This window comes from Pithys albifrons, chromosome 2, assembly GCF_047495875.1.
Source record: "Pithys albifrons albifrons isolate INPA30051 chromosome 2, PitAlb_v1, whole genome shotgun sequence".
NCBI classification, from domain to species: domain Eukaryota; kingdom Metazoa; phylum Chordata; class Aves; order Passeriformes; family Thamnophilidae; genus Pithys; species Pithys albifrons.
In genome coordinates, this window is record NC_092459.1 from 71817880 (window position 1) to 71879017 (window position 61138).

General features: G+C 38.7%; 2 protein-coding genes across 2 annotated transcripts; both read left to right on the forward strand.

Moving 5' to 3' along the window:
• The first annotated feature begins 3942 nt into the window (after positions 1-3942).
• CCR6 (C-C motif chemokine receptor 6) lies at positions 3943-9727 on the forward strand. The gene is made up of 3 exons (XM_071547963.1): positions 3943-3982; positions 7631-7703; positions 8330-9727. The coding sequence occupies exons 2-3, from the start codon at positions 7695-7697 to the stop codon at positions 9413-9415; spliced, it is 1095 nt and encodes a 364-aa protein (XP_071404064.1). The 5' UTR covers positions 3943-3982; positions 7631-7694; the 3' UTR covers positions 9416-9727.
• Positions 9728-26419: 16692 nt separating this feature from the next.
• Positions 26420-58980, forward strand: LOC139684715 (centrosomal P4.1-associated protein-like). The gene is given in 20 exon segments (XM_071580920.1): positions 26420-26716; positions 28904-29030; positions 30388-30627; positions 32774-32869; positions 33926-34064; positions 36335-36428; positions 37310-38726; positions 39856-39976; positions 43899-44064; positions 45693-45908; positions 47620-47766; positions 52901-53056; positions 53874-53988; positions 54416-54522; positions 54754-54900; positions 55727-55825; positions 56664-56804; positions 57493-57577; positions 57936-58056; positions 58791-58980. Coding segments are annotated over 20 exon segments (4221 nt in total).
• Positions 58981-61138: the final 2158 nt, after the last annotated feature.

A 61138-nucleotide genomic window follows, 5' to 3' on the forward strand; every position in this document is an offset into this window, starting at 1 on the left:
TCCCAGAGGTGGAAAGTTTTTCTCCCCAAGTTGCAGTTAAACTGCACTTCTTTTATATCATTTTCTTCTTCTCCAGGTATTTGTGTGACCAATAGTCGGTCTACTGGGGGGGCGGGAGGGAGTGATGCAGGTGCCCTGAGGTGAGGTGGGCCCTTGAAGATATTGCAAAAGAAGGCCATACTATGTCTTAAGACTCCATCCTTTGTTAATCTTATCAGTTTGCTTCTGCAGGGAGCACCCCTCCAGAGGGGCCTGAGGCGTCTCCCTCAACCCGTCAGGCTATGAGCTACATCAGGCCTTATCAGCTCATCACCCCACAGATGGATATCAGTCACTGAGACCTCATGAGATGTGAGGAGGGCTACACATAAGGGGACAATATAATTAGGGGGCAGAAGGTTGAAAATGGGAAGAAAAAAGATCAAAGGGTAAGCAAAGGAGCAGTGCTACAAAATATAATGCTAGAGAGAAATTATGAGGACAACAGGAGATGATAATAAGACAAATCTAGAAAAGCTGAACAAAGAAAGAGGAAGAAATAGGGAGAACAAAAAAACCTAAATACAGAACTACCAAAACCAGAAAAAGCATGTTTGACAGGGAGTGAAAAGCCAGATGCAAACAAAAAGAAGGAAAGTTTGATAGAATTAATGAGAAAAAATATGTATTAACATTGTAGGATAGTCATGTTAAAAAAATTAAATAGGTAGCAACTTGCATGTAAATACACATGTTACATTTTATAGACCAAAGTAATGATGGAGACACCAGAACCTCAGCTGATGGCTAGATTTTTGAGTCAGATTAGACTGATCTAAATTTAACTGAAGGAACATGAAAGCAGGATGAAACAGCAGCAGTGCATGCTGCCTTTCTTTTAGAATTAAAAAAGGCAACACACTGAATCATTCCAGAAGAAATATGTGGATTCTGGAATAACTCAGAGAATAGTTTTCTTTTCCTTATCTTTAAATGTTTTCTTTCCTTAATTAGTGGTGGCAGAAAACTAATATGTGGTGAGATTTGAGAAACCACAATAACCATATTAGCTAAACCAGAGTAGATTTCCTTTCTGAGCTCTAATACAGGAGCAAAAACTCGCTACGTGTGAGGGCTTCATTTGCATAACCTGCAGATTATCAAGTAGTTGTGTTAAAAAGAGAGAACTGTTTCCACTGGCCACAGTGCGAAGGTGAAGCACAAAGCATCTGTAAAGAAGGCTGTCTGGGCTTCATAACTGGATTAAAAGAAAATGTGTTAAGAAGGTAAGTTGTACTAGTTACCTCGTATTAACTTTGGCATTCACCAAATGGTGAATTCTTCATCTTCTGAAAGATTGTTATTTATGATGGATATTGAATATATTGCAGAGTAAAAGCACAAGATACATCTAAATTTGAAAACAGCTAAATATGGAACAAGATGGGTGTAATGGATAAGCTAAAACTCTGATTTATCTTTTTATTAGCTATTAAAATTCTGATTTATATTTTGATGGCTCCCATTCCATGAAATGCTGTTGATAATATTTTGCTGCTTTGCAGACTAATCTGTTGGTATTCCAAAAATAGGTTGTTGTCTGAGAGAAATGTTGCAAGTTGTTACTAGCAGTAGAAGTGCTTGTTTGAATATAGATTAAAATAATCAGGAACTTAATGATTTGATGTGACATACATTTTTAGAATAGAAAGAGATTTTCTACTTCTATTACTCATTATTTGATGATTACCTGACTGCCATGAGTTAGGTTTGTCTTTGTGTAATCAAATTTGCTTTGCATGTCACAGATCCATCTCTTGACTCCCAAAGTAATGAGAAAGAGGCACTTAAAGGGTCCTCAGTGAGATGTCCCACTATGAAATATTGGCAAATTTCTTTACCAAATGAATGTTCCTACTCCAAATCTTCTGGTTTTTATGGGACCCAAGCCCATGTTTCAAAATGCCACTGTGAACACGAATCAGTGGTTTTCTTCAGGCAGTGTTTAGACAGAAAGTGAGTTCTACATGAACAGAATCTAGGCTTTTATAAATAGCTATGTTATTACAAGGAGCATATGCATCTCAGTTTATCTAGAGTAAACATACTATTCCTTGTGACACTTGAAATATAGGAGATATGAAGTTAATTAGATGATTTCTGTTACTACAATTTGACTTGCAAATAATGAAAAGTTAGCAAAACAGTACAAAAATGTAGTTATAAGAAAAGTCAAAGCCCCTTTTAGCAAAGGTTCAAAGGATGGCCTGAAAACATATGAAGTTTTAATGACGGAAATTATTATGAATTATGAAATAAATAATACAGTAAAAAAGTATTTCACTATTGTGTCTAAGGATGTCTCAAAAGATTCAAAAGGACTTCTGTCTTCCCCTTCTCCTCTCTGCACTGAAACTCACACATCATCTTTCCTTCACGTAACTGGACTTCAAACAACCATATTTCATGTGCTTAACTACGTTTTGGATTTTAATCATAACCTGCTCCAGAGCTGTGACGACAGGCAATGGTTTAGCCCAAAGAGTGATAAGGAGGCCAAATTAATCTTATAGTAACCCCACTGAATTTACTTGAGTCACAGAAGGATTTCACACTTTTGTGTACATCAGTGATGATTGCTTTTCAGCACTAACAATCAAAACATGCATGCACTGTGCCCACATGTATGCACATATGGTAAAACAAGACTCACATTTCAGAGCTTTTAGAGATCTCTGTGTTGTTTCATACAAATATATTTTGTTACAGCTGAAGTCTTGGATCCTTTGAAAAACAGCCATCGAGAAAATGATGTATCTGCTTAAATGATTATGAACCATTACAAGCTATTTTAAATCTGTCAAGTCTCATTTTGACAAGAGGGAGCTTTTTTTTTCACTCATTGGGTATGGTCAGTGGAAAGAAGCATCATACTTAAGCTTCTAGGGAGCCACTGCTATTGTGATATGCTCAGTTTTGAGCAGAACATCTATCAACGTACATTTCTTTACGTCCAGTGTTCTATTAATTTAATAATATCTTACAAGGCTGTCTATATGTATGCCATCTGGTGTCTCTAATGAGATCACAAACACAATTTCTAAAATAAATAAGGGATTTAAAAGGGACTTTTTTGTTGTTGGTTTTGTTTTTCTTTTTTTTTTCTCTGTTAATGCAAACATCTAAGTTGTCCTCAAAAACCAGGGTCTGGAAAAGAAACTTTTATATGTTTTAAAATTCAGGAATCATACAATGAAATATTTTCATGTCAAGTTACAACTAACTTCAACAGCCCCGAGAAGCATACTCATGAACAGCAAATGTTTGTGCCAAACAGACAAATACAATTTCATTTTACTTTTTCACCTGGGTATTTACACATTTTGTGTTAGTAGTTGAGGCCAAAACTTTGGATTATGTGCATGATGTCATATACTAGCCTATTCTTTTCTCTTCTAAAGGATCTGTTAATCAATTTTGTAATTACTACTTGTCTCAGTTTCACAGTTTTACTCCAAGTGATCTTGTTGATTTAAATGATTAATGTTGAAACTACTCATCTATACATGAAGTCCATCCTTTGCAAAAAGAGGTCATCATTCAGGGTGTGTTCTGAGCAGGGTGGAAATGAACACTCTACTTTTTGTGATTCTAAACCTAGCTTGATTTTTTAAAAAAAATATCATTATATAGGTAGCCTAATTAGTAAATTATTAAAATATTTGCCTACAGCTTGCATGTTTTCAGCACAGAAACATGTTCCATTACATAAAAAGCAGGTTATTGTTATTACTTGTCAGAAGGAAGTGATGATTATTTAAATTTACCTCTGTACCTTTAAGTAATGCTGTTATTTCTTGTTTTTCAAATTACAGTGTTGAGACTGATGGGCTGATGGTAAATGTGCTAGAGGCAGCCACAAGAGAATGTAGCAGAATCATACATCCTCTTTCATCTCACCTTCAGGCAGTTTCCAAATTTGGCAAGTAATAAAATGAAATAGGTAATATACAATGCACTTATGTGTGATGAAGGTGTTTAACCGGACATGTAAGTAGGATTGTACTTACAAAGGTGGAGTAATCTTAAAAGTGCTTATTGACTGAATTTTTTTCCTCATAGAATTCTGTCTTTTTCTTTGGGTCTGTCTTTATTCATTGTCTTTTGCCTGTATAATTCAAATGATATATTGATTCTTAAGACTGTGGTTTAGTCTTACTTTTGAGTACTCATATACTGCTTTCATAATGAAAGGAAATGTGATAATGTGTATAAAGTGGAAATATAGAAAGATAAAAAATGCAAGGCTTACATATTTAATATTCAGAACATAACTGTTTTTGAGAGCAAGTGCATAGAAATTTCCCAAATATATTATATAAATGATGTTAGAACACATACACTACCTTTTATATAAGGAAATCTATTTTTTGTATTAATTACATTAATGCTAAATAAAGACACAAATATGCAGATTACAAATTATAAAGATGCCTGAGTGTTAGAAAGATTTAAGTTGAAAAGAAAATTGTGTTTATAGGAACTCTGATTTAACTTCCTAAGCAGCCACTGCATCTTAATAACTTCAGTGAATGCTGTTTCAAATTCAGAAAAGGAAGTCCGCTCAAGAGATTTAAATCAAGTCTGAATCTGATCTCTGCAATTCTGATTTCAGCTTGAGTGCTTTGCTACTCCTCTCATAACAGCCATCCCAATTAATCTTTTGCTGAACAATGTAATTTTCTGAATAAATGTGTGGCTGGTGGTGCCTGTGGGAATTCCTGTAGAGTAAGGGCTAGTAAGTGGCTCTCCTGCGATGAGTAGTTGTTGTTCCCTATAGGCTTTCTGCTGAGGTCTTCTGAGAATTGAAGAGCTTTTTCTCGGTGCTAACTGAAGAGATATCCTTTCTTCAGCACCCCTTGCAGGCTCTAGAAAACACCCATTCTCCCTAGTCTTCTAAAAACCTTCACCCAGTGTCTTGGTTTGAGATAAGCAACTGCCAACCCCCCCCAAGCACAGAGAGAAAAGCCTCCCTCCTAACACCAGGGAAAGGGAGGAAAAGAGAGGGGAAAGAAAAAAAAACACTTCAAACTGCATTTATACTAAATCTACATATATTTTTCACAGAAAGAAAGAGACAATTAGAAGAGAGTACAAATATACACTCACACAAGTCTGCAACAACAAGTTCCCCACCTCAACTTCTTAACGAACACACAAATTCTACTGTCCTAACTACACATTACTTAAGAAGAAGCTTATTCCCCAGGGAGACAAACCCAAGCAGAAAGGAGAGACCCAGAACAACACATTTTACTTTCCTGAGGTACCCTGTGAGCCAGTGGTGGGCCTGGTCCTCTCCATCCCCCCTGGGACAGCATCGTGCATCCTCCCAAGAGGAGGGCTGAGAAGCGACTGCCTTAACCACTCCCACACTGGTTCCTACTTCCCTGGAGATGATGTCATAATGTGGTATGGAATACAAAATTACTGGCTAGAAGAGGTCAGCTGTAAGCTCAGCCCAGCCCAAGTCAGCTGACAGCTTCGGCCTAGTCCACACTTCAGAGCCCAAATCTAGGCCCACCTGGGTGAACCCATAACACCCAGTAATCTTCCTTCTATACATTTGTATGTGTGGGAGTGGCTTTGTCTAAGTGGAATGAAGAGTGACTTTTATATATTTTAACCATGTAGGTCTTAAAAAGATATGAATGGTAGATACCTAGAATGGTATTTTTCTTGCAACAATAAAATAACAGTTGGTAAAATAGTAAGCTAGACAGGTATCCCTTTAGTGCTGTCTAACTAAAGAGTTACTGTAGTTGCAGCTAAATGCAAAGGATAACAGAAACACAAAGCAAGGCCACGAGTGTCTGGCTGGATGACATCAGAGAGTAAAAGCAGCAGATTGTGATTAGAGCTGTGTAAAGATGGGTTACAGTACCACAGCCCCAGGTGAACTGCACAACTTACCTGCTTGCCTTATACATCTCTATGCATCTGAGAGACACCTGAAGCTGTTTAAATTTTGTTTCACAAGGTGTTCAGGCACTTTCAGGCTCTCATATTCCTGCAGCTTCTAAAAATCAGTTTCAAAAACCCAGCAGGGGAAGCTGGAGAAGTGGTTAAATATTTGTTTAAAGGACAGGAGATACAGAGAAACTGTGATGCTTTAGCAACATTGTATAGTATGGGTCTTTACCCATCTGCAGTCTTGTGCCACGAGCCAGCATTGTCACATGAGTCATTCTCATTGTGCTTTTGGTGACTCTTCTGTTGTTTCCCTCCTGCAACTTCCCTGTTATATCTGGACTTCATCTGCCCCACTTTTACAGATTATCTGTCTCTCTCGCTCTTTCAAAATGAGGTAATTCCAAAACAAGAAGGTTTTGATTGTCTAGACTTAAAGCTTACCCATGTACTTTTCCTGATTAGCAGTACAACTAGCAAAAAGCAGACAAACTATAGACAAATCTGTCATTTACAGCCTTAGCAAATATGGAACCTCATGCCCTGACATTACTGCATTGCTGATAGTTGCAGTTCTCACAGGGCAGCTATTGGAAAGGAGTGAACTCATACAAGGGAATGCTGAGGAGTTAAATGTTCCTGTGTGAGGCTGAACAAGTCACTTAAGGTCACCTTCATGTGTGTGGCCACCAATGGCCTGTTCCCCATTCTATTTTTCTGTGACTTTAGGCTCTGGTCTGATTTGCAGAAGTCTTAGCTTGACTGCAACCAGTCAATGGATTTAACCCTTTAGACAACTGAAGTACTTCTAAGCACTCTTAAAAGTGATGTTGAGTGGGATAGGTGTCTCCAACTGAACATTTCAAGTGGACACTTACTCTCATGATTCAATGCTCAGGTTCTTTCCTTGTAAATAAAGGTAATAATACCTCCTCATCACAAAGTGTTGTGCAAGTTAATTAATTAATTATTTAACATTTGCAAAATAGTTAGGTCTCACAGTGATAACAAAGGAAACAAATTATTTTCATAAAGTGCAGTCTATAGCAGTGAACACTGCACACTGCACACTGAACACTGCACCCTAAATCTGTGCACCAAGCAAAGACAAAACACTAGTGCTCAGTCTGTTTGTACATTATTACCATACTTTACACTATAAGAAGATACTATCTTGACAGTCTTCATTTACCTCACTCATGTAATAAAAAAGAGCAAATAATGTGATATGAAAAGTGCTGAGACACACTGATAAAATGCCAGAGTGGAAAAAAAAGGTCTCATATTATCGTAATGACGTATACTTAGGTAGTTTATTTGTTCTCTATCTCCCTCAATACATAGATTGCCATTGTCATGCAGAATTTCTGAAAGTAAACTTTAATTTATTCTAATTTCTTGCAGTACAAAGTCAATGTGAAGTGAGTCACATATTCTCATATATCATTTATTAGCCTATGAATAAACATTCAATATGTAAGATTTTGCTGTTAATGATAGTGATGCAAACCATCCACTTTCTACAACTGCGTCAGAGATGTGTGATTTGTTGAGATACTCCTGTGTGTTGTTAAAGTGATGAGATTCTGTTTCGAGTAAATATTTTATTTTCAAATGGTTTTCTACTTGTTCACATTTCTTGTGCTGTTTTACCAACCAATCTACTTCATTTTCTTTTCAGAAATCCTTGGAAAACTATTTTGAAGTTCTTCTCAACACATTTTTCTGTGAAGCATACTGCCAAAATGAATTTTGTAAGCACTTAATTGATAAACTATATTAGTACATAGATAAAGCAATGAATCTGGAAGTCCCAGATCTTTGAGGCTGCAGATCTGAACACCCTAATTTCAGGAGTGATAAGCTGAAGAGATGTTTCTGACCTCAGAGTTCACTGTCAAAACCCACTCTATTGGCTTTGTACTCTTTTTACGTAACTACAGGATTGGTGTTTGTGGTGCAGATAACTCTGTCTCAGACTAGCTATCCTGGATTGCCTGCCTAGCTGAGTAGAGAGAGAAGTACTCATTTTTGGGCTTTATTTAGTCAAGCTACATTAGTATAGCATGCTAGAAAGGTCTGTTCCCCTTCCTTGATGGTAAAGAAATACTAGACCCCTAGACATACACTGTAGAGCCTTCTGTGACAGTAGACTAGTCTGTTTAGCATACTGTATTTAAATATGGAGACCTTTCGGCCATTCAAAAAGATTATTTCCATGTTCAAAGTTTAATAATGAGTTTATGAAATGTCCTAGATAGTTCTTACAATTTTTTTCTGCAGTGTTAAATTCATGTGTAATTGGGGGGTGTGGTCAGTGATCTATCATGTTTCTACTATATATGAATTAAAGATTAACTGTTAATCTCCTCTTTTACAGACAGACCCTCATACCACAGATTATCCCTATTATTCAGACTATGCTTCTCTAATCATGCAACCTTGTTCTAAGTTGGAAGTCAGGAACTTCACAAAAGTATTTCTGCCAGTTACGTATTCCTTGATTTGTGTCATTGGCCTCATTGGTAACATCTTTGTGGTGATGACCTTTGCTTTATACGAAAGAGCCAAGTCCATGACGGATGTGTACCTCTTCAACATGGCCATAGCAGACATACTGTTTGTCCTCACTCTTCCACTGTGGGCAGTGAATTATGCTGCTAATGAATGGATTTTTGGTGATTTCCTTTGCAAAATGACTAAAGGTATCTATGCAATCAACTTCAGCTGTGGCATGCTGCTTTTGGCCTTTATCAGCGTGGACCGGTACATTGCTATTGTACAGGCAACAAAGTCATTTAAACTCAGGGCAAGAACACTTGCACATAGTAAACTCATTTGTTTGGCTGTGTGGGTATCGTCAATTTTAATATCTAGTTCCTCTTTTATATACAGTGAAAGTTACAACTCCTCCATCAATGAAACCAAAGAGATTTGTGAACACAGATTTGACAAGAAGTCTGAAAGCAAGATGATGAAATCACTGCTGTTATGGTTACAAGTTGGATTTGGATTTTTTATACCTTTCCTATTCATGATTTTTTGCTATACATTCATTGTCAAGTCCTTACAACAAGCTCAGAATTCCAAAAGAAACAAAGCAATCCGTGTGATTGTATTAATTGTAGCTGTTTTTCTAGTCTGCCAGGTACCTTATAACATTATTCTTCTTGTGGCAGCTGTAAACATGGGCAAGATAGACAAATCTTGTCACACTGACAAGATTTTGACTTATGCCAAATACACCACTGAGGCCATAGCATTTTTACACTGTTGTGTGAACCCTGTACTCTATGCATTTATTGGAGTGAAGTTCAGAAGTTATTTTGTGAGGCTAATGAAGGACCTATGGTGCAAGAGATACAAGAAATACAATAAGCGTAGTTCAAAGATGATCTCTGATACTTATCATTCAAGACAGACTAGTGAAATTCTGACTGACAATGGATCTTCTTTCACTATGTAATAGAGTTTGAACAACATTATTACTGAAGGACTCTTCTCACCAAGCAATCCAAACCAGTGTCACTGTGCACCTGACAGCAAGTCATCTGACCTTCTCTGTGCCTCTAAGGAAGCTTCCCTGCTCTATAACTCCTTTCAGGAAACAAATGAAGATAAAAGAATAACACTGTCCTGTGTAAAACCAAAATCTTACTCACTTCTCTTAATGCTCTTCTGAAGTACGTTCTCTTAGAATTACAGGGAAAGTGAAGTTTACAGAGTAAGTCTCCTCATTTTGAAACAGAAAATTGTATCTCATCTCTCCTACAACACTGATGTGTCCCCAAAGTAATAAGTAAATGTGTAATATGTCCGGCTCATTCTTACATTTATGTTGTTTCTAATAATTACTTCTACCAGTAAATCCTATTTAAGTGTAGGTCTCCACTGTGCTTGCATTGCAGAAGGTCATGTTGTGACAATACCAACCCAAAGAGATGGCACTTTGGGCAAAGCAGGACAAGGAAAACAAACAGAGAAATAAAGAAAAAGGCTCAAGGCTGCTGACAGATTGGGCTTAAGTATTTGGTCTTGTAAATCTTTGCCCAGTTCTATACTCCACCTGCTCATCAGGACTTGTTTACATCAAGGCTGAGGCTGGTCAAAGCCAACAGTGACTCACCTATTAAAGAGAATATTATTAGAAAAAAAAAGGATAATTATTATTAAAGAGAATACTGAAATACCCTCAGAAAGGTTTTCTGACATCTAATAATATCTTCTGAACAGAGAATAGAGCTTTGCTTAAGAGTTTCTTCTCTTAGTTTGGCACAGGATTCAGGTACTAGGATTCAACAAAGCTGATAATCTGGTGAATATCTTTTTGTGAAAAGTTGTCTCTTTCTAGCTGAAATTCACAATCCACTTATGAAAAGGCAGGAAACTGTCTGGAACTGCAATTATTCCAACACTTTTTGTTGGAACTCGATTGGTGACAAGATATGATGCATTTCTTTGTATTTAGCTAATGCTAGCAAAGTTTCATTAGGAGTACATTTACTAGTTTGAATATGCATATATTAGGTACTATAGCTAAAAAAAAAGGACCAGAATCTGACTTAATTCAGCCAGAATTTTTACTGAGTTAGCATTTGACTCACTGCAAATATAGGAATATTTATAATGAATGCAATTATTTTTACCCAGTCATGACTTCTCAGCAAATCCTTAGTGGATCTTCTGCTCATTGAGTGAACTTCACCCCACTGTGGGAGTCATGGTGGCATGGTGAGGTAGAAAGGGTAGAAGGACACAGGGGCAGGATGGAGGAGAGAAGAGGAGCCCTACTGTTTGCATTGTGCTGAGGTACCTACCAGTCTTCTGCTGTTCTTTTGCAATAGGAGAATATGCCATGATGGTGTCTGAATTTGCTGTAGTGTGGGACATTAAACTTGTATCACTGTGAAAATTAGTCCAATTTACAGCCTGCTGTTTACCATGGTTGAGTTTTTTTTTAAAGTTCATGGCTGAAGAGATCGTGGAGCTTGTATCACTAACCACCCTGTCCAGTGGCAATGCAAAGGGCTGAGATGAACAGTGCTGGAACTGAAGATCCCTTGAGGAAACACATTGATGTGGCACACAAAGCTGGCACTGCTTTGGCCAATGCAGTGTGAGATTTTAAATATCAGTGCCAGATATGATGAAGAGTCCATACATTTATCATGACTGAATAGCAATTTAGGCAAGAATTAAAGAAAATTATGTATATACATATGCATGCTTTGCTGTACATAGAAATTATGATTTTCTGGAAGAGAATTCAGCAAATAAAATATGCAAGTGAAAAGGGGGCAAATTGCCTCAGATCTAAGAGTTTATTGCTACATGCCACGAAACATGCTCTTACTCACTGCAAAATCTCTCATATCTGAATGGTGCAGGGTCTGTGAGGCTGATGTATCATTCCCTAGGGCAGGAAGTCCACAGCTGAAGTGGCTGTTGCAGTTCATGGACAGAAACTCACAAGGCTCAAAAGCATATCCCCCACCTCCTGCTGTCCTGCTGCCGTGGCTGAGTTTGCCTTCAGCCACTGAACAACCCAAACACTGCCACGGTGGGGTTAGGGGCAAGGCAGCAGCCAAGAGGCAGTCACTGACCCTGTCATTGTTCCTCTCCCATCAGAGAAGACTTGCTGACGGACCATGGAAGAGGGCAGGGCAAGCATACCATAGCCTTTGTCAAGCAGTACCTGGCTGAAAGGGTGTCCTCCCTGGCGGGGGGATGGAGGCAGGGGAAGTGAGCAAAGTTGGGTCCCACAGACCAGGACCTTCTCCAGAAAGGGGGTCAGCGTGGCTGCCTCACAGGTTGCCATCTCCTGGTAACTGTGATGGACTGAGGCGAGTTGGAAGTGGTGAAGGTGGAAGATCTTCCTCAACCAGGAACACATGCAGCCACCTAGCTGCTGGATTGTAAGGGGGAAAATGCTCATTGGAAATGACACTGAAATGTAGAAAATGTACCCAGTTACTTTCCAGTGTTTGGGGGAGAGAAGTGCTGCTGAGGGAAGAGGAGTATGGTGTACATGTGGGATTAAAGTAGTGCTTGGGGTACAAATTATGTTGATGTCAAGGCCTTGACAAAAGTCCTGATTGAGGTGCAGCTGAAATCTTGATTGCCATGACTAACCACTATGTCTCTGGAAAAGATGGGGTTGAAGGACAGGGTGGACCCTTGTGGTGGTTTGACATGGCTGACTGCCAAATACCCACTGCTCTATCACTCTCCTCCTCAACTGGAAAGGAGAGAGAAAATATAATGAAAGGCTTATGAATTGAGATAAGGGCAGAGAGAGGTCACTCACTGACTACTATCAGGGGACTTGGGGAAATCAGTTGAATTTATTACCCATCAAAATCAAAGTAGGATAATGAAGAGTAAAAGAAATCTTAGAAACACCTTACCCACACCCCTTCCTTCTGCCTGGGCTTAACTTTGTTCCCGATTCTCTAGCTTTTGCCCCCGAGCAGAGCAGGGAATGGGGGTTACAGTCAGACCATCTTATGTTGTTTCTGCCACTACTTTCTCCTCAGGAAGAGGACTTCTATCCCTGCTCCAGTCCTCCATGAACTTCTTCAACATGAGTTCTTCCCACAGGCTGCTGTTCTTCATAACCTGCTCCAGAGTGGGTCCCTTTCTGTGAGTTACAGTTCAGGAAAAGGCTGCTCCAGTGTGGGTCCCCCACAGGGCCACAAATCCTACCAGGAATCCTGCTCCATTGTGGGCTCCTCTCTCTCCAGGCCCACAGGTCCTGCCACGAGTCTACTCCACTGTGAGCTTCACATGGGGTTATAGACTCCTTTCAGACATCTGTCTGCTCTGGTCTGGGACTTCTCCAGGGATTAGAGATGGATATATGCTCCACTGCGAACCTCTGTGAACTGCAGGGGGACAGCCTCCCTTACCATGGTCTTCATCATGAGCTGCAAGGAAATCTCATCTGTGCCTGTAGCATCTTCTCCCTCTCCTATTTTGCTGACCTTGGTGTCTGCAGCGTTGGTTCGCTCACATATTCTCACGTCTGTTTTCTCTGTCTGCAATAACTTTTTTTTCCTTCTTAACTCTGTTATTCTTCTTAACCATGTTTTCACAGAGGTGTTACTACCATCACTGATTGTCCCAGCCTTGAACAACAGTGGATCCATCTTGGAGGAGCTGGCTGGCATTGGCTCTGTCAGACAGGAGGGAAGCTTCTAGCAGTTTCCTAGAGAGGCCACTGCTATAACCCCCTGCTACCAGAACCTTTCTCTGCAGTGGAGAAGAAGAATCCTGCTGCTCAATGTCCAGCAGCAGGTGGCCTTAGTGGCATACTAGCCAGCTGATGTGGCTGATCGGCCCTCAGATATTGTCATTAGTTTGGTGCCCATGTCAGCAGAACCAACACATGAACTGGGGCTGATGTTGATAGTTCAGGGCACAAAAAGAGCACAGATTTAGAGGAGCCTGGCAGCTTGACAACTTTGCATTATTTTACTGCTTATGGAGTAACATTTCAAAGCTTGCAATGCATTCTGGATTTTATTACTATTTTCATGTTGTGGTAGCTGTGCATAACAAACATACAGTAAGATTTTCTTTTTTGTTGAATGTATTCCATCTAGGATTTTTGGAAAGAAAAGACATAGTTTCACACAGGTTCTCATTTACCATCATAGTTAGAGAGAGAAGGGTGCATGCAGTGGTACATCATGTCTTACACACAGAAGATGTGACTGATAAGCTTCAAGAAGTCAATTCATATCTTCCTCCAGTTGGGTACTGGAGTTGTGTTGTGGTATTGCTTGCTCATACTAGGTCTGTTTGTTAGTGCATTTCATTCTGCTTTTGGTGGGACCATGGTGGCCATGTCTGACACTTCCCATTCTAGCAGTTCAGGAGGAGGTAGATATCAGTGCATGCTGTTAAATAAAGGCATAATATCTCAGTGCAGCCAGTCTAAAGCTAAATCCGCTTTCTGACGTATATAATCTTCACTTAAGAGTTGTACTCGATGGTGCTTGTGGGTTCCTTTCAACTCAGAATATTCTGTGAAACTTGCCATATGAAAGTTTGAAAATTGACTTAAATTATTATTCATGTCTCCATAAAGAATGGAAACTCTTCTCATGGTATATAAATGTCTTTTTCTATCTTTTCTAGTTGTATATAAAATTTCTTCAGAAGACTGATCACTATAAGCTGGTGAACCTACAAGAGAGTCACAGTGGACAGACAAGATCAAAGTCATTTGGGCCTTGCTACTAGCAAGGAAAAGTAAAGGAAAGAAAATGAAAATTCTGTGCAAGGGTAGATAACAGTTGAAGATGATGAGTGGAAACTGAAGAGAAACTGGAAAAAACAATCAAAGAGGAACATTTTTGTTAAGGAAGGTTATTCATAATGATCAGGTACATAACATGTAACTCTGCTTTGGATCTTTGTAGGGCAATCTTGTTATTTACAATTGTGGAAATTTTGGGGAAATTTTCTTGCTACAGAAGTAGAAAAGATAGTACTTGAAGTTTTAAAAAAATTGGACACAATTGGAAGTATAGTTTTAGATTAAGTAAAAATGATAAGAGTTACAAAATGTCAAAACAGTTTGTCTCATGAAGTATCTAAAATGTTTTGACATTTCCGGTTATTTTTCAGATACTATAATAAATGCCAAGGAAATGATTTCACAAAACCACTGAAAGTGGTTCACAATCTGCCTTTTTATGTTGCTGCCAAGTAGTCAGGGTATTCCCTCCAACCACCTCCTGTGGTAGGAGGTACCAATCCCCTACCATCACTTTTGAATTGAGAGCTCATACTGTCTTTGAAAGAGTCTATGCAAAGTACAGAAAAAAGAAAAAAAGAAAAAAGAAACAAGAAAAGAATTTCACCCTTAAATTGTCCTACACCAATAGATCTTGTTTCAGTTGTAGATCCCTCAGGCTGAAGAGGGAATTAAATGACATCTTCTCTGTTGTTGATGAATGACACAAGACCTGGTGGTAATGATGTGATCACTAAGCAAAGTGTTGTTCTCTAGGCCCCTTTGAGCACAGTTCAGTTCCTTTTATGATGAGTTCCTCAAACAAGATTCTTCATTTTTGGTTGAATAAAGTCTATTATATAACCTGAGTTGAAAAGCGTCTGGGTTCTATTTACTCAAGAAAAAACCCCTAGTGGTTAAAAAATTATTTTGATAGTTAAGATTCTTATCCATCAAGTCAGAATCCCTTTCTCCACTAACTGAAAACCCCATTGCCTTTACAATTTTCTAGCTGATAGCCATAGTCAATTTTCTTTGGATTGATGATATCATGTAACCTAGTTGTACATTCTGATGCACCATTTATATTTCTAATGAAACCTAAATATTTAATTTATTTTTGTTGCCTTTTTGTTAGAAAAATAAATTGAATCACTGTATTATCAATTTGGTCTATGTATATTAGACTGAGCTAAACCAGTCAAATTAATATTCTTCTATCAAAACTTTTTGAAGGTCTTATTTCATTTTAGCATAGCTTTGTCATTACTAGACATTTATTTTAGTTACTACAAATTAATGTAGTAATATGTATTTAATCTATAGTAACTGGAATTAATAATATATGTAATTCATTGAGAATAGGGGAAGTAGAGAAAGCTCAGGTTCTTCCACAAGTAACAGTTGCTGAACACTGAAGTAAAAACTTTTCTTCAAAATAGAAAATATATGATCTTGATCCATGCCATCCACAGGCAGCCATGATACTTCAGTACAAAACATGGTAATATTATTTGTGAAGAATTTGTTCTTGGTCCTATCAAGTGGCTAGGAATTGTAAGGTAAAAAAGAAATCCAATTCCTCAAAAATTGGTGATTTTTTTTGTCTGTTTGGTTTTTTTCTTACCCTGATTTGGATCACCCAGCTATGGTTTTATTGTGATTTATGGTTCCATTGCTGTAAAAATTTACAGAAATATGGAGTCATTGAAGTAGTTGCATCAGGAACTCTGCTTGCTATCCTTGATTTTTTTTCCTCATTTTTTCCTATTCAGATTCAAATCTATGAATTTCTTGTAGATACCAAAGCAAGCTTTGCTTCTATTCCATGCAATTTCTTATTATTTTTTTGCCAGTTTCAAGGATGTTTTATAAAAAACATTTCTATGTTCTGTATTCAATAACAGAAGTACAGAAAGGAAAAGAATACTAAGATACAGAAAATCTACTTTTGAGTAGAGTTCATTAATGATATATATTTATGGTAGATGGCTTGACTTCTAAGAGATATCCATTTGTGAAAGTTAAAAGAGTCTTATTAATGTATCTCAGATGAATTATAGTGCATTTTAATCACTTAGCTAATAAAATCATAATAGAGAAATGCAAATACCTTTGTATTTATTTTTCTGATTCAGATTCAAAAGAGATTCAGCTCATAACCACAGTGGGATAAATAGTACTGTTTTCAGAGACTTTTTTCAGCTTATGTAATGTTCAAACCACTGAATATATATACTGGTTTTACCCTTCAAAAACAACTGATAGTAATAAAGGACAATATCTGCAGGGATGCAAATTGTCCAAACAGAGATAGAAGAACCTGGTGTACCTTTCACATTGTAGTTAATTTGGCATAAACACAATGTTTCATGTGTGTACTCTGTGATTTTCATAAAAAGCAGGGCTTTTTAAAAGAATTACCAATGCAGGAGACATTTTCTACTTTGTTTTCATTACCCTCTCTTGTTCTTGTCTTAGGCTGCATAAAGAGGGATTCATTACAGATTATTTCACACTGCTGCTGTGCTCTCAAAATTTTTCAAGTTTTCCTTCTCAAGTTTTCTATAAGTATCTGCTGATTTGTAACTTGACTTTAAAATATGTTACTGAAGAAAGCCATGGAAATCTTGGCTTTAAGATGGCTTTATAAATTGGACCATAGGATTGAATTACTTTTTGCTTTTTATGTTCTTTGTATTTATTTCTGTAAAGGTACAAATTGTTGTTTTGTAGTAATGATACAACTCTGCAGAAACATGTTAACTTGCACAGAATTGTTATTTAAGTTGCAAAACATGAGACATAAAACCTGAATAATAGCTAATTCCATCCATTTGATTTTTATGTGAAATGCTATCTAAAATGCTTGTTCATTTGAACTTGAATGGCATTTAAAATATTTATGCTCAGATTATCCTATATGAATTTTAGGGCTGTTAAATCTCTATAGATTTAAGACCTAAAAATGTGTGTTTATTTGCTTAGTTTAGTCTTATAAAAACATCCCATAACATCATTTAATAACCCATAGAACTAGGCATCAGAAAAGTTAGTGGGAAAAATGCAAGAAGGAAATATCAGTTGTTACAGGATCTGACATCAACTGAGAAGCACTCATAAATACAGGGTTCTGCAGAGAGGTTTATGTTCCCAGACATGGACTCTCACTATCGGATGCATATTCTTTGGGTGGGGAACCTTATGTGGAAGAATTATGGAAAAAAGCAAGTTGGAATGATATTCAGGTTAGGGTAAATAAGAATTAGAGTTAGGGTAAATAATATCTTTACTTAATTGGAGTCCAAGCTTCAGCGGTCAAAATAATACTGCTTATGGAAACCTGCCTTGCAAAGGAAGTAGGGTTCGGTAACAAGTGACAGAAAGCCAATTTTGTTGGTTTGAGTTGTGTCCACATTATGCTGTTATTTTCTGTTATAGGCAGTGTATCTCTACCAGAAAAGTGCTATTCTTAGGAACTTCACTCAAGGTGGGCTGGTAGTTCCAGATGAAAATGTGGATGTCATTTTATAAACAGACTGATTGAATTACATGCTATCACCTAGTTCAGCAAAGTGCTCCAATTTAAAAACTTTCTGCAAATCTTTGTTACTGACTTCTTGACACAAATGTGGAGTGTTGGGTGTATTTGGAAACCGTTTGGGCTTTTCAAGAGTCTAAGTTTAGTAGACAATAGGATATACAAAATTACCACATTTCATTGACTATAAAATTTTGAAATTTCACCTTTAATATCATAACAAGTTGCGTGACACTGTTACAGTCCTAAGAATCCCTGAAGATTGCTTCAGAGAGCATACACTCCCTTTAGGCATAAAATTATTGTCATTGTTACATTTTTTAAAATCATCTGGGTGCTTCGATGTTAGTCTACACTCAGACCGGTGCAAGATTTCCCTCTAGTGGCTAAAACATGTATGAAGTGCCTGAAAGCGTAATCCCAGGGTTTTGACATTTGACATCAAAAGGATGCACAGTTATGCCAGATCTTGAACTGATGTTATTACTCTGTAGATGCAATAAAAGTTTCTTTACAGCTGGAATGAACAGAATCATATTGCAGAGCCTAATGTAGTCCTACATTTTACTTTTTCCACCAGTCAGATAATTTTTCGTTGTGAGCTTGAGTTGACTTTGTGTAACAGAGAATCTGTACCCATTTATATCAGGACACATTTTACCAGTTACTTGAGCTTTCTCAATTGTGTGGGTGACAGTGTGTGTATGTGTATCTCCTAATGTCTGAGGTGACTGATGAATACAAACTTAAAGAGCAAGAGCCACCTGTAGAATGTGGAGTACCTTGCAACCAGTAGGATCTTTCCATGTATGTTAGGTGAACTGACCAAGCAATAGTGTCATGACATATTGGATATAAGAGTATATAAAAAGTGTATCTGTAACTAAAAATAAACTCTAGCCTTCTGACCACGCCTTCTGATGCCTGCTGTGCCTGAGCTCTTCTGACTGTCATTAACCCTACAAAGGGTGACCCCAATTCTCGATCAGATGGGGGAGTATTATCCAGTTAGCAGAAACATTTTTTTTTCTTAGCAGATAGCAGTGTCTCTAGAGAATTAACCTCCTGCCCTTTTTCACTCTACCTACAAACTTTTCTTCTAAGATGCAGTAACATGTAACAAAAGGGACAAAGCATCAGAGGTCCAATTCAGGTCTACCTGCTGGGAGCTATTTGGTGAATTCCTCTTCTGTTTAGGGATTAATTTATAGCAACGAACAGCAGGAGAGTGTCCTAGTTCAGCTGGTGGGACCAGTTTATCCCTGTGTGGGTGTGACCAAAGCTATGTATTCTACACCCTCTATTCATTTCCCATGAACTGTTAACAGTGGACTATTTGCAGCAGCTGCCCAGGGCACAACCAACCCCTCAGGGTGTAAGCTGGGTCTGAAAGATATCTGTGGGATAAGAGCTGTGATAACTCCCTTTCCAGGAAGTTGTTAGCACCTTCACACCCAGCCTGAGGTGTCATGTCTGCTAATGGGCCATCAATGATTCCAAATCCCACATGACTCACAGAGTGAGATTACTCATTGTGTTACTCCCCACCCTGAGGGAGGTACTGGGCAGTCCCACCTGGACCTGAGGGGATATAATCTTGGGGATTTTGGGACTTGGAAAGCCACTCATGGGATCCAGAGGAGGACCAGAACCCCAAAAGGGGGAGACCACCACTTTCAATCAGACTGTGACTGTCACTCTTCACCAGACTACAACCGTCAGTTGTACCAACAGGTTTTTCACTTCCTTTTACTTTGGACTTGGGGGAACCATGTGGGGTTCAGCACAGGGGCTAGCAAACTCTTTTGTGTTTGTGCCCCAGGGTGCTGGGTCATACTTCTTGGGTTTTTTAGGTTAAAACCAATTTCTCTTTGTGCCATTGCATTTATTGTAATATTGTTATTAAAATGTATCTCTGACTTATAATCTCTTTTGCATTGGATTTGTTTCTCCTGCTGGTTTACCTTTAAAACAGCACAGAGAGGAAGTTTGAAATCCATTCTCCAGTTGTTTTTAAATACTATCCTCTTTGGAGAGTAAATTATAGTGAGTTAATAATCCCTACTTGTTTTGTTTTAGGGAGTTACTGTTTTTGCTGCACTTGCCAATTGGTAAATTGACCCTAGTTCCACTGAGAAAAAGCCACATATACTTTATTGCCAGGTATTAAGCAGAACCATTGAAAAGGATTGCACTGACCTTGTGGCAGCCCCTTGCAGAGGCAAATGTTTCTATGTGTAGAGCTTCCTCTCCAGGTTTAGTTCTACACGGTGCTGATAGCTTCTTCATTATCTCTATGTAACCCAGAAGTATATTTATGTATATATTTTCATGCATTTATTTATTATTAAGATATGTATTTATATATTATGTATATATTTATAGACTAGTGTAGTGCTTCCTAGGTTGTGAACTTCCAGGTTTTGCTTTCATCCAGCTTTTATCCTCCTTCAATTGTTTGTCACAGCTCTTTGCGTCCTAAGCGTCCTGCTGCTCCATATTTATCTCCTTTGCAGATCACTTTGGGATCACTTTCTTTGCTACACAGCCTCTGACTAACTGTACTTCAGATGGTTTGAGACTAATTTTTACTCCCATTATACCTGCACTCATTACATTTTCTTCTTGAATGTGAATGTATTTAGATACCAGAGGACTGACAACATCTCACCATGTTAGTCCCATGGATGCTGAGGATGTGGCATCTCAGTCAATCTGCACTCTAAAATAAAGAATTAGTATCAGAGGTTTGGATTGGAAATGGACAGAGAGAAATGTAACATATGTCTAATAGGAGCCCACAAGAAAAACTGCAGGATGCTTTTTTACATCCAGAGAAACCTTTATTAGGACAGGATGACTGACCTTTTTTAACTTCATGTAATTTATGACCTCCCGCATTTGCTTTCGATTCCAGCCTAGCCTTTTATGGGGGCAGGTGAAAGGCACTGAGAGAGAGAAGAATGCTTAACACTGCTTAAAGTTGCATTTTCAGAATGTTGATCATATTTAACTTTAACAGGTAGCTAAGCTATCTTGCATTTAACAGAGGCCTCTTTCTATATAACATGGTGTACAAATAAGGGGAAAAAAGGTCCAAACCTAATTGATTTGAAGATTTCCACTGTCACAATAATTCTGCTGTGGTGAAAGTTGAATGGGCAACACACAAGGCAACAGAAATCTCTCCTGGGGAGTTTTTTACAGAGGCCAAGATAAATTACATGTTATTCAAGCACCCTGGATTATTCTTAATGGTAGACAGTAAAAGAGCTGTGCTTAAATGAGGGTAACTCATGTCAGTTAGATTATTACACTGAACTGTGGATACTATTACTAAGTTACTCCCAGTATACACTCAAAACTTTCAAGTTACTAATTCACTAAGAGTAAGCCTTCACATTGTGCTATTGCGTCTGGGAGAAGTTATGAGTTTATCCAAAAAAACAGGAGCAAGTACTGTAAAGCTGAGTTTGGAGGTCACACTGCTGCTAAATGCTTCCACGCTGCAGGGCAGGATGTTTGGGGCAGATAACTGTCCATGCTGCCAGCACCTGAGTGAAAAGAAGGGATTTAAAAAAAATAAAAAGACAAAAACAAGTCTATGCTCTACATTGTGGCTGCTTCTAAAAACTCCAGCTTTCTAGTTAGGCAGCTGGCAGCATATTGCTGGGAGGAGACCTGCCATCCACTTGGAGAAAGAATGAAAAATGTTACAAACACAAATGTAAAGGTATGCAGATTTTGCATGTGCAGAACTGGCCATAAATCAGAAATAATTTGCCACTGCTTGATGTCAGTGATCACAGTAGTGAGTTTTACGAGTTGTAAAATAGTAGCTTTCAAATGCACCAGCCAGTGTTGCCACAAGCAAGTAACAACTTAATATAAATAAGTGAATATAAATAAATGTATGATTTCCTTTTATTTCATAAAAAATGCATACTATATAGAACAACTAAATCTCATCGTATAATGAAAAATAAGCAAATATAAACATATCACAAATCCATTAATAACTTTACAAAGCATGATCAGCCAACACACCTTCTAAATGTATTTGTCAGCAGATTTCTAATGACAAAAAGCCTTGAAGATTACAAATAAATAGCAAACCAATTAATCCTAGGAACTATCTGGACTCCTTTTTGTTTAGCTTGATACCAGTCTTGATTTTCGCTTGAATCACTTTAAGGTGAGTTATGTCTCTCATATTAATGATAGCTCCATTTTCTGCTATGAAAGCAGTTGGCTATTTAAATATTTTGGAAACTATTCAGTACTAATAAAAGAAAAAATAATGCAATTTTTGTGTTTAGAGTATTTTTATTGTATCAGTTTAGCTGTGTCACACACCATATGGAAGTTAATGCAAATTAACACCAAACCTCATCCTTTGTATATTAGTGTTGAATTTTATAGAAACATAGAATCATAGAATCATAGAATCGATTGGGTTGGAAAAGACCTCCAAGATCATCGAGTCCAACCCTTGGTCCAAGTCCAGTCCATTTACCAGATCATGGCACTCAGTGCCACGTCCAATCTGCGTTTAAAAATCTCCAGGGATGGTGAATCCACCACCTCTCTGGGCAGCCCATTCCAATGCCTGATTACTCTCTCTGCACAGAATTTTTTTCTGATATCCAACTTAAATTTCCCCTGCCAGAGCTTAAGCCCATGCCCCCTTGTCCTATTGCTGGGAGAAGAGACCAGCCCCCATCTGGCTATAACTTCCCTTCAGGTAGTTATAGACAGTGATGAGGTCACCTCTGAGCCTCCTCTTCTCCAGGCTGAACAACCCCAGCTCCCTCAGCCTCTCCCCATAGGGCTTGTGCTCCAGTCCGTTCACCAGCCTTGTTGCTCTTCTCTGGACTCACTCCAGCACCTCAATATCCTTTCTGAACTGAGGGGCTCAGGACTGAACACAGCACTCAAGGTGTGGCCTCACCAACGCAGAGTACAGGAGAAGGATCACTTCCCTGGTCCTGCTGGCCACGCTATTTTTGATACAGGACAGGATCCCATTGGCCTTCTTGGCCACCTGGGCACACTGTTGACTCATGTTGAGCTTCCTGTCAATTAGTAGTCCAAGGTCCCTTTCTGCCTGGCTGCTCTCCAGCCACTCTGTGCCCAGCCTGTAGCGCTGCAGGGGGTTGTTGTGGCCAAAGGGCAGGACCTGGCACTTGGACTTATTGAACTTCATTCCATTGGAATCAGCCCATCTCTCAAGTCTATCCAGATCCCTCTGCAGAGCCCTCCTGCCTTCCAGCAGGTCGACACTCCCTCCCAACTTGGTGTCATCAGCAAATTTGCTGATGATGGACTCAATCCCCTCATCTAAATCATCAATAAAGATGTTAAACAGGACTGGACCCAACACTGAGCCCTGGGGAACACCACTGGTGACTGGCCGCCAGCTGGATGCAGCTCCGTTCACCAGCACTCTCTGGGCCCGACCCTCCAGCCAGCTCCTAATCCAGGAGAGGGTACACTTGTCCAGGCCATGGGCTACCAGCTTTTTCAGGAGTATATTATGGGAGACAGTATCAAAGGCCTTGCTGAAGTCCAGATAGACCACATCCACAGCCTTCCCCTCATCCACCAGGTGGGTCACCTGATCGTAGAAAGAGATCAGGTTGGTCAGACAGGACCTGCCCCTCCTAAACCCATGCTGGCTGGGTCTAATCCCTTGTCCACCCTGTGGAATAACTGAATGGGTTGGAAGGGACCTTAAAGTTCCAGATGTGGACAGGGATGTCACCTACTAGAACAGGTTACAAATCCCCATCTAGACTAGCCTTGAACACTTCTAGGGTAAGTCATTCATAGCTTCTCTGTGCAACCTGTACCAGTGGCTCACCAAACTTTACAGTAAATATTTCCTCCTAAAATCTCATCTAAGCCTACTCTCTTTTAGGTTCAGGCCACTTTCCTTTCACATGCCCTTGTCAAAAGTGCCTCTCCAGCTCTCATGCAGGCTCTGTTTAGGTACTGTAAGGTGCTCTAAGGTCTCGCTAAAGGCTTTTCTTCTCCAGGTTGAGCAGCCCCAACTCTCAGCCTGTTTTCATAGCAGAGATTCTCCAGCCCTCTGATTATCTTCCTTTGTTTGCTTCTGTCGGGTGCCAAGGTGTTGGTGCAAAAGTACTTCTGCCTCACAGGGCTATGTTTTGACTGATTTGGCCATATTTACTGAGGAACTACTGTGTTGCCAGGAGTAAGAGTGGCTTCATGTGGTTTTGGCTGAGAGGTGCAGACCAGGAAGAACTGCAGGGGTTAGGACTGTGGGTGGCAGCTTCTGTTTACTCACTAATTCCCTGGCAATCTGCAGCAACCAGAAAGCAAACATTAAAAAGGTACACAATAGAACAAGATTTAGTGTTCAGTTTCTTATCCAAACTAAAATCAGTTCCCAGCCTAGGCAGTGTTAACTTCTGTAAACAATTTTTCACCTATAAATCCTCAAACATTAAGAATACATTCCCCACTTTCCTGAACTTACAATATATTAAATTTATGAAGGTAAACTATAAGCCACAGTTACTATAATTTCTTTTTATTTTTGGTAGAATAAAAGCAGACACTGTCCTATTTGCCACTTAGAGACCTCCTTATCACTGCCACGATTGAAATATCTTTTTCTTGCTGATGATATCAAGGAGATTTCCACACAAAATCCAGTTCCCCATAACAGTGCATTCAGAGAGACCCTTGGTAAATGTTGCCTGTTTCCAGATCCCACCATTCTTAATCCTAAGATCATATTTTCTTCATTTGTATTTCAGAGAAAGCATGACCAGGACATGGAGTCTCCATATACCTGGTACAGAATGTGGTGTCAGCCGGAGAGGCCATCAAGATGTCCCTTACTACTGAGAGTAGCCTTTATGGAGACAGTAGACAACAGCTTATCATTTGAACTTTGTACCCTATGAACAGTTCAGTGATTTTTTTGTGGGCATGTGTTGTTTCTTATGTTTAAAATAAATAAAAAAGCAAACAAAAAAACCCAACCAACAAATAAATAATAGTTAATAAACCCCAAACACCCCTACCTCCCCAAACCAACATGCATACAGTGTTATGCTTTAAAAAAATCACTTTCTGTTTGGAACTTTCACCTCCAGTTGAGTTTGACCTGAAATGAGGATCTGTAGAAGCATTTTGTCATATCCTGCTCAGCACTAGGATACAACCAATGCTGCTACAGACAACAGAAGAATGGGGAGAATGAGGAAATTGATATTTTTTCTTGGACCTTGGAGGGAATTGCAATATAGGGTCATGGGCTTTACTTCTTTAAGTGTGATTATTTAGCCTAACCTTTCTTACTTGTCCCTGTCTGTTCACTTGTTTTCACTACATTTTTTCAGTCTTTCTGAAGATCCGTTTTATGGGGTTCTAATTTTAGTGTATAAGCCTCTGCCCAGACCATCTTGACTTCTATTGCTTTGGATTTGTAGATTTCTAAAGTGTTTCCAGTGGAACTTCAGGTCTCTAAAGGAACTTTAAGAATGCAAACAACTTAACGCTTCCTAGCTACACACAATGGATTTGCCAAAGCAGAAACAAAGCTAGTAGGGTGTGCAAACATCTTAGGCAAACCACTTTGTTAGGGTAAGAAGAAGGTATTAGATAATTTTCTTGTGAGTGAAAGAAGTTCTTGGAGATTTCACACATCTCAAAGAGTGCAAATAAACTACCTTTGAATCCACCAGTAACAGACGAGATGGGGGTGCTCACCAACTTCAGCTGCTGAAATATATACCCTCACCCCAATTTTTTTAAGGTAAGTAACAAATGTCTGGCCCCTTCCCTTAAAGGGCTGGAGCCAAGTGCCTAAAGAGGGGACTCAGGCTGTTTATATTTTCGCAGGTGTCTCAGCCATACCGGTCTTGGGTTGAAATAAACATTCTTTTGAGCTCCTTAATCATCAGGAGGTTTTCTAGTGATGTTTTTGTTTGGGGTTTTTCCCACATGCCATTTTTTTTCTCCTTTTTCCTTCTGATATCTTCATTCCCTCCTTTCTGCAGCCATCTTTGATCATGAAGCACTTTCTCTGAATTTAAAAGCTGAAGATTTAGCTGAAAGACAAATGCTTCTAGTGGTGAAATGAAGTTTGTTTTAATATGTAATAGAGTCTTGCATCTGTTCCTGTTTGTCTGAGACTTTAGGATTTGATTGCAAGAGAGCAGGCAGTACATCTAAGTCATTTTAGCTATCAGAAATACTGTGATTTTATAGGGGGTTTGTATTGTATGTATTCCATCAGTAATTTAAATGCATATGTATGTATATTGATATATTCTTTTCCATATATTGTAATACATAAAAATATATATGTATGCTTTACAGATTCTGATGTCTGAAGATACTCTACCTTCATCTTGGGCTTGAAAAAAAGAATCTATTGGATCTCTCTCTATATATATACATAGATATATAGATATAGATATATGAAGAGATAAACCACGGGATTTACTATGTCAGAATGACACATTTGTTCTGAGTGTTTTTTATCACACATCCCTAACATGGATTTTGGAACAGAGGGCATGGAAGCAGAGACTTTAAAGGAGGAAGATCATACGTCACAGCCGAATGTCAGTGGTCTGACAAGCATGGTACCATCTTCCAGTGCAACTGAGAATGTCATACCTTCTTTATGCTCAGGTTGGGTTGACAGTATGAGTGAGTCCTCCAGCAACAACTGTTCACTGTCATACAGTTCAGAAGCCAGTGGTACGATGGGCAACAATAATGTCTCAACAAATAACTTGGGCCACAACCAAGATTTTCAGCATACAAGGCAATTATATTATTCTACCAGCTCTGATTTTTTTCCTCAGAAGTTGAATTCTGGTGTAACTCAGGCTGGAATTCATGATGCAAATGACATTTTGGAAATGTTCATTTCTACTTTGCCTCCTGCCTCAGAGCCTGGGATGAGCCATTGTGCTCCCACATACAAAACCACGAAACAGGTTAGTTTGCTTTAAATAATCACTGAATTTATAACTGCATACTGTGTATTTCTGATAGAGGCACAGCCTTTCCAGAAAGAAAGGGTCATAACTTTTCTGTCTGTATATTGGTAAGAAGCTTTATTGGCAAGCACTGAGAAGTGTATCTTAACCCTGTATCTGATACTGTTGCTCTGATGTATCCATGCAAAAAAGTATTTTTTGAAAGAAACAATCAGTTTTGTTCCTATTCATCTTCTTTGGTAGTTATTGCCATTTCCATCTAGTGCAAAGGATGGGTATTCTTGTGCCCCATGGTTGTGGGGCATGTTTACGTTCTTGTTTCATGTCTTTCTATCAGTCCTTTTCTTCCACTCCATGTTCTTTTTTTACTTTTTGTTTTCATTTCTGACTTTTTCCTCTTCTTAATTTTGACAAAGTGATGGACAGAAGTAACTCCGCAGTATCTCTTCCACTGAATGTTTGATATGTTTCTCATAAAATAGTAAAGAATACAGTTCCTAAGTAGCATATTTTAAAGAAACTCTTATGTTTCCAACACTGTTGAATTTATTACTTAGCATGTATCTCTGCTGGAAGTTCTCAATCCTTTCTATACTGAAAGTCTATAATAATTTTAACATTTATTGAGGATGTCAAAATCAGAAGTACCTGTGTCAACAAGGCTGGATTGTCTGTCTCTTGCCCTGAACCCGCCTCACTTCAGAGCTTCTTGGCACTGTTGATACCACCTCTGCACAATAGACAAGAGCTGGGAAAACTGTTGTTCTTCAGTCGCATGTTGGGAGATTGACAGCTGGAGTTTGCCAGTGCAGTGGCTTCTTGATCATCTAAATTATTTGTGGCTGAAGACTGCTAAATAGGGTGTTGTGCCTGTCCTGGAATCCAATTCCCCACTGACCTTCTCAAGGGGTGATTTAAGACCCAGTCAGGAGTCCTTACCACCTTCAGCTCTCAGACTAAGAAATAGTACAGTACTTTATACATATTGGACAGAAAACTTGTTATTCCTTCTTTGTTGGACAAATAATAATGTAAGTAAGGCTGCAGTGGAAGATAACTTCTTGTGAATTCCAGGACTCTGATACTTCTTTTCTTGAATGACATAAACCAGGTAATTAAGTTTAATGACCAGAATATATCCTGTGATACTGTAAACTGTCAACATCTGGGCATAAAATCTGATACTTGGTCTTTGACATTCTTTGTTCTTTGCCCTTTAACATTTGACTGTGTGAACTACTTGAATTCTTCTTAAAGATTCTGGTGAAGAAAAAGTGACCTTGAGCTTTGCTTTGTTTCGTGGTGCTTCTCAAGTAATAGAAACAGAGAGACAGGGAGTGAAAATGATGCTTACAGGTCCTGGCACAGCAATAACATGAGGGTGTTTTTTATGCTGTAAGTTTTAGTTCTGGGAGAGATCTGATAGTTCACAATAAATAAACAAAATAGAAAAAAAAAGACCTATCATTTACACCACTGATCTCTGGTAGTTCTCTGTGGACAGGACAGAAAAAACAGATAACTGAAAGAAGGAGTCAGATATAAACTGGGAAACTCAGAAAGCCAAAGCAAGGTGGACAGATATGGACCTGTGTGGAGACAAGGGGTCAGGTCTGGCCTGCAGAAGGACTAAGGAACTGGTAACAACAATTTAGTCAGTCATTCTTCTATCCATTTGACCCTAATTTCAGCCCATGCTTATATTTCCTCCTATCCGCATCTGTCCTCTGTGGATATTGACTTTTGAAAGCTCTTTTTTATCAATGATACTGGTAATTTCCATTTATCATATAGTTATACAATTAAATGTTGAACATTGGGACATTTGAAGTTTTACAGTGAAACTTGATCTGAAGGTATCATGTGCTCTGGTGTTGTTCTAACACATTCTCAGTGTGAAACACAGATGGATACTTCTCTCCTTTATGTGCTTTAGCTTCTATGGGAAGGAAGTCCCAGCACACAGACCAGAAAAAATGCTGCCTGATGTGAGGCTGAGTAGCAAATGGCAAAGCACACACTGCCTGCACAGTGTCAGTGTACTAATTCTGAGTTCTAAAATGGTAAAAGGGTTTTAAATACAAATGTCTAACTTATTAAAACTAATACAGACTTTAGAAAATACCTAACCACAAAATCCAGATATGGTGATTCTTTCTGATTAAAAACCATTAAAATGTGTAGTTTGATACTATATCTTCATGATATTTTCAGACTGCAGGGCAGCAGGACCAGCTGATGAAGCAGCAGATGGAGCAGCTGCAAAGGCTGGTGGCTGAACAGCAGAAAATCATCGCACTTTACAACTCAGGTACGCAGGGAACCCCTCCTGACACTGACACCTGTACCTGTTGATGCTTACTCTCCAGCAGTGAAATGCAATACTTTTTTAAAGGAAATTGAGGTGTGATATTTCTTTTCTGTAGCTGGGGGCTCCTCATCTGGCAGCTGGGCTAAAATATTTACTTCTTTACACACATTGCACACAAGTGGTAAACTCTAGAAAACACCTTCCTACTTTTGTATATCAAAATGTCAGGATAACTTTTAGGTTTAATAACAGACCTCCTGTATATCCAGCTCCATTTAGCTAACATATAAAGCCACAGTCAAAATTCTGACTTGAATGAAAAGTTGACCAAATTCTGCACTTGAAGTTCTCATTTGTTCCTGGAGGCAGTGTAGCTTGAGGATAGAAAAAGATGCTGCATAATTTAGTCCCATTAAGCTTTGAAGAGGTAAAATATGAAGAACTAGTAGGGCTCTGATTTATCCTACTGTGGTAAAGGTAGTTGCTTTAAAATTGCCATACATTTAAAGAAGTAATACAGTGAGCGACAGTAAAATCAAAACCTCATTGAACTACAGGTTGCCATTTTATTCTCACATAGAACACAGACAGAAGAGGCTCTGCCCACCTTCTAGCTGCATAGCTAAAGCTTCTGTCCAGAAGCAGCAAGTTGGGATCTTCCTGACTTTGTGCCAGATGGGATTCAAATTCACAAATCAGCCTTCTTCCAAAAAATGCCTTAGCTAGAGATTGAGGCATTTTCAGTCTCTGCCATTCTCTTTCTATTTGCTTAAGTCAGGTCATGGAGCAGAGAGTAATCATGGTGTGAAGGCTAAAAATGAGAAGTTAAATTAATTTTGTAACCTTACAAAGGAGTTTCTTTCCTGGAAGTAGTGAACCCGGACTTTGGTCCCTATGCAGTACTGCTTATGTCTTTTCCACTAGGAAGTCTTCTAATATAATGCACAATCAGCCTGTCAGAGCTAAAAGGAAAACCGTCCCCTCTTTTGTATTAAAATGTGACTCAAAGATACTTTGCAATACATGATTTTTACCTGCTAACGAACTTAAGGAGTCTTAGGGGAAATGTGCTTTTTATATGCTCAGGAGTACTTTGTAAATTCTCATTAATTCAACATCCCTGTAGCATATGATAACTTTGGTGGTGACTGATGGTTGCAGCAAGCAGATTTTACAATTCAAATAAAGTAGCACAAGAGGAATTTGATTATTTAGTAGTCCTGAACATGCAAACCACCAGGGAACATGAAGGCAACATTGTTTTTGTGCAATACCACTTTAGCAAGAGATTTCTAGTTAAATGAAAAGTACTTGTCTTAAGCTTCTCTAATTTTTCTTCTCTCACAACCATTTTTAGGCTTTGCTGTTTCTGCTGGGATACCTTCCCACCCAGTAGCCACGACCCCTCCATTCGTTCCAGCTGCTTTCAGTCCTGTTCAGTTACCGTCAGGAAATGTTTCCCAAGCTGAGAGCCCAGAATTCTTACAGACCTCTCTCTTGGCAATGCACTCTGCTTGGCAGAGCAGGTCCCCGGTGTTCATGCCAAATGAGAGCAGTTCAGAAATCTCAGGAGAACACACACAGCTTTCAGATTCAGGTGGGTAAAACGTGCTGCAAATCTGAACATAAGGCTATTGTGCAACTCCTGTGAATTTTTGCCCTTACTAGTGATTGTTACTGCTTTTATTGTAGCTCGAGGAAGGTGCTTAGCTTTTATGGTGGCTTGTTATAAAAGCTTTTAAAGCATTTTAAACTTGAATTTATTTTTTTTTAATCACAGTCATCATATCTCCCTTGCTGAGTGAAATTGGACCTTGTAGATATAAATCGAAGTCATTAAATTGGAAAAGTTAAGTTATATGAAGTAGAGTATGTTATGTTCAGGAGGAGGCACATAAGAAGTAGGATGTGGATATAGCTTTCAATGGCGCGAGAATGCAGTTCTTTAGATAAGAAGGCCTGCTCTTTTTTAACAATCTTGGTGTTACTCACATTGATATGGAATTGCATTGTTCAGAGTTAAAAAAAATGCAAGCTTCTACTTGGCATCTTCTCTTTGTTTTACCTTGCCAGCCTTGTCTTCTGAAAAGATACCAAAGGGTAGAAAAGAATAAAAGAGCAATTTGCAAGAAATTAAAAACTGTTTTCAAAATGGAGGGAAGAGGAACAAAAAGAAGTCAGAATAAAACAGCTTAAAAGAGAGTGTAAATTATAGTATAATTTAATGAGACATGCATCATGGATTACTTTGAACTCCTAAAGCAACACCTGACTGGGATACTGCGAGACAGTCCCATAGTACAATTGAAATTTTAATTTCTTAGTCTCTGAGCTAGCTCAGGACAAGTATTCTCATTGAAAGAGTCTTGTGTCCTCTTTGTGCCTGAAACTATTATTTTATTGCTGGGTTAAAGGGAATGTGAATCAATTGCCCCATGAAATTTATCAGAGAGCTTCAGAAATACTTCCACCATACAAATGAAGTGGGTGAAGGTGAGGTGGATGGAGGGATGGTCTGTGTGTGAATGAGTCACAGAACAGGCAGGTTTGGAAGAGATCCCTGGAGAACATCTAGTTCAACTCACCTGTCAAGGCAGCGTCACCTGGAGCAGGTTACACAGGAATGGGTCCAGATCAGTTTTGAATGTCTCCAGAGAAGGAAACTCCATGACTGCATTGGGCAGCCTGCTCCAGTGCTCTGCCACCCTCACTGCAAAGAGATGTTGAGGTGGAACTTCTCATGCACTACTCCTAGTCCTGTCTCTGGGCACCACTGAAAAGAGTCTGGCACCATCCTCTTGATACCTACCTTTGAGATATTTGTATGTATTGAAGAGATCCCCTCTCAGTCTTCTCCTCTCTAAACTAAACAGGGCCAGCTCCCATGGTGTCTCATAAGAGAAATGCTTCAGAGTCCTAATCATCTTTGTGCCCTTCTGCTGGACCCTCTTCAGTAGCTCCTTGTCTTTTCTAAACTATGGAGACCAGAATTGAACAGAACACTCCAGATGTGGCCTCCCTAGGGCTGAGTAGAGTGGAAGGATCACCTCCTTTGACCTACTGGCCACACTTTCTGATGCATCCCAGGATAGCATTGGCCCTCCTGCTCCAAGGGCACACTGCCAGCTCATCATCAGCTTGTCATTCACCAATACTCCCAGATGCCTCTCTTCAGAGGTGCTCTCTAGATGGTTAACCCTCAACCTGAACTAGTGCTTGGGCTTATTTCTCCCCAGGTCCAGTCCCTACAGTTGCCCCTGTTGCACCTCGTTAGGTTTCTCTGTACCCAACTCTCTGCCTTATCAAGGTCCCAATGAATGGCAGCGCAGCCTTCAGGTGTATTACTCACTCCCTGCCAGTTTTGCATCATCAGTGGACTTGCTTAGAGTGCATTCTATCCCTTCCTCCAGGCTGTTGATAAACAAGTTGAGTAAGACTGCACAGCAGGAATACATTAGATGGGAAGGTATGACTGCTTTTTTGAAAGCGGTGCTTACTTTGATCTGTCCAGTGTGTAAAACTAAGGTTTGAAGGTGCAGAAGCTGTAGTACATCAGGGTAACCTCCTTTTGGAAGCTGGTCAGTGCAGTTGTCTTTGAAACATGCTTCAGTTGAATGTGTGCTTGAGGACTGGACTGAACTGAGATTTTCCCAACTGTTGTGATGAGTCTGGGTTTTTCCTGTTGGAACCATAAACACAAGGATATCACGAGTTTGTATAACACTTCATATTCTTGTTTAAAGGGATAAGCTCTGAGCCATTGCTTCAGTCTACGGAGAGCCCCAGAAAAACCCATTCCAGACAAGATGCTCAAGAAGAGAACAGAAAAGAAAAGAAAGGTGAATTACACAGCTGCTTGGACACATTGGTCTTGCCTTGTACTCAGAAGCACAAGTTGAAAATTACAGAGCTTGGGCTCCTCTCCTAATTAAAGCATTCTGGAGACAGCATAGCCTCACACATGAGACCGTGAGAAGGGGCATGTAGGTTCTGCAACCCTTGCTGCTGTCAACCTACTCTGTCACCTCTGCCCTCTCAATCATATTCTGGTGCAAGGGAGGTGAGAAGGTTAGAGAAGCTGTGCTGCTTGTCTGTCATTGAATTGAAGATATTTTGTGTGTAGCTGGGAAAGACTGAGGGATGAATATAAAGCTTTTGTATGCCTATCGTTGGACCAGAAATTTCTTTCAGTATGTGGAAAAGGACTTCAGTAGCACTGGTTGCATTTATGTGATGAAGTGAGCTATATAGTTCCTGCCTACAGCAACAATGTGTAGTATGAATGAGCAACTAGAGGCTTTTTGCTCCAGTTGTCAGCCCTAGCTTGACCTAAAAGAGAAACTCACCACTAGCTGACACTCAGGAAAAAAAAATAATTGAAGTAGAAGTCACCTTCTTGTGGTGAATACAGCCAGTAAGTTTTAATAGGAAGATGAACAAATTTGTACCTTTGCAAAATAGAGTAGAAAGTGCCTGGTTAGAAAGTCTTGTGTGTACGAAAACTGCTTGTTAAACTGTTTAATGAACTGGCTTACAAGTCAGATAATTATAGCTACATAAGTAGTTCAATGCTGTCTAGCAGTGTCTTTACTGTCATGTTCTGTGATGAACACATTAAGCAAGCATCACAAATCTCTAGAGGCAAGTAGCAAAAATCATACCATTTGCCCTTTCCATGTCTTCAGCACTAGACTTGAGGATCAGAAGCCTCTTTTTTCACAGTTTATGTTCCTTGACCTAGTTAATTCAATTGTATTCTATAAAATGTCTTCAAAACTCAAAACCTTGCAATGTTGGTGAAAATATGAACATTCCAAATTATTTTATGATATCTATTTTTCATTTATTCACTCTATGAAGACTTTGTTTACATTGATCTTTTTCCTCCTATTTAGATAGCAGTCAATTAAAAAATAATTTCTCTGAAACTTTTTCTGCTCCCAAAGAGGAACAAAGAGAACAACTAAAGGAGGAGATTTCTCCATCTGTCTTTGGCATAGAGGGGAAGATGAAGACTGGAAACATAGAAGACAGGTGAGAAATTATCTTAATCAATCAGTCAAGCTGCAAAAACATGTTTTCATTGATTGTATACATACTGCGTGTGTTATAATTGCAATACAATGGTGGCAGATGTTCATGGACAGAAGCTGGAGATTCTGTGAAATAGAAAATTGGTCTAGCCAATTTAAATGAACTGGGTTTGTAAGTATGATCTTCAAATGATAGAAGTAAGGCAAAAGTTGGCAGGGAGAGATAACATCCTTTGATATGTCATCACTTTTTCTCTGATAAGCGCAAACGCTGCAAAAATAACTGCTAAGAGAACGTTTATTCTAATAGCAGTAAGGTATTTATTGACAACGTTGGAGACAAGCCAGTTCATACTGGACAAAAACTTGCCCAACTAGTTTGTGCAAAATAAGCCATTTATAGCTTTAAGTTCATAGTTAACACCCTTTAATTTCCATATTAATAACTGGGCGAAATCTTGGGCGGAGCTTTCTTTTGGCTTTGAATTTGGGTAGTAGTCTCCTGACTTCATCCCTCAGGGTGGTCTTGAAGGGTCTTCATCACTGCTGGACTTCTGCCTTTTCTTTGTTCAGTGACATGACCTGTCAAACTTGCAAAGCCTTGGCTCTAACTCCCAAAAATCTTGGCTCTTTACCATTTCATCCTATTGAAATGTCTAGCTTAGTTTAATGTATGACTTCTAACTCATGGTACACTAATTTCTATAATTACTAGACAATTTGTCCTAGAACAAAGTGGCTTTAGCACTTTATGCTGTTTAGTGGCTGTGCTGTGCAAACAACACTTTGTAAAGCAGTATTAGAAAGTTTCACAAAACTGGGGTGTTTTGGTCTCTTTTTCATTCTCCAGTGGCCATCAGTTTGTGATGGTAGTTCATTCATTCTTGTCCTTCCTCTGCCTCTTCTGCTGTGCTGAGACCACTTCTTACATGCCTGTATAGTGAACCGGTCAGCAAAGCAAGCCTTGTAAAAAAGTATATGTAGAGAGGAGAACTACAACATTTAACTTGGATCAATTTTCTGATTTGGTACATCACTGCATTGAAAAAAGAACTGTACCAAGACACTGAAGAGGTGCTCACAATGAGGCAAGAATGGATAGGTTGGCATTGGTGATGGAAGAAATGCTCTGGGCTTGTTATCTTTCCTTGACTGATGCAGATAGAAGCAGCAGGTCTTTGGCACACTGAACCTTCCACCAAGTATAAAGAGAAGCAGCAAACTTCTAGGAAAGCACAGAGGGAAAGTAACTGTCATGACTGTGTTTTAATGTGTTAACCATGTGGTAACTGGACAGAGAGGGAAGACAGGGATCCCACAGCAGAAGGCTGAGAAGAGATGAAAGAAGCATAAGCATGTCTCAGCCAATGGACCTGTCCACATATGCTTTTTTGGGTCAGCAGTGAGCTTCTGAAGTCTATATCCTAGTCACCCCTACTTTTGTTCACATGATGTTCTTGGCATGAACTGGATGAAACTAAAGCACAGAATTTACTCCAGCTGAATGTATTCCATGTCTTCACGACATATGGTACCAGGCCATAACTGGTTTGAAGTAAGCTTTTCTGAAATGAATATTGTCTAATATTGAGTCCTCTTCAGCAAGAGTTTTGGTCTATCAGGTGTTAGACAGTGAGAGACTGACAACTGAAAAGACTATCCATGGTACAGTGGTGTTAGGCAGAGATGGGGTATAAAAAGAACAGTGATGTGCTGCATAACCAGCAACTTTATTAAACCCAAGATCTTTTAATATCCAACAGAAATGATTAGTGACAAAATTAAGGCTACAACACATTTCCAATGACATAGATGCTCATATATGCTGTATTACGCTTCATTTTGATTCAGCCTTCAATTTGGCCCTCTACAACATTACAAACATTATTTTTTCTGCTCAAACACTTTTCACCATCTAATTCAAACCACTCTGTCTGAAAGATAGCGAGTTTGTTGTGACTGCCATCACCTCTAGTCTGGAGAAGTATTTGAAGTATTTTTCCTTTTGGCTATTTTCTATCATTAAGGAGAGACTGATAGCAGACAAAATTGTTACTTGCTAAAAATGTAATTAATGCTCAGTCTAAACAGGATGTTTTAAAGTGAGAAATGGATTCACATGATAGTGAGATTTTAATAACATACTTCACATTTTAAAAAATATTGCAGGGAACATTTACAGTTGCAAACTTCACATCAGCTCCAGAAGAATTTTGAAAAGAAAACTAGCGGACAACATTACGAATAAGTACCTTCTTTTTCCTTGCCTAGGCCAATCACACCAGGAATTGGTTTTGGACAGAAGACTTGTGAAAAATTTGTTGAAGACAATCATCTCATAGAAAAACAGCACAAGGAGCAACAGGTACTGCAGTCATTGGTGCATTCACTTAGATTTTAACAACTTCTCATGGATTTAGTATTGTATGGGCTCTGTTTTGGCTCATTGCATAGTAATACATTTTTCCAATGCTCTTTTGTGTTATATTGGAAGATTTTTCCCCAAAGGAAAAAAAACCTGTATTACTCAGTGACAATTCTATTGCCCTACTGTTTCCCACTGTATTTCTCTCTTTCCATATATTTTCTGAGTCATAGTTTGTGCCAGAGTCTCAAGGCACTTGGCTAAATTAGACATCAAAGTTGATTGTGTTAGTTCGCTTCATAATATGGTCTCTCATGGGCCACTAATGTGAGAATGGGGGCATTTCCAAGTACAGTTTTTGTACAAGGGCCAAATACAGTAGTCCTGTTGTGCTTTTTGCCATGTGTGCAGTTTGAGATGAGCTTATTCCTAACACCTCTAGGTGTCAGACTTGGCATTTTGTTAGCCCTAGTGACTTGTTCGATGCCTATTTCATCACTCAGGAATTTACTCTATGTCTTCCTGGCAAAATAACCTCTCAATCTGATGCATTTATATATCTCTGTCACATTGTAAGAGCTACTTGAGCTTCCTTTGAAAACAAAGAAGGACATAATTTTTCTCATATTCTATCATGTAGATATTTTGTACCATCTTAACCCTTTGATTCTACTACTGAATGAAAGGAGGTGCCAAATAGTGACTGCTTCTGCAAATTCTCATACTTTCCCTGTAATCTCAGGGCTGTTTCTTATGTGCTCAGTTACCAATAGCCAGTGTCTTTAAGACTTCTGGTGTTTGTGCTTTTTCAATTATTGTAAATACCTTCCTTTCTGGAGAATGATTCTCAGGTTGTGATTCTTGGAATTTCTTTTTTTCAGAGCAAGACAAAAATAACACCTCGAAAGGTTTTTCTGAAACGAAAAGAAGGTATGGTAAAGCTCAAAAAAAATAAACATAAGCCTGTAAAAGAAGAGAGAAAGCATTCCAAAAGAGCTGGTTTGAATTGCAGGAATCATTTCTCCCAGTCTGGCTAGGGGAACAGAGGCATACTGCAGCCAGGGGAATACTCTCAGTTAAATCTGAGGGTTAGTAGCTTCATGCAGATGGATACACGTGAAAAAAAGTCAGACTGTGCTTTCGCTGGGTGGGAGATGAAGACTGACTGTGAAGCAAAAGTAATTGAGCAAAGTGCAGAAGAAAAACAACTGTTAGAGAGACAGGAAGACTCAAAGGAAAACCCTGTTGACCCGTCACAGAGAAGATGCCCTGAAATCCTGCAACCATGTCCTGAAGCCGTGACAGACATGAACCTACAAGTCAGTGAGGAAAGGGAAACTCATCATAAGGATTCTCTAGGAAAAGGGGGCAGAACTGATGAAAGACCTTTGGAGGGTACCTTGACAAAGGACCTTGGTAGGGTGGATCAGTCTCTGAAGGGCCATCTCATAGCTGGAGCAAAAACCTCCTTGGAAGTCCAGCAGAGGCAGTATCCACTCCAGGATTTAGAAATAGATCTCATCAAGGAGGCAGAGTGCAGCGCAGGCCCTACATTCACTTTGGGTCGGAAGTGGGTTCAGATACGCCCACAGGAACTTGTTTTGGGGAGCCAGAATTCAGAAAACAAAATACAAATCCATACTGGGTTTAAGATGGTCAATGATAAAATAAGAAAAATTACATGTAGCCCACCTGAGGCTGTGGAGAGGGGAGGCTCATCCTCAGCTTTGCAGCAAGAGTGGCAAAGGAAAGGAACATTTGCCTCGACGTGGCAAGTTGCATCTTTGGCCTGTGAGCCAAGCTGCTTATCTCGCAACAGTGATGATGACCCCAAATCTCATTATGTTCGATATCCATCCCAGCGTGTGCCTCGGGGAGGAGATCACAATGAGAGACATTTGGATCTCTCTGATGGTGACTATGCTAGTGATGAGCCCAGTGGAACAGAAAAAACCGCTGCTAAAATGTACAGCAGTTCATCAGCAAGAAAACAAGCTATTCAAGCAATATCAGGGCAGCAAGATCTCTCCTGCAGCACAAGCAGCTGTGATTCTAGTTCTGGGGCTGTCAGTCTGAAGGGGAGCAAGGCTAACTCTTCTCCTCAGCGGTCTCTATTTCATGTCATAAGATTGAAAAGGAGAGAGCATGAGCCTGAATCAAAGAATGAGAATAGGACCAGTGATGTTAAAAGCCCAAACCTGCCATCCTCAAGAGCGGCTCACAAGATTCCAACTTTCAAGAGTAAAGATATCCCTGAAATGGATGAACTACAGAAAACACGGTTTACGGACACATTAGGTAAAAGCTACCCAGGTTTGGATGACATTTATTTTTCATAAGGGAAGAAAATTTATCTTGGATTTATGACTCATTATGCCTGTGTTCCCTAGATACATGCCCACCTTTGTTAGTATTTCTCAACCTAAACCAGAAAAAAAAAAAAAAGAGGGGAGAGATATATCTGCAACCCCCTTGTTTTGCTTGTCTCTCTCATCACTAGTTATTCTTCCTAAGTCTGTTTTTTAAGGTCCACTTTCAGATGGAGACTTTTGATCCCATGAGATGGGTGAAAAGTTCAGTGAGCCTCTGAAGTCATTGCTAGAAATCCCTATAGCGCTTAGGTATGACTGACCCCTTGACAGAGAGATGTTCACATTTTTTATTTAACTTCCTCAGAGATAACATACATGACTTTTAAAAAGGTGGGCAAAATAATTTCTTAAATTGACATGTTTTGCTCCCAAGACACTGAGAGCCTCACATCAGTGGCAAATTGTAGTTTCCTAAGAACATCTTTATTCAGTTTGTCCTGAATGTGGTCCCAGTTACTTGGTCAATCAATATTTCTCACTTTTTGGCCTAGTGATCTTACTTCAGGCATTGAAATGGCATCCTTCTTAAGCACTCCTTTTTTTAAACAGTTTCTTGACTTTTCTCTTAATTTCCACTGAAGATCTTCACCCACACTGACTCCTCATCCCAAATCCATTTGCTGTCTCTTTGTGTAGGATCAGTCAAAATCAATTGTCCTGTCTGCAGTAATCACCAGGGTAGAAATATTCACTTCTCATGGCTCTCAATTGTTCTGTCACAATATACTAAGCACACTCGTGTCAGACTGCTGTTAAAAAAGGGCTCCTGAAGACTCTTTGAAAGTTACACTCAAACGAAGGTCGAACTATCATGTGGTATTCACATTCCTGATAATGAAGTCAGCTACTGACCCTAATATATCCCCAAATCTGTTTTATTTACTTATTTGTGGGGCTTGAGCACTGCTAAGAGCTATGCTGGGAAGGGAATACTTGCGTAATTAGGCAAAGATACATTAATTCTTTTTGATAAATTACTGCACTTATGCAGTCTGTGGTTTTAAATATGTAGAGAGAGTTTATAAACATTCATAAAATATTGTGTACTAACATAGATGTTTTTACAGAAGAAACCCAGAACGTCCTTAGCAGAGGATTAGAGATTGGTAATAACAGAGAAACCTCTTCACTGAAAGAAGTGAAAGAAGAATATGAGAAAGCAATGCATTTTGAGAGGTAAATCTGTATACGCCAGAAATTGATTTGTGTGTACAGTGAGGCGAATGCTTATTTTAGAATACTTAAAATCAAGCTGCTAAGTTCTCCTTAAAGTTGGCTTCTTTTCGAGGACATCTGTATTGTTTCAGAACTGAAACACTTCTTTAGGTGCCTAGATTGAAAGTAAAGCACCTAACTGAAGGGGACCAGCTCTGAAATTACTGTTGCAGTTTGGATCTTAACGCTGATTAATGCCAAGTGCTTCTCATAAGTTACCAAACATCTTCAGAGTACAGTGAAATCAGTAAGAACTCAGGATAATTTTTTATAGGATCAGGCCTCTGATAGAGTAAAAGGATAAACGTCTCATATCACATGTACATTAGGGTAGTGTATATTTCTGAGGTTAACAAAAAGTGTATAGCATACATCAATGACAACAGCATTCTTATTTCAGAAATATCTGTCTTCAGACTAGACTGAGGATGTATTTGGGCCATATAAATGAAGAACTTGAACATTCAAGAGGTTTGCTTTTGTGGTTTTTAACTATTAAATGCTGAAAATGTTTAAGTTTTATTTGGTATTTGTTTATTTCTTTATAGAAGAAAGATAAGTTCTTATCACGAAATCCCTTCCATAAATAATTTTTCAGCTGTGGGGTTTGGAATGGAAGTGCCTTCACAACTATAACTAATTACAGGTTGTGCAAATGCCTCTAATAAAAATTCAGGTTGCTTACAATAAAATCCAATACGTATTTTTCATGTGATGAAATTTGTTCGACATTATTAGGTACTATCTATTGTAAACACAGGAGAGATTATTTCTTCTTTGCATTTCAAGCCTAGTTCTTAACTTGTCCAAAATTAGCATAATTTATTGATTGAAGTTTTTTAATATATAATGCAAATTAAGAAATTATTTTTCACATTTGCTTGTCCATTCCTCTTGATTTCAAAGATCATGAGATTAGTGCGTAAAGATACAGAATCACATTTATCAGTTTGTATAATTTCCTCCTATAGCTGTCTTTCAGCAAAATACTTCCAATGTCTTAAAAACAGATGCTTTCATTAAAGAACCTTCTTGGGCGTGGCCTTGCAGACATATTGGAAGATGATCTCTGGCTGACTGTGATAGGTGTTACAGATGCAAATATTTGTGGGATTAGGCAGTGGATAAAACTGCTAATGAAACTAGTGCTGCTTTTGTTTTCCCAGTGTAAATTTTGACTCGGGAGCAATGTACTGGTGCAGAATTACTGCAGTGCCAGACTCTGCCAGCACTGCATTCTCTGCTTGCTGGCAGTACTGACTTATGGGTGAAATTACTTTGATTTTTTTTTCATAATAGTGCAGGTTTTAAAAAGAGCTTTCCATGGATTTATTTCTTCCATTAACCATAACAACATCTAGCATTTCCATAGAGAGATTTATCCAAAAATGCCTGCCCAGTATGATGTGTACATTTCTTCACTCACTTTTTTAAATTTATGAGGTAAAAGTAATTGCACAAGGGAGTTTATCATCCCTGGCTATGCTGGGTTGGCCCTGTGCTGATTTATGCTATCTGAGAATCTGCTTTTTATTTTTAAATCAGTAACTCTATTAGGAACACAGGATGACTGTCACATTGATAGTAGTTCACTTGTGCCTCATTGACAACTTGTGCTCACTGGAAGCAATGCAAATCTTTTTGAGAGCACCATGACATGCCTAGATCTGCCCAATCAATTCTTTTGTCTCCAAGTTCTTTGTTTTCAGAACTTTTCAGGCAGAAATAATGTAAGCAAGAGGGTAAAAATAGTTGGGATGTAGCTTGTTTTGTGTATCTGCTGCTTAACAGAGCCTGGACAGCACTCAAGGCGTCAGCCTGTAGGTCCACTTCTGCTGCACTGAGATAGTTGCTGATGGCACTTGGCATCAGCCAGAGAATTCAGTTATGGTTATTTCCTTTTTTGTTCAACAAGGACAGTTTATTTGCCGTTTTCAATGCATCATTTCATTGTAGTTTGGAATCAGGATGCTTTCTAGACCAACAGCAGTAGCCAGCATGGTGGTGGGTGGTTTATTTTTTCCACCTGCTTTTGCTGAAAAGCTTTTTCTTGGAAAAAAGACTTTTGATTCATGCATGTTTTTGCCTCACAGATGGCTTGCTGTGATGTGCCCCATGCAGAGGTGTGTCTGAGATGAAACCAAGAATTTGAGTTAGCACAAAGTGCTTAGTGTTTTTTAATGTATTTTCAATCTGTGTTCTTCACCTATCTCCTATTTGTAATTTGTATCTGGGGAAGGAACTGTTTGGAAGAAGCTTCAGAAAAGTACTTTGAGTGCTCCTGGTGTTGACGGTTGTCACATTACCTCAGGTCAGGATCTGTTTTCTTGCTTTGACTTACCACAGTACTTGTTCCAGTACACTGTATTTCAGTTACTGCTCTGGATATGGAGCAGTGGTAGGCTGGACGTAATCACTCAGGGGCTCTATCTATTTGTTAATTTAATTGAAATAATTCTAGTGGAATTATTACTTCCACTGACTTTTGCTGAGGCTTTCTCTAGTATGGCTTTAATCAGAATATTAGTCAGACTTTTTTAGAATAGAAATTTTTAAAAAATAAGTAATGAATTATAAATAGCAGCAGGATTTGGAGAGGCTTTTTTTCTCTTAATATCTTTGAGAACTTTTATAGTTTGCTCCAGAGGTGCTAAACTCCTTTTCTGACAGGGAAACATGAGGCCATGGCCATGTAGCTTGCATTGCTTTTCAAGTAATAGTGGTGGACAGATGGTGGCTGTAGGTCATGAATTGAGCTGGAAGCTCACTTTTCATATGCTAAGAGGAAGATGACAACTAATTTACAGGATCACAGAATATCAAGAGTTGGAAGGGACTCACAGGGATCATCGAGTCCAGCTCCTAGCCCTGCACAGGACAACCCCAAGAGTCACATGATGTGCCTGAAACCATCACCCAAACGCATCTTGAACTCCGTCAGGCTTGGTGCTGTGACTTCCCTGGGGAGCCTGTTCCAGTGCCCAACCACCCTCTGGGTGAAGAACCTTTTTCTGATATCCAACCTAAATCTCCCCTGACACAACTTCAGGCCATTTCCTCGGTTCCAGTCACTGGTCTCCAGAGAGAAGAGATCAGTGCTGCTCCTACTTTTCCCCTCACAAGGAAATTGTAGACTGTAATGAGGTCTCCCCTCTCTCTCCTCCTCTCCAGGCTGAACAGAACAAGTGACCTTATATTAGAAATGAACTAAGCAGTTAGACCAAGGTCATATAAATAAACTCTGTTTGAGGGTATGTAAAGATTTGTACTCTCCTCTCTTGTGGACCTTTTAAGTGCACTTCCAGATCAGTCATGCCTTGAGGCAGTGAGTTCAAAGGCAAAACCTCTTCTGGATGCTGAACTCCCACATTTAACTCTTGGAGTTTGTTTACCTATGGAAACTGAAGTACCTCATTCCCTTTAATTCAGGTCCATGGCTAATCTGATTTGTAGTAATGACTGGGCTGCTGGCAATACAGCTCAGTCCTCAGCCTTGCATGATGCAGCGCTTCACAGATGCGATGACATGGAACAAGCTGTGCCTTCTGCAGGTCTGCTCTAATTTAGCTATCTGTCTGAAGAGAAAATGTAGTTAAAACCCTTAAGTTCATGGTCATTATATTGTCAAAAAATTTCAACTAGAATTGTTTCCGGCTGCTAAACGGAATAAATTTTACAGCTGAATGCATGCACAACTCTTCCCAGTGAGGAAGTACCTCAATTTTGACAAGTGCTGATAACTGGGTGCCACACCCAGCAGTACCAGCAGATAAGGGACATGCTCAAGCCCTCCAAAAATCATGCCCAAAGAAGGTACATCTAAAGACAGTCCTTCATTACAGTCTTGAATGCTGACTTCATACTCTGTTTTCCTTCTAAACAGAACACGAAGAGGCCAGCTCAAGCCTGTCAGGAGCCAGGAGCTGGCTCACCCTTTGGAATACAATAGAGATCAAACTCACACACTGCAGAAAGACAAAATTACCCAGAGCAAGTTCAGAGGAACAACTAGATTCACTGGAGAAAATGTGAAATCAGAAGAAGTACAAGTAAGCTGTGTTCTGTAGAATAAATACTCAATTCTCAAAAATTAATATCTCTCCATGCAGACGTCTTATGGTTGTACATGAATCCTTTAGTTTGCCACACATGGCAAATTATTCACACCACTTCTTGAGGACAGTTGAGTTTTGGGTGCAGTGAAGTTTTTTAATGTTAATAGGATATTGTTTTGGTTTGTGCTTTCAATGTATGTCCCTTTTTCTTTATATAAGAAAAGAAATTAGGTTGTGCCTTCCATTTCTCAAGGAAGGCAGGGATGTTCCCATGTTCCTTATACTTCCTTGTACTGATTTGCCCAGCTGAGCTGGCTCTTGAAAAATTTTCAACTCCTGCCTTAGTGGACTCTACATCTTGTTGGTATTAGGACCCATTGTGCTAAGAGCAACAGAGTTAATGGCCATCATTCTCTACTCTCCTCCCTGAGGTTAGTGATCGATTATGTTTTGTTTTAAACTTAGCCTGATCTTTGGTTTTGGGGTATTTTTATAATATCTAACTGTCTGTCTAACAATCTAACCAGCCTGAACATCCCTGAATCATTTATTATGGTTTCTTCTAAGTTCCTTTGGGGATTCTATCTGTTTAAATCCTCTGTTTCAGCCTTCCTAGTGATAAAGTCATCTCCATTATCTGTGTCCATTATCCTTATTAAAACCAGCTAGACATAATATGACTTAAGGGACAATTTTCTTGAAGAGTCACTGATAAAGAGAGAAAAAAATGGTGAGCCATGTGAAACTAATAAAGGAGACGGGGCAGCTAAAAGCTATATTCTTACAGGATAAAACAGTAGGAAATGCTAATACTCAGAAATGTCTGGAACAATGTTCTGCTGCAAAAGGATGTCTAAACCAAACTGATATATTTGACAGCAAACTGACAATTTCAATTATGACCAGAAATGTTTCAGAACACTCTCAGGCACACGGTGACCCTTGGGGATGTTCCTATACAGGGCTAAGGGTGGGACTTGATCTTTGTGGGTCTCTTTCAAATCTTGATATTCTGTGATTCTGTGAACAATTAGAACTGACAAGATAGTATTTTGTTCAAACTTTCTGTACCTTCTTTACTTTTCACTTCTGTATTTTTGAAATATGTATTTTTTGCCATACACATAATTAATATTTGCTCATGTTTCGTATTTCTGTAGAGGTAATATTTACAATGGGAAATGTTTCAGTGAGATTATTTTAGTATTTTAATTTAAAATATTTTGAATGTCCTCTCTGTGAAATATTTTAAAATACTAGGTTTCTTTCACTTGAAATTAAAAAAAAACACAACTGTTAGATTTTCTGCCAGGGAATAATTTTCTTCACAGAGAACAGACTTTTCTCTGCTTACTTAGTAACAATTGGTTTCTTTTAAATATAAGAGTTTACAGGGTATTGTGTGTTTTATTACTTCAGAGTGTTTTGTTTGTTTATTGGCTTTTATGAAATAATTTCAAATGTGTTCTTTTTTTCCTTTTTATTGCACACCTTTATACTGTAGACCTTTAAGCAGAACAAAACACACCATGTTTCTTTCTGGATGTGTAAGGTGGGCATGCCTAGTTCATAACAGGCAATGACATGGCACATCTCTTTTTTTTTTTTTTTTTAACTGACAGATATTAAAACAGCAGATTGCTGGACTGCAGGAGGAGCTCAAGAGAAATGAGTCCTCCTGGCGTGCTTCCTACAGCAAGCTGAGACACCAGGTTGAGTTGCTGACCAGGCAGAACATGGAGCTTCAAGATGAGCTCAGAGTTTCAGAACATCAGAGGTGGAAAGCAGAAAAAAACCCAAAAGCTGTGAATTTTTTGGACAGAAAATCAATGACCCCGGTACTGGAAAATATTGTCTGCTTAAATCTGTCTTAAAAATTAAATTTCAGGAGTAGTTTCATTTTGGAGCTGTCATATGTGAATACTTTTCCTCCATTCCTACCATGATTATCCTGATGGGGGGGAAATCAGCTCTGTAGTTGGTTATGTTGAAATATCTCTTTGTGTGACCCTCTTCCCTGTAGCCTTACTTGTCCATGAAGTAGTGAGCTTCACCAAGTGGTACAGCCAGCTGATCTTAGACACTTATATCAAGTCAAATGTCTTCCTCCACTAACCAGGAAGGGAGTCTAGATAACTAATTTAATAAATTAGCCATCTAAACTCTCCTGGAAATAATCCTACTCTTTATAGAAATAGTGGCATTCACCTTTCTAATAAAACATCTGTTCAGCCAGGTTCAGGTTCATTTCTGGCAAAAGATATAGTGGAACCTTTTATTAAACCTAATCAGTTCTTATTTTATGCTGTAAACTTTCTGGGAAGAAAACATTGTCAGTGGTCTGCATTTCAAAGGTGCAAGTTGAATTCTTGAATAGGAGTTACACTGGGGTGGAGCAGGAAGGACAGTCAGGGTGGAAAATATAGCTGTCTAGTGTAAATGTCTTTGCTGATCTCCTAAAATAAAAACAGCATAATCATAGGTTTACAGGGTGTCTTGTAATTTTTTTATTCAGAATCCCTCTTGTTTAGTATATTTGTAGGGTTGTTTGTTACTTTTTATGTAACTGAATCATTTTGTGCAAGGGAGTTAAAGGAAGTTAAAGTTACCCACTTCTTACAGAGGAGACAGCAAGTCTTGGTGAAATTAAATGGTTCAGACTAGAACTCAAGAGGCAGAAATTTGGTTTAAGTGAGTAATCAAATTTTCCTCTGTATTCAAGGGAGAAAAATGCATGCTTTGAGGGATCAATTTCATCCTATGTGTGTCAAAGCAATTAGAACAAATAATTATCTTCCAGATGGTACAGTCTGGTGAGATGAATCCAAGTTTTCCACATAACGGTTGAACCTAGAAGATAAAATCAAACTATTTACTTCTAGGCATTTAACTAATTTTCTAATTTAATTTCTAGTATTGAATCTTCAAAAGATGCTAAAACCACCAATTAACCTGTCTTTTGTTTATGGAGTGAAAAAGTTTTGGTCTGTCTTTTTATTTGATTTTAATGGACTTGTTAATAAGATTTTTCACCAAGCACTACTAAGTTCTATTCAAAATGTCATTTGAAGTTGTATTTAATTTTATTTTTAATTTTCCCAAACCTATTTGCTCATATGACTCATGATTTTGAAGTTCAGAAATAAAAAGATTAGTCACAGGTACAGAATGAAAGCATACAAAAATTACAATAAAAGCAAGGAGAAGTAAAAGCTGATTGACTTCTGTTGTAGGCCAAGTTCCTGTTTTACTTCTACTGCTTTGGGATATTTGGTGATGTAGAACTACTATTCAAACCACTGAATATTTCTGTTGTGTCAGAGTAACATTAAGATGCTGTATATTAAGATACTAGGATGTCATCTACAAAGATTTTTTCTGATACTGGGGAGTTTCGGTCCGTAATAGAACATGTGGAGTTTCATTAATTGTGTTTAAATATCATAGTTTTTCTTACTACAGAAAGCCAGATGGCTTTGAATGCTTTTTTTATTCTACTAGCTGACACTTGAACTTAAAATGATATATTTATAACTAATTCTCCACTAGGTTGCAGAAGCTATTCTGAGAGAGACAGCAACTTCATCCAAACATGAAGAAAGTTCATGGAGAGATAATCAGAAGAGCCACAGTGTCTCTCACGTGGGGCTGAAGACATGTTTGCAAAAACACTTCATTAGAGATGTGAACACTAAAGTATGTATTCCTATTGCTGGTAGTTGCTTTACCGCATTTTCATATATGTACGTAAAAGATTGTTCTTTGAAATCAAAATGTCTGCAAATGAAAGTGTGCATACACATGGTCACATTTCCTTGCAGTCGGCTTGTACTTTCATTCTACATAATTTTGCTTGTAGTTTTTCTTCTGATTTTTGCAGACTGGTTTTACAGGGAATCTCCATACCTTGCCTCAGCAAACCACAAATCTAGTATTTTACTATTCAAGGCTTTACTTGCCAGTACGTACTAGTGGCCTTCTTCCTGTTAAAGTCAGTGTGAAAATCACTTAGCTTTGTACAAGTTGTGGCAAGTTAACTCAGTATGTCAAATGAGATTCTTGTTCCTGGCTGGTATTTCCATGGCTGCTCCTTCATAACCAGATTACTATATTTCCTACACATCTCAATGTTTAGAATACAGATGTATAAATATCTCATCATGCTTTTCTTTCTCTTGGCTTTGTGTTTTCTGTTTCCTATGGGCACCTTGATTATTATAAGTCTCCTTTCTTACTTTTGCTCACATTTAGTTGAAATCTATGTTTTATTCAAGTGAACTGTCGCTCTGAAATTCCTCCTACTTACTGAAAATGATTCCATTGACTAAAGCAAAACTTAGATTGGCCAACATACCCTGCTCTCTGCCTGTCTAGGGACAGAAATAAAATGTAAAATATGTCAGATGAGAAGGGGTGCCACTGTTCCACTGGAGTGAGCATGACAGCATGTGTTTTGAAAGTCACTAGACAGTAACTTCAGTGAATTCTATATGGTGCCTTATATGAAGAGAGATAATGGTAAGAACAACTTTAAACAGAATATGCTCAAATAGCAGAATGTGTGAAACAAAATTCAAAGAGGGTAGACATATTATGTGCCTGCCTTCAAGACTGTGTTAAACAGAAGGTCAGAATCTGTGTCATAGAGATAGACCTGAACATGGTGACTCACTTGTGTTTGCTCTGTATTTGAGCTCTTTTGATAGCAGGTGGATGCTTTCCCTCAGAGATTCTCTGAATTTGGACAATTCTGAATTTTGGACAGAGGTAAAACAAACTATGACACTATTTCTGTCCAGGATTGAGAAACTGTACAGAGGAACACATAAAAGTGAATGGAAACACATCAAAGTGAATGGGATGACCTTGAGCCACAGAAGGGTGGTCAGGCATTGAAACAGGCTGAACAGGGAAGTGCTGGAATCACCATCCTTGGCAGTGTTCACAAAATGTGTGGATGTGGCACTTCAGAAAGTGGTTTAGTGGCAGACTTGACAGTGCTGGGTTATTGATTGGAATAAATAGTCTTAGAGCCTTTTCCAACCATTCTATGGTTCTAGGATTTAAAGAACAGATGAATGTATAACATACTTAAGTTAAAGCTAGCTTGGACTAGAGAGTTGCATCAGCTGTAACCAAAAAGGCAAAGTAACAATTGCTGTCTGATTATTTCTGTCCAAGCTAATAGAATTTGAGGGTATGTACCAAAATAATTGGGAAGTGAGTCTCAATAAGGATCAATACAGGGTAAAGATACAAACTATTTTAAGACATAAAGATTTTTGGAAGACATGATTTTATGAAGTAAAAAACCTCCTGATCCAAGAAATGTTCCACATCTCTGAAAAATATACATTCTGTTTGCCTGTACTATTTTTAAGGATGATTTCTTTTTATACTGTGACACAACCTGCCTGGTAAGAAACTGTCCACTTCAAGATGTGCTTTAGTGAGACAAGATAAATGTCCATTTTAACTGCACTTCATTAGCAATTCTTTTAGAATATGGCTTAAAAAGTTAAAAGATTGGCCAAAATTGTTAATATTTATTAATAATTAATAATATGAATCCTCTGCAAACAAGTAGATTTCTGAATGTTGCACATTAGCAAGAACAATTTGCTGGTTTCCTGCCCAATATGCAACTACAGTTAGATGTTAATTATTTATATGAGAAAATATCCATTCCTTTGCATGGCAGAGGTGGGAGTGGAGGTGGGAGGAGAGGAGGGAAATTCTGCTGAAAGCTGTATGAATAGCACTTCTCAATACTTTTGTTGAAAAGCTTTCAGACAAGGTCAAATATGTTCTCTTTCAATCTTCTTAGATGGATTTTTGTTGGAATTTCATATGGTATTTCACCTAAAAAGCAAGCTATATGCTGAACTGCCTATGTAAATTAGTGCTGTAGCCTTAAGAACTAATTAATGAAATCAGAAATGGCTGCTGCCGACTTTCTCAGCAGATGTGCATGGTCAGCCAATTAAGAGAGGTTTTGTAATGTAAATAGCATTATTAGCCAATAATCAGTGCCAAAGTGCCAAGCAGTCTCGGAAGAATACAGTTTTAAAAGTGTATATAAGTGTGTGTGCGTGCATATGAATAAAGTGGCCTGTTGCTGCTGACTCCTATGGAGTCATCTCTCAGGTCCAAAAACCCATCTCCCTCGGTTACAGATTTTCCGGTCTAATCTTACAAAGGATTTTGATGATCTTTGAGCATGTTATTTTATTGCCTATGAATGTTCTTGACAGCTTACTAACTCTGAATCAGGAAGGTTCTGTGAATGTGTAGACAGATTTTTATAACATTTTTCACTGGTTTATCCATGAGTACTTGTTTTTTCTCACCTTTTTGGTCTGTTAGGGGGGAATGTAAATTCTGCATGACACAAACTGATATTTGAAGGTTATGGTAGGTCCTTGTTTATGGGAATTGACAAGTGGGAGATTTCCTGGACAATTTGATGAGGAATTGTAGGTATTAACATATGTGAGGTAAAAGCTCATCAGAAAATCTTAAGCAGTGTTGCTAAACATGAGGATCCAGAAGAAATATTTTTAGTTTCTATTGTCTGGGTGGACACTGAGTAGCAATACTACTACACACCAAATCAATTCTTATGGGGTCAGAACCACCTTGTGGGGGATGTGTGTGTGCATGTGGAGGGGGAAGGGATGGACTGAACCTCACAGGGGTGGGATGGCATCATATTCCTGATGGCAGCCCCTGAAGCCCACATAGGGAAGCCCTGGAGCAGCTGCCAATCACAAACAAAGTGGGAAAACTTTTGGAACTTTCTGAAGATGCTGAGCCAGCTGGCTCAAAACTATCCAGGCAGAAAAAAAACCAGTTCATTTTTGCCTGATTCTACTGACTGAGCCAGGTCAATTTTCCTCTCTGGTTGCTGGTGCCTTATAAAGGAGGGACTGGAAACATGGCTGGGGACAGAAGAAGAGGAGTGGGACTTCAGTAATTTGAACTGAAATTAGTTTGATCTGCTGTGAAACTTCACCAATGGCTTTTCAAGTTCTTTTAAATAATTCCCTCGTTTCAGTCTTGAGATCTTGAGCAAAGAAATGGTGGATTAGGAGCTCTTTACTTCTATCAGTCTGCAATTTATGAGATTTTATCTCCTAATTAGAAAGAATCTTAAAGGTCCTTAGTACTATACCACTTGTCTCAAGCTGAAGTCTCAGGAGTATTTTGACAGTTTGCCCACTCACTTGCATTTGAAAATCTGATTGCAAATGGAGAACTCAGGCATATTTGGAGAATCTACTTGCAAAAAAATCTCAAAATGTAAAATATAAAAAATATACAATATACTATATATATAATATGTAAAATAATGGGATTCTTTTTAACAATGAATTTTATTAATTTATGTACCTTTTGGTAACCTTGTCTGAAAGAGCTAATCTCTTACCTATCTCCTGCTAGGAACCATTTTATGCTTGGAGGGAAAGAGTTAGCCTTTTAAAATCCTACAACTTTCTGGTGTTGCAATAGGATTTCTTTCTTGGCATCTTGCTTGTAACACACCCATTCAATTGTAATATAATTTATTGATATAAATAAGAGATCACCACCCACTTTAACAGTAGATCCCCTAAATTTCATTGATCACATGGAGAAACTTTTACAGATTTTGAACAATGACCATTGCTATCAGACAAGGAACAGTGCACTCTTCCCATTTGTGCTTTGCTTGTCACATTCAATAGCTCATGGACTTGAATAAATGAAGCTGATGGCAAATATATCCTTTACATGAAGAGCTTATATTCACCTTCTCAATCAGCCTCTCTTCAGAGTGTGAGACATTTCAAAATCAGAGTTATCAGGTATCATTTCCAACCTTTTTTTGTTGTTTCTCTCCTTCTTACCATCATGTGCACCATGTGCTCCTAGTTATTCACCTGCTCCATGCATTAGAGCTTCTTCCGCTATCAGTTCTGACAAACAGACTTATCGCTTGCCATTTCTGGGAGAACTTAGCAATGTGGGCTCTGAGGCTTTGTCTATGTCTTTGTCTCATATTGCCAGACATTTCTGCATTCAGTGCCTTCAATGTTTTGTCCAGGCAAGGGTACAGCCTCAGTTTTCCTGTCATACCGACATAAAGTTTTCTGTGCAACTGTAAACCCATGAGAGTCATCATGTAAATCCCATGTATATCATGGTGGTCATGCAGGAATATTTTGTTTCCTCTGTGCTCTGATCAAAGGTATCTATGAAAAATTGGGGAAATTATTCTGAGTATCTGTGATTTTTCCGGTCTAAATAACTGCTACACTTTTTTTAAAATGTTAGCATCTCTTTTGCCTTCTGTGGCTCTTAGGGTCCTGCAAGGCTTGTGTCAGCCTTGATTAATGGAGATGTATGAGATCAAAACGTAGAAAGGGTGAACATCTGGCAAGTTAAAAAGAACTTTCACACAGTATATTTTACTAGGCTCAGCTCAGTTATGATATCCCAGAGTAGAGTATATTTCCTGCAGCTGGCAGGGTGATTGAGTCCAACAGCAGCTCCTGACCTCACCACACACCTTGGATTACCCTTGATTTGCATCATTGTCAAAGCACAGAGAAATGTTAGAAACAAAACCAGACTCCAAGACAGAGTTATGTATAAAATGCGTGTCTGTGTGCATGTGTGTTTTTGTGTGTCTCTGTGGGTATGTCCACATACACAAATAAACATTTTCCTAAAGTTTTATCTTCTTAATGATACACCTGTTGTAGAAGGATTTTTAATGCTATTTGAAGGTATTTATATCTTAATACAACTTAATATAACTTAATACAAATGTATTCAAACTTTTTAGACAGTTGAGAACTATGTGCAAAGAGATGATCCTTTGAGGTCAGTGACAAAAGAATATCAAGAAAAGAAACCATCTAACTGCTTCACTAGCAGAAGCACACCAACTGGCAGGAGGACACTTCACCAGGGAAGACTGACACCTTTTGAACCAGAAAAAGTAAGTCACTAACAAGGTCTATTTAAAATGCCTTTATTTTCTTTTTATAGAATTGTTGAGAAGCTGTATCAGCATACTGATCACCACATGGCTGATGCTGGGTCTTTTTTCCCTGGAACTGAAGGGGGGTTTTGTCAGAAATGATCTTAGAGACTGTTCACACATTGAGCTATACAGACACCTGCAGGTCCGGTGGATGAATGCTTTGAAACCTGCCCCTCTCGCTTCAGAAAAAGTTCTGAGGTGATCATATGCACCAGGCATCAGGGTATTGCATGGGCCAGTGGCTCCCAGGGAGAACAGGGTCTTGCAGCATCAAGGCAGCCCATGGAGTCCAGCAGAGCAGTGCCTGTCCCACAGCCCCAGCCAAGGAGGAGGGCAGGTTGGGGATGGAAGCGAGGGTCAGACGAAAATCCCAATTGTCAAAGCCTATAGTGATGAGCCACGTCTGGGGTCATGACAGGAAGTCATCCTATGGGTCAGGGCTGGGATTTGGATCAATGAGGTTCATGGCCAGCTGCTGATGTGACTGTAATGCAATCCAATGTGAACCAAATGAAATGAAGGTTCCAAGAGAAGGTGAGGAGTGTGTGGGGGAGAGCAGTGAAGCAGGCATGGCCTTGTCTGAGGCTTCTTCCAGCTCTTTCATCCTCCTTTCTTTCTTCAAAACATTCTGAACCAAGCTTAGACACCTATATGGTACCCACACACAGACAGCTCAACTAGGAAGCAGAAGTGAACTCTGGCCGAGTCATTTACAGCTCCCACCTTACAGTGAAGCATGACTATAGGTCAGGGCATCTTTGTTTTTCTACAGGTTGTACATCGGCGCCCTTCTACTGGAAGAAGAACAGATGGTAGTAAATCACCTGGAGCTATCTCGTATCTGAGTGGCCATTTTAAGGAACCTAACTTATCTTCCTGTGTGAAAGGTAAGATACATGGAAAATTTGTGCCTGCTTGAAGTGTTCTGTAAATGACTTGAAGACACTGGTCCCCAACTCTTGACTCACAGAGAATGTTGTCACTAAAATATGCCTATTATTCTTAGGAGAATTATGAAATTTGTATTTTACAAGAGAGGGAGAACAGATTGTGCTGTCACCTGTTTGCTCACTGAGTTTGTTGTCCTGGCAATTCAGAAGGTGGCAGAATGGATTTGGATTGCGCTTCATTTTGGTCCAGGATAAAGCACTTTTGGAAAGATGGACAAGATGTTAGCAAATATTATCAGAGTAAGAAACAATGTGTTACCATACTCTGAGAGTTAGCATCACTAAAAAATCTGAGATAGGTATGGAAACCTGTGATTCAGGAATTTTCATATGATTTCAATGACCCCTTTAATTTTTCTTACAGGTACATCTTTGCCCATTTCAGATAGCTTAGAAGACATGTCCTTCTCACATAACCATAGCAATGACACTCACAGCTTTGCATCCTGCAATAACCATGAAGAAACAGAGGTATATGAGTCTGTGATCTTAGTGTTCATATACAGCATGGTAACCCATTCTGCTGAGAGCAATACTCTCCTGGATTTATTTTCTTGCCTCAACTCATGATATAAGTACAATCTTTAAAAAAATATTGCAGTGGCTTTCAAATAGACTAGATTTCTCTATCAACATATTCCTGCACAACTGTTGAACATTAATAGATTTATGTTGTTAGTTAACATTTTAATTTTGGCTGAGGAAGAAGAAACTCTTAAAAAGACAGAAAAATTTCTCAAACCTCAAAATAAAGTGGCTTTTGTGACCACAGAGAGGAGAAGTGATATAACCGCAGATGACAACAAAGTATCTACAAAGAGTTCTGCATTTCTGCATGCTGAAGCAAAGGTTTGAGCTACTTACGATTCTGGTTCTTACATGAACAGCAACTGCCTTCTTTCCATATGTGAACAGAAATAAAACACAGCAAGAAAGAGAAAATACTCTGTTACCACTTTCTATGCCATGCAGTGGGCACAACATTAGGGATATATCTGACAACTTTGAGCACAGTGTTCATAGTCGTCTGCTGAAGCATATCATTGCCCTGTGGGGAGCAATATTCCCCATTCCTTTGGATCCCATAATTCAAAATTCACCACACCTTCAAACTATAATTAACCTTATCTAGTAACTGCTTGGGATGCTATGTGCCAGATGTCAGTTAAGTTAAGGCCCTTCACACTGCCAGGCTGCAAAGAGCACCAACATTCAGAATAGCCCTGTTACATAGATAGCATTACCTAACAGATAAGGGCTGTGTAATCGGTTTTGCAAGAGTGACTCTAGCTTATATAGGTGCTTTTCTTCGTAAATCAGTAATTCAATATTCAGAGATAGTTCTGCTCTCTGTTCTTGTAAGTGTTTATTTTGTTCATTTTGTACAGTGCAGTTTTGCCAGAATGTGCTCCTGGCACCTCACTTTTGGACTACCTTTTTGCTACCTTTTGCTTTTCAGCCTGAAGATAACTTGAGTTAATGTGCAACATTTCTAGTTACAACTAAAATATAAAAATTCATTGCAAATGCAAGTTGATACCCCAAAGAAGGGCATCTTTTCTCTGTGTGTTTGTGACAGTAAATATGAGTTTTGCCCAGTTGATTAAAATAAATGAAAATATTTTAAAAATATTTCTGTTTATATAATACTGACTGTGATGTTTTCATAATGTAGCCTCCAAAATCAATATTATCTAGAAGGTCAATGTTACATCAAGAAAGCAGAATCAGTGAGGAAGAGGTGCAGGAAAAAATAGAGTATTGTGATGGAAAGGTGAGAGAAAATAGAACTTTTTTTATTTTTGGTTGAGAGTTATTCCCTTTTTGTGGATATTCTGATAAAATTGGAACCATATGGCAAAGCTATAGTGCATCTTCTGGTTATTTTCTTCTTTGGACATCAACTTAATTATATTATGGGATTTGATATATTCTGAACAGAACCAACTGCCATAGTAATATCAGGAAAACTGATTAACTGAAGGCTATGCTAGATATGAAGTCTTCTCTGACTAGTGTATTTCTTGTAGATGAAGACACTGATGGCATTATTGACTGATGTTGTTAAGAATTTTTCAGATCTCTGCTTGCAGCCAAAATTAACTCTATAGCACTGTATGTCTGTACAGGGTTACTTGGAAAAAAAGTTATTGTTAAGCTACCATGTCAGAAATCAGTGTTAATACATCAGGCTCAATCATTTTGGCTCACACAATCCAGAACCAGGGTCTCTCCAGTGACCTGTGTGGAAGATGTACAAACACACATGAAACTAGTCCAGACAATAATTCACTGAAATTGGTCAAGGAAAAACCTGATTGGCTTCCCTATTGCCCCAGGGCTATGCACCTTACCTTGCTTAAATGAAAAACAAGGTGGTGGGGTGAGAACCTGGGACACATGATAAAACTAAGTTCATCTTGTGATGAGAAAATTTCTTTTGGCCTCTTTTACACACAAACGAGGCAAAATAATGAATGTTCTGCAGAGATAACTTTTGAAATACAGAGGCATAGCATGACTTACTTCAAGCTCCAGTTTAACTGGAAGGCAGTGCAATCCTGCTCATTTCCTTTGACTTCATTTCAATAAGATGCTCTGTGTGTCTCAAGGTAGAAGAGGTGCTTACTGATGGACGCCGAATCCTCACTTTCTGCAATGGTACTAAAAAAGAGATCAGTGCTGATAAAAGGATGACAACAATTAGCTTTTCCAATGGAGATGTAAAGAAGATCATGCCAGATCAGAGAGTGGTGTGTAATTTTTTTTAATCGAAAATAAAATTATTAATCGATTTTCTAACAATGTTCTATCATTTATATCTTGATCTATCAATTCTGAGAGAAATTGATAAGGAAAAGTGTTGGTTTAACAACTCTGAAGAGTGAGGCTGCTTCATTTACAAGGGCAAAAGTGGAAAGGCATCAAGGCAACAGTCAAAGAAGGAACAAATGTGTAGTTGGCCAAGCAGGAGACCAAAGGCATGGGACAGGGGCAGGGGCAGCCACCTGAAGAAGGGACTGGCTCTTATACATTTGTTGAGGAGGTAATCCCCTTGGCAAAATATAAATATAAATAGTTAATAATAATGTGAGCTCGAGTGGAAATAAACAAGACCTTGGTCACAGTGGGACTATTTTAAATTAATTGTTCATGGATAAGAGCCAAAGAAAAGAGGTGGGAAGATGACTTTCGTGTATGCACAGTCCTCCTGTATGTTACACAGATGTATGCTATGTCACCTAGACACAACCTTGAGGAAGAGGGTGAATGAGAGGAAGCAACAACAAAGTGAACATAGCTACTTTTATGGATGGTAGATGCAGAAAATGACCTGGAAATTACTTTCTTAAGATGGCTTACTTTTAAGCACACTGTTATGTTTGAATCTGCTTATGCAAATATTGTGAACATGCTGCTAACACTTCAGTGTTCTTCCAGATTTATTATTATGCAGATGCACAGACAACCCACACTGCTTATCCAGATGGCCTGGAGGTGCTGCAGTTTCCTAATAATCAGATAGGTATGCAAGAGCTAATAAATGTGAACTTTTTGTACAGATTTATTTCTATTATGAAAGAGTGGTCTGAATTCTGACTCCAGCAGATTATTTTCTTGCCATTCACATTGTCTGTGCATTTCATTTCCAGTATATTCCATCATTTCACTGCTCAGTTTCCTCCTACAAAGCAAATATAATGGAATGCAAATGTATCTTTGCTAATTTTGATTATCTGATTATGTGATTCTTTAATTTTTTTAGTAGTATTGAGCATATAATTTCCATCCTCACTGCAATGTCCTGAAAAAATGTCACCTAGCTCTGTGTAAAGAAACAAGAAAGAACAGTAGACAGACTTTTTATATCTTCTTTTCCATAGAAAAACATTATCCTGATGGCACACAAGAAATTGTGTTCCCAGATCACACAGTGAAACGCCTCTATAGTGATGGACTGAAGGAAACTTTTTTCCCAGATGGCACAGTAGTAAAAGTAGAAAAGTAAGTCTTATATAAATGACAGGAACCAGGCACTGGACACAAGTACAATGATACTGACATTTAGAACTGTGGCTGGATTTTGCATAGCTCTGAAGTTCCCAGATGAAGGGGGAAAAGATTTTTAAGATAATAAGGGTTTGCTGCAATGTGGCACTAAAAATTTTTCATTTCCTCCTTGAGTGATAAGTTACCATTCATCACTGGCAAAGTGACTGTGAAACATTTCTCATTTAGTTCCCTGTAACTTGGTCAGAGTTGCTAGGAGATCATCAGTTGTCAGTGTTAACAAAATGGGTACTAAAGGGCTCAGAATGAGGGCTCCTGAACTGTATTCCTGTCCATTTGGCTCCTTTCTAATCCTGGGCAAGGCATTTTACATATTGTCTCTCTATTCTTCCAAGCAAAACAAAACACAACAAACGGGAATCTCTTACTTGTGTCTCTTATGGGCTCAGAAAGGATCCTGTTGTAAAACAGATTTTCTGCCTGCAAAATGCCTTGAGATCCCTGCATGAAATAATGTAGAACAAAGATCCCACTATCTACTGGCTATTACAGTGTGTATTGAAATTTTTTTTGTGAAATCACATCTCTGATGCTATCCCATGTAAATTCTGAGGGTTTCCACTTGACATTGTTTTCCACTTTCATTGAGTCACATTAGACAGCTCAGTGAGACAGGTTAATAACAGACGCTGCCTTCTCATCACTTCATTCATTTCTACTTCTTTCAGGAATGGAGATAAAATAGTGGTGTTCAGTAATGGCCAGAAGGAGATTCACACTGCACAGTTCAAGAGGCGAGAGTACCCAGATGGCACCGTAAAAACTGTGTACTGCAATGGCAGACAGGAAACCAAGTACTCCACTGGACGAGTTCAAATCAAGGATGAGGAGGGTAATCTCATCCTAGATAAGAAGTGATTCCTACCCACAAGGGGCTGCACTGTACATACGTACATCAACACGTTTTCTTGGTAGGTCAGTAGTGTTAGGAAGATTTAACTTGTGAAAATGAATGGATGGATCCATCGGGCTGAAAATGACTTTGGCTCTGAGACTGGTGCTTAGATTGGAATAATCTTACTTGAATCTAATGTCTCTTGAGTGAGACTTGAAGGAGATGAAGTCTCTTTGTGTATGTAACATTAAAATAAATGCCCACAGTGCTTCTCATTAAAGTGTTTGTTTCGTAGTACCAATCACAATTTTCCTTGTTTTTCTCCTATTTAGTTGTGAGCCTCTATTAAGGACCATGGCATAAAAGCCCCAAATATACAGTTCTGTGCTGTCTTATACTGACTAGAACAAATCTACATGTGGTTTTTTCCCCCTAAGTTAATCATCACAAAAAATGTGGAAGTGATTAATATTTTGTTTGGATTCTTTGGAGCAGAATTTGCCAGCATGTATCAGCATTTGTCATGAGCTGTACATTTGACCAAAACCTGAGGAGTTGAGTGAACAGTCACAGCTCTGAATGTCCCTTCCAACCAAAGTTATTCAATAATTCTATGGTCATAATCTAAGAACTCTGCCTCATGCATTTCAAGATAAATGTAATGTTTATTTTATCCTAGTCATTATTTTGGATCAAAGAGTCCTTTCTTCTTCCTCCAGCTGTCTTTCCTCAGGCCTCCCTTGTGTTTCTTTGTCTGTGAAATAACCTTTCCCACTACTGTCTTTCTTCTTCCAGTAGCACAAAACTATTTCTGGTCAGTGAATCTCTCCATCTGTAAGGTTCTCTGGATGGCACTTGATGCTTAGGGGGATTAATAATTTATCAGATGCTGCTTTCAGCTGTCTTCCCCTCAGACTGCCTATCCGAGAATCATAGAATGGTTTGGGTTGGAAGGGACCTTAAAGATCAGCTAGTTCTAACTCCCCTGCTGTGGGCAGGGGCACCTCCCACTTGCCCAGATTGATCAATGCCCCATCCAACCTGGCACTGAACACTTTCAGGAAAGTGAATTTTTCCAAATTACTGAAACATTTCTCTTATAGAGCTCAGCTCATTAGCTGCCCATTGACTGAGATGTCCAATTATCTCCTTATGCCTTCCAAATTCCTGTAACAAATACACTTTCATAGCATGTTCCTTTAGCCTTTTCTCACATCTAAGTGCAAAATAATTGCAACATTATGGAATTGGTCTTTCTTCTCTTTAATTTACAGGCACTCAGACTATTAACAAATTGCAGAGCATCTTTCAAAGAAAGAGCAAGAAGCATTGCTGACATTAATCATACACATACTTCAGTTTATCGATTTAATTATGATGCTGTGAACATTCATGCAGTTTGATATCAAGTGGTGTAATGATATAATTGCATTGTTTTCTGTTTATTGCTGCTTAACACTCCTGCTTTTCACTGCTGAAATAGCTAGCATATTTTATTTGTTTTGCAAAAGGAAACTCAAATTAAAATAAATACAAGATATCATTCTTTTCCATGTGTTTCACTAAGAATTTCAGTTTATGCTTCCTTATGCTTACCAAAACAAATGTATGTTGATTTTTTTTCTCAATTAAGCATCATAAAAAAGTGATTGTGGATAATGTTTTCAGTTTTGCTTGGAAATTAGATACAATAGCAATGTTTTATAAAGGACCATTGTTCTTATTCCCAAGAATTCCTTCAACAAAAAGTCCCTGTTCCCTGGTTAAAGTGCTCACATTCTTTTTGGTTTTGTAGTAATTCAGAAAACGGGCTTTGTTTGCAGCTTTTAGTCTTAAATCACTGTTTATTATTCAATAACCTGTGCGTCACAGCTTCACAGAATTCTGTGAATATGTGATCCCTTCTAATTATAAATCAAATAATGAACAATTTTGTTACTGTGCTGCTTGCTCCTTTCTTCACTCTACTTGCAGGAGGCATTTTCATTGTGGAATAGTTTGGCCTATGGTCCTGCAGATGTGTAGCACATACGGAATATGTGCAAGCCAGTCTCTAGAACTGTGCATGCAGCAATGCATGTGTGCAAACACCTTGTTGTCGTATGCATTCGCTGTGCTGATATGGACATTCACCTTTCTGGCACCAGCTTTCAGGGAGGATGTAATGGTACATAAGAACGG